Consider the following 60,948-nt stretch of genomic DNA (forward strand, 5'->3'; position numbering starts at 1 on the left):
TTTGCCTCAATATAATTTCCATCCATTGGTTCTACCCTCTGAAGTTAAACAGAACAGGTCTAATTGTTCTTCTTCATTAAACACAGAAACAGAGAATTGAAGAAAACTATGATGACATTAACTTTACTCTTTAGATTTTACTAGGTGAGATTGTTCTGTGAGCTCCCTAGGAGTCCTTTGGCTGCCAAGGGTGACCACCACTATGGTGCCAGTTTTAGTGGGGACACCAGATGTAAGTTCAAGCAATCTACCAGTCTTAGTCTCCCCAGTACCAGAGATTACAAGTACAATAAAACTAGTCAGTGGATCAGTCTAACAGTGTCTGTAGTATTTCATGGGCCGCCAGGTGGTGCCACAGTGCACAGAGTGCCAGATTTGGAGTCAGGAAGTCTCATTTTCCAGAGTTCAAATCCAGCCTCATACACTTACTAGCCATGTGACCTTGCTGATCAATTACCCCTACCCGCCTCAATTTCCTCATGTATAAAATGAGTTGGAAAAGTAAATAGCAAACTACTTAGGAAAATCCCAAATGTCATCATGAAGAGTAGGATATGACTGAAAAAAAGCCTGAACATATAACTCCATATCCACCATCTCCCATCTCTACAATGAAGAAAATAAAGTACATTTTTTCCAATCTTTTTTTTTTTGGGGGGTGTCACTCTTGATCATTATAACTATATAATCAGTTCTGGTCTGTTTACTTCACTTGGTATTTGAAGCCATTTTCAAGCAATAATGAATAACTGCTATACAATTTTGATGGTTTTTGAAAATTATATAGTGGAAAGAGTATGGACTCTGAAATCAGAGGCCCTAGGTTCAAATCCTGCCTGTGATGTTTATAGCCTAGGTGTCCTCTAGCAAGTTGCTTTGCTTTTCACTTTTCTCACCTGTAAAAGGGGCCTCTGAGTTTCCTTCTGCTTCTAGATCTGTGATCCTGTAAATATTAAGCCTGAATAGTCCCTGGGTTCTAGGTATACTTTCTTATATGTCCAGATAAATTTGTGAGATTGGGATGAAGACCCAGAGTCAATGCAAGAGTTGTCAGGGTTGGCCACACCTATTTGGATCTGGAGAAGGACTGTTTCATGACTACAACCATAACGATGATGATCAAGAATATTAATATAGCACTGACCAAGTGCCACTGGACTGATATGAACTCAGATGTTCCTGACTCCAGGCCTGGCATTCCATCCATTGTACCACCAGCTGCCAAGATGTATGAATTCCTTGTTCTAAATCTTGTCATCTGGAATCCATTGCTAAGTCTCTTGGAATCTCAGGCTTTTCTGCTCATCATCTTCAAGTTGTCTTTTATATAGCTAATTCATACATAATAGTTTACATATTGTCTTCTCTATTAGCTTGTGAGCTTCTTGAGAAGAGAACTGTCTTATAATAATAAAAGTTAATGTTTATGTGACACTTACTATCAGGTACTTTGCTAAGTGCTTTATTATCATTATCTTATTTATTCCCTGGGAAGTAGCTGCTATTATGATCTCTTTTACAAATGTAGAAACAGGCTCAGGGTTGCACTATTAATATGTATCTTTGGCTAGCTTTGAACTCAGGTGTTCCTGACTCTAGGCCCTGTGCTCTTATCATTGTCATCTAGCTGTCCTTTTTCCCTTTCCTTATATCCCCAGTGAATAGCACAGTGCAAGGTATACGTGCTAATAAATATTTACTGCCTGAATGAGTGACTGATTTTAAATAAGGAGAGTAAGACTAGATAATCCTATTAAATTCCATAAATATTTAGTAAATTCCTATTATGAGCCACTGGAGATACAAAGTCCCTGGCCTCAAGTTTACTTTGTATCAAGGAAGATACAAATAAACAAGTATATAAATGTAAAATAAATTCAACATAAATACCAAGTAATTTAAGGAAGGAAACACTAACAAATGATATGATCTGGAAAAGCTCCTTGTGTCTAAAAGGTGGTACTTGAATATTTCTTACTCTAAAGCCCTTCCAAATCTGACATTCTGTGTTCTAAGAGTTCTCCCAGCTTTGACATTCTAACATTGGTTGGATGAGGTATTTTCTTTTTCTCTTTCACTAAAATGAAATAATGACTTATATTTGTCAGGTCTTTGAAACTGACAAAACCTCTTCCTCATAACAGCTCCATTGGCTAGGTAATGCCAGTATAAACATATCCATTTTATAATAATCTGAATGAAGTAGGTACTATTAATATAGATGAAGAAATGGCATTTGAGGGAAATTAAATGACTTTTCTAGTGTCACAAAGTAAGTGTCTGAGTTAGGAATTGCACTCAAATCTTAGAGTCTCAAGTATACTGGTGTGCCCTCTGTACAAATCCTTTCAAGATATCCTTATCCAAAGACTTAGCTCTTCAACAATGAGGTGATTCAGGCCAATTCTAATAGACTTGTGATAGAGAGAGCCATATGCATCCAGAGAGAGGACTATGGTACTGAATATGGATCACAATATAGTGTTTTCACATTTTTGTTATTATTTGTTTGCTTTATTCTTTCTCATTTTTTTCCATTTTGATCTGATTTTTCTTGTGCAGAATGATAAATGTGGAAATATGTTTAGAAGAATTGCATATGTTTAATCTATATTAGATTACTTGCTGTTTAGGAAATGGGGGAAGGGAGGGAAGAAATTTGGAATACAAGGTTTTGCAAGGGTGAATGTTGAAAACTGTCTTTGCATGTATTTTGAAAAATAAAAAGCTTTTTATTAAAAAAAAAAAAAAAAAGATATCTTATCCAGGGTATGGTTTGGCTTAAAGATCTGGCAAAACTTTTTTTTTTTTTTTTTTTTAAGGATCAAATAATCTGTGATTTCATGTTGTTTCCTAGGTAGAATGTAAACTTTCTAAGGGCAGGGACTGTTTCATCTTTATCTTTATATTGCAGTAGCCAGTCCATTGCCTGGTATAGTGTTTAATAAATGCTTGTTGATTGACTGGGTTAATGTTGAAAATTCCCTTCTACCAAGGGAAATTAGCAACCATCTGTAACTTATTGCCTCAGAGGATTTCCAGGGGCACTGAAAGATGAGGTCCCTTCCTCTTCTGTTTCCTTTCCTCCAAGAGCCTGGGTTCTAGTTATGGAAGCATCAGGATGATGAAAAACAGAACCTGATAATAAAAAATAAACTGAATTAAAGGTGATAAAGTGGGGTAGTTCACATTTCCAGTAAAAGGGGGAAGCACCTGCAAAATCACTGGGAGATCCTGTTGATACAGTGACCATCTGGCATCAATAGCTTGTTCATATAAAGATTCCCTAGATAACTAGAGAAGTCCCCTTTTTTTTTTTTTAAGCTAGAGAACAAATGTTACATGTTCAAGGTAGTATAACAGCGAGATCCCTGGATATGAAGTCAAAAGGAACTGAGTCTGAATCCTATTACTTAACTAATGTTTATCTCAGTAGAATGGGGACAATAATAACCTCTATCTCATAGGGTTACTTGTTAATAATTAGTAACTAGGTGCAGAGAATCAGTGAATTTAGTCAGGAAGATTGGAATTGAAATTCTGGCTCAGTTGCCTGACCTTTGGCAAGTCACTTACCTGCTATCTGCCTCAGTTCCCTCAATTGTAAAAAGAAGATAATAATAGCACTTTATCTCTCAGAGTTGTTGTAAGCCTCAAATGAGACAATATTTATAAAGTGCTTTGTAAACTTTAAAGCAAGATATAAATGTTAGCTCTTGTTACCTAGCTAATAAATGTTAGCTTTTGTTACCTAGCTGTCTTCATCCAAAGTTCATTTGTCTATAAGGTGACACCTATCTCTGAAACAATCAGACTGTCAGAACTGAACAGAACCTTAGAGGAGGAAAGGAACAAGTATTGATATAGTAACTACCATGTGTCAGGCACTGTGCTAAACATTTTTTTTTTTTTTTTACAAATATTAATTCATTTGTTCCTCATATTAACCATGGAAGTTAGGCACTATTGCTATCCTCATTTTTACACAAGAGGAAACTGAGAGTATAGATGGCTTGCCTAGAGAGATCACTCCGTCCAAGTGTCTGAGTTTTTTTTTCCCCCTCAATAGTATTTTATTTTTCCAAATATACATGAACATAGTTTCCAATATTCATTTTTGTAAGATTTTGAGTTCCAAATTTTCTTCCTCCCCACACTACCACCTCCCCAAGATAGCAAGCAATCTGAGATAAGTTAAATACGAGCAATCCTTTAAAACATATTTCTATATTTGTCATAGTGTGCAAGAAAAATTAGGGAAAAATACAAGAAAGAAAAAGTAAGCAAACAAAATGATGAAAATAATATATTCTAATTCACATTGTCTTCATAGTTCTCTCTTTGGATGCAGTTGGCATTTTCCATCCAAAGTTGACTGGAATTGCCTTGGATCATTGTATTGCTGAGAAAGAGCCAAGATCATCGTAGTTGATAATCACATACTCTTCCTATTACTTATACAATATTCTCCTGGTTCTGCTCACTTTACTCAGGGTCAGTTCATGTAAGTTTTACTAGGTTTTTCTGAAATCAGCCTGCTCATCATTTCCTATAGAACAATAATATTCGATTATATTCATATTACATAACTTATTCAGTCATTTCTTCATTGATGGGTATCCAAGTGGCTTATTTTTGAGTTGGAGAAACCAAGTCCCAGAATAGAAGAGATTTGCTCAACATCACATTCCTACGAAGTAGCAAAACTGAAACTGAACCAAGCAGGCTCTCTAAAGCTTAGTCTAGACAATCTCTGTCAAGATGAACTCTCTCTCAGATTTCCTATTGCAAAAGTTACTCAATAAGTCCAAGAACCATTTCCTAAGCATCTACTATGTGCCAGACAGTGGGACTAACAAGAAAAACTAGCATTTCTATAGTATTTTAAGGCTTACAAAATGATTTACAAATAGTATTTAATTTAATCCTCACAGCAATCATGGGAGGTGAGAGCTTTTATTGTTCCCATTTAAGGTTGAGGAAACAGAGGAAGGTTAAGTGACTTACTGGAAGGTCTGAGGAAGAATTGAAACTAAGGTTTTCTTGATCTAGCTGGCCTCAAAGAGAATCCGCTGGAGGAGCTTTTGTCTGTATAACACACTTTGCATCTCACCTTTATCTTACATACTGTATACTTCCTTCTCCCTCATCATCATCAAGAACTTATTAAGCATCTACTCTGTGTCAGGCATTGTACTAAGGACTGAGGATTCAAATAAAGGCAAAAACATGATCTTCAAAGTAGTTCACAGTCTAAAAGGAGAGAGAACAAAAGTGGAAACAACTATACAGGATGCCTATATAGCTGAACAATGGCATGGAGGCACCAGCAGTAAGCTGAGAGAATAAGGAACACTGGAAAAGGCAGTGGAAGAGGTGGGATTTGAATTGAACCTTACAGGAAGCCAGGGAAACCCGGATGCAGAGAAGAGAAATGAGATCATTTTCCAGTGATCCAGCTATAGGGGGCAGCCAGAACAAATGCACAAGCAGGAAACTGAGTATCTGGTACAAGGAATAGCCAGGAGGCCGATGTTACTGGATCACAGACTCTAGGGATGGGGTGGGCAGTGGAATAAGGTTTAAAAGCATTGGAATGGTAAAAAGAGGCCAGATTATGAAAAATTCTAAAAACCAAATTGAGGGTTTTAGATTTAATTCTGTAGTTAATAAGAAGCCACTGGAATTTATTGAATTGAGTGTATGACAAGTTCAAATCCATGCTTAGCCTCTTGTTAGATTATAAGATCCAGGGACTGTCATTTTTTTCCATCTTGGTAGCTCCAAATCAAGATCTTGTCAAATTGTCAAATTAGGACCAACTCTATGGAAATTCCATGAAGGTAGATTTCAGCTCAAAATAAGGCAGCACTACTTAAGAATTAAAATTATTCTCCAATGCAGTTGGCTAGTATTGTGAGTAGAGACACAAATAGCCCAAAGTGTGCCCATGGCTAATTTATTTGGGACCCAAAGGAGACACGGCACTTCAAAGGATAGTCAAAGTGGGTGTAGTTAAACTAAAAGGGTGGCCCATCCCATAGCAAGTCCTAATGAGGTCAATTGTGCACTGAGTCTCCAGAAGTTCAGCTGAAGCTGGGGAAGAACAGCACTTTGGATTAATTGACTCCATTTGTGAAGGAGTGAATCAGAGAGATCTTAGAGGGTGGGGGGGGTAAAGCAGTTGATTTCTGAGGTCCCCTCTGATTCTGACAGTCTAATATTCTCTGTACCTTAGTAAGGCTGTTCCTTTGTTTTTTTTCCTATTATAATAATTACATCAGTCTTATTATTAATAGCAACAATAACATGTCCTAAGCAGTAAATGAGAGAGTTCCTGTCCTCAGGGAGTTTTCTGGCTAAGAAGCTAGACAGAAAAACATCTACTTCTATTTCTGCTGTCTCTAGTTCAATGCTGACTAAGGGTTCAGCTACCAACTGATGACAGAGACTTAATCTTATTTAATCCTTTTAATCTTAAGGCGGTGACCTAAGAAAGTCTGATGCAAAATATTAATTGGCTCTTTTAATTGCTCCTTTCTACTTACTAAAGCCAACACAAGCCAGTCTCTGCTTGACCTGGTGTCAAGGTGCCTCTGGGGAATGGACGTTAATAGTTAATGTATTACCTATCTCCCTAAAAGATTAAAGATTAGCCCTGGTTTAGCTGAACTGTAACTGTCTGTTTGGGTTTCTCCCCTCCCAGGGCTGTCTGGGGAAGCCAAGCATTTGGTTTGATTTGTTATTGTTGTTTTTGATGGGGATATTTTACTCCACTGGTTCTTCGCCTTTCTGGGTGTTTGGGATTTCATTGTACTTGGTACCTTTAGAAGGTCCCCTCTAATCCACTTCAATCCGTATTTAAGTTTGAATTCTGTAACATATAACAATAACAATACTGATAACACTTGTTATTACTATAGGACTTTAATGTTTGCAAGTAACTTTTTATACATTATTTTGGTAGAGCCATATCACAATTCTAGAAGATTGTGGCTATTATTATCTTCATATATACAAAGAAACTGAGGCAATAGGAGTTATGGGACTTGCCTGAGATCACACAGTTAATTATTTTTATAGGTGGGATTGAAACTTAGGTTTTTCTGACTTCAAATCAAGCATTCTAACCAGGGCAGTGAGAGTATGGAGTATAGAAGATAGATTGTTGGCCAGGGGATCAGGAAACAAGTTCAAATCCTCTCAGATATTTACTAGTTCTGTAATATTGGCAAGTCACTTAATCTTTCTCTACTTCAGTTTTCTCATTTGTAAATAATGTAATATTCTAATGTAGGGTTCATTGCCTAATGTAGGGTCGGTTATCTTAATTTTTTTTATAACTTTTTTTTTACCATATGGATTGTTTATTGAATAAATACATGTACTGTCACCTAAATTATTTAAGTAATGATAGCCTGTAATTTAAAAAACAAGTCTCCACTGATTTCCAGTTTTACAGATTTCTGCAATTCTGAAATAGAAGGAATCATAACAAAAAGAACAACTTTATTTGATCCAAATTACAAGTGTATCACACTGCATCATATTTGGAGTACACTTACACTGATGTTTTTAAAATTTTATTTTATAGAACCCTTCTCACCAAAGCAAGAGAACTTTTGTATACATTTTCTGCAATCCACACCCAGAGAGACAACTGTGGAGACTGAATGCAGATTGAAACATACTATTTTTACCTTTTTGGTTTTTTTGCTTTTTCTTTCTTGTGGTTTTCCCCTTTTGTTCTGATTTTTCTTTTACGACATGACTAATATGGAAATATATTTAAAATAATTGGACAAGTATAATCTCTATCAGATTTCTTACTGTATTTGGGGAAGGGCAAGGTAAAGGAGAGAGGGGAAAAAAATTGGAACTCAAAATTTTACAAAATGAATGTTGAAAACTATTTTACATGTAATTGGAAAAATAAAATAATATTGAGAAAAATATAAATAAAAATATATTTCAGTGAAAAATTATCAAATGTAATAGATGGTAGTAAACAAAAATCTAAAATAAATAATATGTAATATAAAATTTTTTAAAAGGTCTGTACTTAAAAAAAAATCCATGTAATTAGAATATGAAGTGAAACTTTATGATGAGAGGGGGGAAATCTTTTCACATAATATAAAACTTTTCATATTTTTATCTTGGTGGAAAATGTCTGTTATAGAATATAAATAAGCAATTAATGCAAATATATAAAAGCAAAATAATGGCACAAAGGAGAGAGTGCTAGACCTGGAGTCAGGAAGAAAAATAAAATCATTCCCCTAATACTAAAAAAAAGAAAAAGAAAAAGAAAAGAAAAGAAAGAAATTTTCTTTCTTTTTTTTTTTAAGAAAGAAATTTTCATAGCATAAAATGGATAAGTATTTCAATATTTGAAATATTGATTTCCTTTGTAATTCTGTTTTATATGTATTTAAAAACATTCTTCTGAAAAGGGATTAATATGCTTCATCAGGCTGCCAAAGGGGCTCAAGGCACAAAAAAAGATTAAGAATCACTGCTGTAATAATTATTTGCAAGCTGTTTCACCCAAGAACTTGTGATCTCATCAGTTTTGTTCCTCTTTTTATGCAGATCACAATCAGTCCTTGTCTAGCCACTTGTTACTTTTGTCCTTGTTATTCCATAAATTTGCTTCAGACAGTCTACCAACTTGCTGGAAGTTTCCTCCCTCCCTCCCTCCCTCTCTTCCTTCCTTTTTCCCTTTTCTCCTCCCTAGACATTAATAAATATTTCCTAACACTAGAAGAAGCAAGGAAGAAGGGGGACATGTGACAGATAAGCAAGTTAAACTACCATCACCTCTTCCACCACCTCCCCCTAGACTTAGAAACAGCTTAGAACCCTGAGTCCAAGAGCCTTAGGAATAGCAGTGTCACCCCCTGTACCTCTAGCCATCATCTAGAATATCAGCCTTTGTAAAAATGTAATTTGTCAACTGTTTCTGAAGGTACTAGAGCTCTTTGCTTTCTCAGAAGCTATAGCTACTGAAAAGAAAGTTCTCATTATCAAATCTCTTCACCAATGGAGGTGATTAGGTGCCATAGTGGATAGTGTGTTGGAGACATATTGGAGTCAGGGAGACCTAAGTTTCAAATCTAGATTCATCCATTTACTAGCTGTGTGGACTTAATAAATCACTTAGCCTAGAAGGAGTTGAGAGGAAGAAAATTCAGAGCCTGTTACCAAATTGCTTTCTTTAGAAATCCAAATCCTTCATTTTACAAAAAAAAAGGTAGAATAAAATTCTTAGTATAATATGTAGTATATATTAGGACCTTAATAAATATTCATTCTCTTATTTCCAGGCTTGAACTTCCATTCTTTTATTCCCAGGCATTCTGTAAATATCTAGTATTCTACTTCTGCAAAGGAGGGAGGGAAATACATTGTCATTTCTTCTCTGGGTTCAATTTTGGTTATTATAATTACATTGTATTCAATTTTGTTTTTATTCTTTCAATTTTCATTATTGCAATCCTTGTATGTATTGTTTTTCTGATCTGCTTACTTCACTTTGCACCAATGCATCATTTCATATGTCTTTCCATGCTTTTTTGAATTCTTCATATTCTTCACTTCTTAACTCACAGTATTTCTTACATTAACGGGCCATAATTTGTTTGGTTATACTCCAATTGATAAGTATCTATTTTGTTTCCCAGTTCTTTGCTACTACAAAAAGTGCTGCTATTCAGGAGAAATCAGGTATAGACTGATATTTCACACCATACACTAACAAGCTCCAAATGAGTATATGATTCAGACACAAAGGGTGATGTCATAAATAGATTAGAGCAGTAAGGAAGAAATTACCTATTAGATCTATGGCTGGGAAAGAGTTCATAACCAAACAAGGGATAGTGAGTATTACAGAATGTAAAATAAGTTAATTTTAATTACATATTTGTAATACTCTTTTTCTTGCTTTTTTAATGGTGAAGAAGGAGTTGAGAGGAAGAAAATTCAGAGCCTGTTACCAAATTGCTTTCTTTAGAAATCTAAATCCTTCATTTTACAAAAAAAGAAACTGAGGCCCAGAGAAAGAAAGTGAGTTTAAGATCATATAGCTGGTAGGTGGCAGGGTTGATATTTTGCCTTTGTTTTCTTTTTTGTTTTCCCTTTAGTAGTATTTTATTTTTTCCAATTACATGTAAAGATAGTTTTCAACATTCACTTTTATAAGGTTTTAAGTTTCAAATTATTTTTTTCCCCTTCCTTCATTCTCCCTATCAAGCAATATATATACAAGCATTTTAAACATATTTCCACATTAGTCATATTGTCAAAGAAAAAAACAAAACAACAGGGAAAAAACACGAGAAAGAAAAACCAGCCCTCCCCAAAGAGAAAAAAATAGTGAAAATAATATGCTTCAGTCTATATTCAATCTCCGGTTCTTCCTCTAGATGCGGATAAAATTTTCCATCCCAAATCTATTAGAATTGTCTTAGATCACTGTATTGCTAAGAAAAGCTAAATGTATCATAGTTGATCATAAAATGATTTTTCTACAAGGCAGATCTGATCATATCACTTCTTCCCCTTACCCCCACTTATTCCCAACAAATTCTAGTGACTTTATATCATCTTGTTTGATCAAACATAAAATCCTCTACCTGGCATTTAATGCCATTACTTTCTTTCTTTTTTTAAATAACTTTTTATTGACAGAACCCATACCAGGGTAATTTTTTATATTATCCCTTGCACTCATTTCTGTTCCTATTTTTCCCCTCCCTCCCTCCATCCCCTCCTCCAGATGGCAAGCAGTCCTATACATGTTAAATAGGTTACAGTATATCCTAGATACAATATATGTGTGCAGAAATGACCAGTTCTCTTGTTGCACAGGGAGAATTGGATTTAGAAGGTATAAATAACCCGGGAAGCAAAACAAAAATGCAAACAGTTTACATTCATTTCCCAGTGTTCTTTCTTTGGGTGTAGCTCCTTCTGGCCATTCTTGATCAATTGAAACTGAATTAGCTCTGTTTATCGAAGAGATCCACTTCCATCAGAATACATCCTCATACAGTATCGTTACTGAAGTATATAATGATCTCCTACTTCTGCTCATTTCACTTAGCATCAGTTCATGTAAGTCTCGCCAGTCCTCTCTGTATTCATCCTGCTGGTCATTTCTTACAGAACAATAATATTCTATAACATTCATATACCACAATTTACCCAACCATTCTCCAATTGATGGGCATCCATTCATTTTCCAGCTTCTAGCCACTACGAACAGGGCTGCCACAAATATTTTGTAATGCCATTACTTTCATAGCCTATCTTTCCAGTCTCTTTACACTTGACTTCTCCTCCATGTACACTACAATGCAGCAGCAATAGCCTACTTGGTACTCCTTGACCCTGACCTTCTATTTCTACTCTCTGTACCTTTGAACTGGCTATCAACTAAACTTGGGAAGCTCTTTCTTCTTCTTTCTGTCTCTTGGCTTTCCTTCAAGACTCAGCTGAAGAGCTACCTTCTACAGGAGGCTTTTCCTAATCTACCCTTTCTGCAATGCCTTCCCATTGAGATTATTTTATGTTTTCACTCCAGATCGCATATGAACATAGTTCATTGTACATTCCTTCTTTCTCTCCTCCCCCCCCCACATAGGATTTGAATGTGAAACCCTTGAGGACAGGGATTGTTTTTGGCTTTTTGTGTATTATCAGCACTTATCATAGTGCTTGGCAAATAGCAGGTGCTAAATAAATGCTTGTTGATGGACTTGGTGAAGACTTTCTGTAGCAGCTTTTCTGATTCACAGAATCAGAAATAGTGCAGAATTGGGAGTGGCCTTAGAACATGAAATATCAGAATTCAAAGACCTCTTAGAACACAGAATGTCAGAGCTGGGAGGGAATTTAGAACACAGGATGTCAGAGCTGGGAGGAGCCTTAGAACGTAGAAAGTCAGAGCTGGGAGGGAATTTAGAATACAGGATGTCAGAGCTGAGAAGGCCTTAAAATTCATCTTTTCTAGCTCTATTCTTTTACATAGGAAGAAACAGCTTCAGACAGGGGAAACACCTTGCTTAAATGACATGATATAGGAATGATTAACCCTGGCAAATATTTGTCGCTGCACTTCTGCAAATTCTTTGCAATTAATACTTCCCATTTTATAGAAGAGGAACTGGGACATACATTTTTTGTATCAGGCTTTTGCTCAGACCAGTGAGGAGTCTACTATAAGCTCCCCAGGGTCCTCCCAAGCTGCCTAGGTGTCAGGGAGCTCCACCTCCTGGCTTGTTTCCCTTTTTCACCTGGCTCTGACAACATTCCATCACTTGTTCCCTGGGAGAGAGGAGACACACTTAGTAACCCACAGTGACCCCATCAGCCTTCTTGACACACAAATGAATTGTGAAATAGATTGGGCGGTGACTCAGCCCCAAGGCTTATTTCTCTGGTCGGCTTGGGCTAGAAGTGTTTTGCTCTTGGATTGAGCCCCAAAAGGACATTTTGTTTAACAAACAGCATGCTTGTCAAGCCCTCTTTGATGATGTCCAAAGTAGAAGGTGAACTCTGGTCTTGCAGATGTCATGGATGATTGGAGCTGGGTGTGTGGCCTCCAGCACGTTTTCAGGATGTCAGATGTCAGGAAAGAGGAGGCTGGCTTGGGAAAGGGGTAGGCCTCCCATTTCTTTGTGTCTTGTACTTGTTTTTTTGCACATGTTCCCTGGAGCCAACCAGTATTTTTCCTCCTGCTATAGATGAGAAAGAACATTTGCTTACTCATCACTAGTCTGAGAGGAGGCAGAAGAGCAGCCAGTCCATATCCTAGTATTGGAGCCATGCCAAGTGAATGGAAGCCTTCAGGCCTGAATCTAGAGGCTTAGAGTTCTAGGGGCCCATCTAGTCTCCCCTGATTTTCACTGAGAATTCTCTCTCCAATTTCCCAGACAAATGGTTCTGTAGTCTTTACGTGAAGACCTCCAACTAAAGAAAAGTCACCATCCCACCCCCTCAGCACAGTCCCTTCCATTTCTAGATAGCTCTAAATAATTAGGAAGTTTATCTTTCTTATCTATAGTATTACACTCTAATTCTGTTTCCCAGGTGTCATAAAATCTAGAATTAATAGTTAGGAATAGTTGGACAAATTATGGTAAATGGATGTGATGGAACACTATTGTGCTATAAGAAATGATGACGATTATGGCTTCTGAGAAATTTGGGAAGACTTGTGTATAGCAACTGATTCAGAGTAAACCAGGAAAGAACAATTTGTACAATAGCAACAACGTTGTAATGACTTAAGAATTCTGATCCACACAGTGATCCAGTCACAGTTCCAGAAGACTCATGTTGAAACCTGCAATGTTCTTCCTGATAAAGAAGTGATGGGTTCAGGGTACAGATTGACACATTTTTCAAACATAGGCAATATGGGAATTTGTTTTGGTTGACTACACATAGGATTTTTTTTTTTTTTTTTTGGTGGTTGTTGTTGTTTCTTTCTCAGTGGGAGGAGCAGGGAGGAGGTGAAAGAGAAAAGGTAGATTTTCATTCATTAAAAAATTAAATTAAAAATTTAAAAATTATTAATAGCTGGAAGAAACCTCAATGTCCATTTATTCTAATCCATAATATTAAGAAGAGTCATAGTATGATAGGTCTAGAAAGAATTGTAGTGGCAATGTAGTCTAAATCCCTCATTTGCAGATGAAGAAACTGAGGCTCACCTTAAAGAGAAGTGATTTACTTTGAGTTTTACTGATAGTATGTGGAAGAGACAGAATTTGAACTCAAGTCCTTTGACTCAAAAATCACTAGTCTTTCCACTGCACTATGCTCTGTCTACTTCATTTCTTACAACTGGCCACCTAGTTTCTTCTCAAAGACTTCCATGGAGAGGGAACTTACCACTTCCCCAGGCAGCCCATTCCATTTTTGAGTAGCTTAGTTTGTCTACAATTTTCTCCTGATGATCACCCAAAATTTTCCTATCTATGATTTCAGTTCTTCACTACTTTGCTGCTCTTTATGCCTTTCCCTTGGCATACTTGTATTCAATAATATTTTGAGTTAGTTTGACTTCGGAAAATGCCATCTGCATCCAGAGAGTTAATTATGGAGACTGAAGACAGATTGACACTTAATTTTTTAACCTTTTCTTCTTCTGATTTTTTTTTCCTCATAGTTTTCCCCTTTTTTCTGTTTTTTCTCTCCCAACATAAATAATATGGAAATATATAAAAAATGAATGTACACATATAACCTAATTTTTTTTTTAATTTTAAAGAGTTAATTTGAAGGACAAATCACATTGACAAGCTAGTTCAGGTTTCCTAAAGGAATAATTAGTGCTGGTTACAATAATGTTGATTGAGTCTATGACAATTCACTTGGCTATGTGACTAGAAAGTCACTTAGAAGCTAGAGGCCAAATTTCCTATATTTCTTTTCCTTATTCCTATCTTTCTTCCTGCCCTTCTTCCATTTCTTTCTTTTCTCGACACCAGTTTTGACTCCTTCCCTAGAACTATAGTGTAAATCAAGAGCTTCCTTTTTCTCCTTTCAATTTGTTCCACAGAATGGGAAAGTTTTGAGGATCTGTCAAAGGGTTGGGTGACTTTTAGACAGAAGAAGAAAAGACTTAGTGGGTGGAGGTATGATAGCTGCCTTCAACTATTGAAGAGCTGTCATGGGGGAGGAGAAATTGACCATTTCTGCTCAATTGCCATTTGGTTCCAGAAGAAAAAAGTGGGAGAAATGAGTGAAAATTGCAGGGAGACAAATTTTGGTTTGATAACAGAAAAAAAATTCTAAGCATCAAGAATTATCCAAAAAAAAAAAAAAGAAATAAGATGCGTGGAAACAATGGGTTCTCCCTTGTTGGAAGTTTTCAAGTAAAGGTTAGATCATCACTTGTTTGGCATGTTGCAAAGGGAGTTTGTGTACAAGTCTGATCTGAACCAAATGGTTTCTAAGGTCCATTTAAATTCTGAGATTCTATGAATCACTGGTAATTAGGCCTGGCCATCTTTAATCCCAGGTTTTGGTGTTCAGAAGCAGAGGGTTGACCAGTAGGAAGTTTGCCACCTTGGACAGTGCTTCCTAAGCTTTTTGAAGCTGTATTGAGCCTGGAATTGGTGTAAGAACTCGGTCTTAGTTCTGGCTCTGCCTGTTACCAACAATATGACCTTTGATCTTCCTCTCACTATACTTATTTGGAGTCTTTTTTTCATATTAAAAAGTTATGCTCAATTTTTAGGGGGGAGAGTAGAGTCTAGACCTGCCATTTAATTATCACTGGGCTTCAACATAGAAAATTCCTAATATGGAAACTCTGTCCACTGATGCATATCCGTAACTTGCTGCCAAGTTATAGCCTTGGAAAGGTGCCGAGGGCATTGAAGTGTCCTGTCCATTAACCTATAACCAGGATGTATCAGAGGACTTGAACCTGGGGTTTTCTGACCCTAAGGCCAGCCTTCTATTTATTATATTGCATTGATGAATACAAACACTCAAATACTTAGACAAGAACAAAAGGGGAAAAAATTGTAAATTATTTTAATTTATTGATGATACTGCAAATTGCTGGTATGTACAATTCCTTTAAAAAAGTATTTCTAAACTTACACCAGAAAGTCACAAAATTACTTCATTTGTTTCCAAGTCTCCTTCTGGTCTTTTTTGTGTTTACAGATGTTTCCACATCTGTTAACTGGTGATATTTGTTTATTTTTAGCTTTTTATTTTCAAAATATATGTATAGTTTTCAACATTTACCCTTACTCAGGATTATATAGCTAAGACTGGTTTTGAACTCAGGTCTTCAGGCCCAGTGGTCTATCCATTCTGTTATCTGGCTGAACTTAGCATAGGAACGAGTACATAGTTGAGTGTATTCTCCCTTCTCCCCTTCCTTCTTCTCCCTTCCTCTTCTTTGCCTTCCATTCCCCTCTCCTTTTCTCCCTTTCCCTTCCCTGTCCTCCTGTCCTCTTCTCTCCTGTCCTCTTCTTCCTCTTTCCTTCCTTGTCCTTCCTTCCTCTACTCTCTTCTTTTTTCTTCTCTCTCTCTCTCTCTTCCATCACTTTCCTTCTCTCTCTCTCTCTCTTTCTCTCTCTCTTTCTCTCTCTCTCTCTCTCTCACATTCTTGCTCTTGTTCTCTCACTCTCTGTCATCCCTAACAGCTCTCTAAAAACTCCCAGCTTTTCCCTCTTGCCTACAGATACGAACATCTCTCCTGTTCTTAAAAAAACCTTAAATTGACCCTGCTATTTCTCTTAAGCTCTTCTATATCTTTCCTAGACAAACTAGAAAAAATCCTCTCCTTTTGCTGTTTCCTTTTCTCACCATGTGTGACCCTTAGTAATGTAGGGCTAGAACTTCTCTGCTAAACAGAAGATAAGGGAAGGTCCTTTTCTCTACTTTTTAAAAATGTTTTGGAGCTTTATCGAGACAGTCCTATTTCAGGGACATTTATGGCACCGTTTTGAACCTTGTCCATCATCTCCTGCATCACCATCTGCTCCACCATTTCATCATGTCTCCTGGTTCCCTTTCCTAACTCGGGTCCTAGAATATTTTGCCACATTTTCCAATCCTCAGCTCTATGCATGACATAATGAATTTAGACATTTTCCTACAGATCTGAGAGTTGGAAGGAACGCAGTGACCATCTGCTCCAACCCCTACCTGAACCAGAAATGTCTCTCTGATACATCTGACAATTGGCTATCCAGCCTTTATTTGTAGAATTTCAGTATATCCATCAAACAAGCATTTTCACGTTGTTATTATCCCCAGTATATGCTATGCAGAAGTATGATATATTTCATGGAGAGCTGAACTTAGAGCCAGGAAGATCTTGATTCCAGTCCTATACCTGATAAAGGCTGTTAAGATCCCTAGATAAGTCATTTACCCTCTGACACCATAAGCTGCAGAGAAGAAGTCTACCTAAATTGGTGAGGGAGTTTTTTCTCAGAAATTTTCTGCTAAAGCACTGAGAATATAAAACCAAAATAAAAAATAGTTTCTGCTCTCAAGATGCTTTCATGTACTTTCTCTAGTGAGGGAGAACCCACCACAGCCCATTCCATTTTAGGATGGCTCTAATGGTTAGAGATTTTTAAAATTAATTATACCCAACTAGATACTTGTTCCAGGGATATGTTTCATTAGGTGGAACAATGGATAGAGCCTGGACCTGAAGCCAGGAAGACCCAAATTCATTTACTAGCTGTGTGACACCAGAGCAGAGGACCTCAATTCTTCCTTAACTAAGCAAATCAAGGTCACCCTCTGTCATGAGCTCCCTCTTCTTACCTACTCTGTAACTCAAAAGCCCTGTTCTCTACTCCTTTACTCTAGTTTCCAAGAAAGAAGTAGCCATTTTCTTTACCAAGCCCACTCCTTTTACTTATTTCTTTTATTCCATTCCTTCTTACTTTTTCCTGGGGAACTTTCCCCTTTGATTATCTCTCCCTTCTGTGTCTCTTTGTCTCTTTCTGTGATAGCCTTAATCTGTTATCTTTCTCTGTCTCTGTCTTTCTGTCTCTGTCCCTGCTATCTCTGTCTTTCTGTTTTCTTATTGTCTCTCTGTCTCTTCCTATGTCATTGTCTGTCTCTCTCTTTGGGTCTCGTCCTTCTTTGTCTCTGACTGTCTCATTTTTCTCTCTGCCTCTATTCCTCCCCTTCTCTTTTTCTGTCTTTCTGTTTCTGTACTATCTCTCTCTTTCTTTCTTGTCCTGTCATCCCTTATATCTTCTTAAGGAACACTACATCCTTCCTATTACCTACAGATATACCCAACTCTTCCCCCATTAAAAAAAAAAAAAACTTAACTTGACCCTGTTGTTTACCTTAATCTCTCCTCCTATATCCCAATTCCCTTTCTTAAACAAATTCATAGAAAAAATCCTCCACTTTTATTGCCTCTTCTTCCTCACCTCCCGTTCACTTCTGAACTCTGGCTTTTGTTCCCACTTTCTCCAAGGTTATCAAGTCTTAGCGACTCATTTCATTGGCCTTTCCTCAGGCTCCAGCCTCCTTAACCTCTCTGTAACTTTTAATCCTGTCAACTGGTGAGACCTGAACTAAAATGCTGGCCATGATGCTGGAGAGGAAGGGACATATGTGAAAGATATGGTGGGTAGAGCATAAATTGGACTTGGCAGAATGGTATAATGGAAGGTGCACTGGATGTGGAATAAGGAGAGAACTGAGTTCAAATCCTGCCTCTGACATTTAAAATTATTTGACCATGGTCGTATCAATTAACCTCTTTGTGCTTCAGTTTCCTAATCAGGAAAGTGGGGATAATTCCCGTTGTTAAAAATTTGATTTAGTACTCTGAGTTCTTCTTCTTTATCTGTTCTTTATCTCTTGTACTTGTAGAGAAAGTATCAGCTCATGCCTATGCCAAAAGATGTTACAGCCAAGATATTCTCCAGTTTAAAGAGGTGCTCAATATATAGTCTTATATTTATAAGACTGAGATTGATTGAGATTGAGAAAACAAAAGATAAAAGAAGATCCTATAAAAATAACAGATAAATAGATGCAATAAAAGAAATTCTAGGATCATATAATATATTGAAGGGAAAAGTGATTACAATCACTGGGCAGGCACTTTCTATTGCTCTGCCTAGAAGCAACAAGGTTTCCTATGGGAAATTTCCCTAAGTTCTTTAAGAGAAAGGAACAAGCATTTATTAAGCACCTGCTATGTGCCAGGCATAATGATAAATGCTTTATAAGTATTACCTAAGTTGATTCCCACATCAATCCTTGGAGACAGGTTCTATTATTATGCCCATTTTGTAGTTGAGGAAACAGGGAGGGAAAGGTTGAATAACATCCCTAGAGAAATATCTGAAGCTGGATTTAAACTCAGATTTAAACTCCAGATGCCCAACTCTCTCTATTGTGTCACCTAATTGCTAGTTCTCCAGCTACCTAGATAGCAATATCTAATTGACCTATATTCCTTTTCAGTAATGTCAATCTAAAAGAAAAAGATAAATCTAGATTCATATTTCTTCACTGTAGTATGGGTATACACTGAGAAAGTAATTCATTAGCTTTCCTCATTGAGAAGAATTGCAAGGATCAAATGAGACAATGTAGGTAAAGTATTTTGCAAACCTGAAAACTTCATTGTTACCATTATTAGTGGCCACTGAATAGCTGTGGTTGATGAGGATGGAGTTGGGTTTTGGATTACCCTGGGTTTTGCCTTCTGGGTAAGTGGGAGGTTGACTTTACTCTTTACAGAGGGAATTTGGGACTAGGGAATAAAATGGTTAAAATGAGTAACCTGGTGCCATGGAAAGATGCTGGATTTCCATCCAGAGTATCTCACTTCAAATCCATGGATTCTGCTCCTTCTTATGACCAGTGTGTAACTTCCCCTTTCTGGGCCTCTACCTTCTCACATGTAAAACAGAGAATGTGGATGGCCTTTGGGCTCCCTTTCAACTCGATGATCCTACAATTCTATGATGAACTTAGAATCAGAACTTGTTGAATTGGAGGGGCTGGCACGTTCATTGGCTAAATGGTCTATCAATACTAGAAAGAGGGGTTTCATATACCCCATGAGAGAAGCTTCAACTGCAGTCTCCCGGTTCTCTTCATTCTCCCTAATTCCAAACTCAGATCAAGTGCAACCTATTACAGGAATCTTTTCCTGATTTCTTCAAATTGTTATTGTTCACCGTGTATCTCGACCAAATCGCTCTGTATGTATTTATTTGGGGAAGTAGCTAGATGGCTCAGTGGATAGAGAGCTGGGCCTAGAGTCAGGAAGATCAAATTCAAATCTAATTTCAGATACTTACTAGCTGGGTGACTTTGGTCAAGTCTTTTCCCCTTAATCCACTGGAGGAGGAAATGGCAAACCATTCCTGTATATTTGCCAAGAAAACTTCATGGACAGTGTATTCCACAGAATCACAAAGAGTCAGATACTGCAGAAAAACAACAATTTATTTTGTAACAACTCACCTGAATATCTATTTCCATTCCCCATTTCTAGCCACCCCCTCAGTAAGTTACATGAAGGTAAGGATTATTTTGTTTTTGTCTATATTCCCAGTGAGGGAAGATGTATTGATTTGAATTGAACTGAAACACAGTGAGAGAAGATGATTTTCCCCAGGAGACATTCATTCAGAAGGCATGCCCCCTTCCTGCTTCATGTTCCCTCCTGCTTCACTACCTCATTGGATCATGTAACTTTCTCAGAAGACTAACCTTAAAACCATCATAGCCTGACTTTCCCAAACTGACAGGAGCTGGAAAAAATCCATCAGGTGTAAAAACCTGTTGCTTGCATAGTACAAAGGTCTCCTTTTCTTCTGTGCAGACCTTGTACAGCTGAGACTTTGGCCCAGGAATGGAAATTATGACCGAGTGAGGAATCCGAGTCTTCTCATTTTCAGACTACTGGTGGTAGAAGATGTCTACGTCTTTCTTCATTTCTGGTATGAGGATTTAGCTATGGATGGTGCTACCAAAGTTCTTCTTGGTAACTGTCTTCAAGCAATCAGAAGACTCATTAAAAGCCACTGGATGGAGGGCCCAGCTTTCAGCTAGAGGTTGAGGAGACTAGATAGGATGGCAATGCACCAACCACACACCCCCAACCCAGAAACCCTCCAGACATTCTGGCCTATTTTGGGTCAGGTCTGATTCAGAGCCCTCCAGTGGGACTGGAACACAATGAACATCTAGCCTTTAACAAAAGGAGGTTTATTGAGTAATTACGTAAAAAGGATATCCAAGAAGGATGCAGCATTGGGAATTCAAAGCCAAGATTCAAAATGAAATCCTATGACTCTCAAGTTCAGGACTCCATCCATGTTTATTACTCTTCCCTCTGAACCTAAGTAGCAGAATCATGAGCTAGAACAGGTCACTCCTGAGCTGGAAGAGCTTCTAGGACAACTCAGTAACAGAATTTGTGTAGTTCTCTTCCACATTACAGAGATTAGGGAAGAGGTGCTCACTTCCAGAATCTAGAAAATCTACATAAAAATTATTGATCTTCCCTTTGTATCAGAGAAGAAATCTGAATTTTTTCTTTTTCTTTTGTGGAGTATTGATATAGTTTGTGTATTTCTGGGTTGCTAATTTTTTTTTTTATGCCATCAGCTTGCCTGTGTGTGGTGTACAGCTTCTACAACACTCACCCATCCTCCAATTCTCATTTAATTTCTTGTGTCAACCTATATTGAAATTGCAATGGGAAAAGTCATGATGTGAAAGAGATAACTAAGGAAATGAGGTACATCAGCAGAAAGTTTTCTGCTACTAGGGAATGGATCTTTTTGGCCATGGCAGCTTCTGAAACCTCCTGTTTAGATGTGATGCCTTTGATCTGTGTCAACGAGAAGAATGACCACAAAAAAAAAAAAAAATTAAGGGTGGCCAAGGGTCTTTGGAAGTATTTGAAATATAAATGTTGCCCAGATATTTGTATCTCATGTATGTTTGGGCAAGCCAGAGTTGGGGAATTCTGGGAAGGGAGGAGTAACTCTGGTTGTACCCAGCCTCAGGCAAAAGATAGGGCCAGACATCCATTCCCTTCTAAGTCTTTTGATCAAGCTTGACCAATAGGAGTAAAGGTTATTAAAACAGCTCTTGTATCCAAGTTTCTCTTGATGCTATCTAAATTATCTTTCCATTAGTTAGCGTGCTGCCATGAGTAGACTTCATGCCCTCTCTTCCCTGTCTAGGTCTGGAACTGATCAAACTGATATGGCTACTCTGGCTCTACTCAAAATCTCTATAATTTTCTAAACTTCAATATGTTCCTTCTATATGGTGTTTCTCTCTATTACGATGGAAGCTCCTTGTGAGCCAGGATGATCTTTATATATTCTGTATTCCCAGGACTTAGCACAATACTTGGCAAAAAGCAAATGATTGATTTTCATTCTTTTATTCATTACTATCTGTTTTGAAGTGATGGCTTATCATTATAATAATAATAATGAAATAATTCATTATAATAACAATAATTTACATTTGCCAATGAAAAGCTTTGCATGCTTCCATTTTCTTCTTTTAAAAATTTTTTTTCATGCACTATTTTTCTCCTTATGTCTTTAGGAATTATGTAGTGAAAATATGACTATACCCATTTTACAGATGAGGAAATTGAAGAGGCTTCTCTGGATTATCTGGCTAGTAGTCCATATAGCCACAAAATAAGGCAAAAGAAAAAGGCAAAAAGCACATTTTTGCCTCTCTCCATTAGGAGCAGGGGTATATTTAGGATTTCAGTACAAAGAGCATTGCATTCAGACTCAAAGGATCCAAATTTGAATCTTGACTGATCCCTGGGCCTCAGTTTTGTAAAATAAAGAAGTTAGACTCTAGGTCAAGGATCCTGTGTAGGAAGCACTTTCTTTGATATGGAAACTCTCTCTGCTTATGACCAGTACTATCTCCTTGGTAAAATACAGCCTTTGAGAGATGCCTAAAATCTCTGAGCATCAAAGGGCTTTCTTTCCCTAAAGTTACCTGGCCTCTATGTGTCACAGCCCGCATCTTCCCAACTCCTATCCATTGTTTCAGTTTAGTCTAACTCATTTGGGATTTTCTTGGCAAAGATACTGCAGTGATTTGCCATGTGCTTCTCCAGTTCATTTTACAGATGGGGAAATTGAGGCAAACAGAGTTAAGTGACTTACCTAGAGTCAAATGACAGTTACTAAGTATCTGAGGCCAAGTTTGAACTCAGGTCTTCTTGACTCCAGGCCAAGGCCCACTGGCCTAGCTGTCCTCTCTCCAGTAAAACTTTTTTTATTTTCATTTATTTTTTTAAATTAAAGCTTTTTATTTTCAAAACATATGCATGGATAATTTTTCTTTTTTTCTATTGTGGTTTAAAACCCAGATCCTCTGGCTCTAATTTTTTTTAATTAAAGCTTTTTATTTTCAAAATATATACATGCATAATTTTTCAACATTGACCCTTGCAAAATCATGTGTTCCAAATTTCTCTCTCCTTCCCTCCACCTCCTCCCCTAGATGGCAAGTAATCCAATATATGTTAAAGATGTTAAAAAATATTATGTTAAATCCAATATATGCATACATATTTATATAATTATCATGTTGCTCAAGAAAAATCAGAAAGGAAAAAAGGAAAAAAAATGAGAAAAAAAACCCAAAATGCAAGTAAACAACAACAAAAAGAGTGAGAATGTTATGTTGTGATCCATACTCAGTCCCCACAGTCCTCCCTCTGGGTACAGATGGTTCTCTTCATCACAAGATCATCGGAACTGCCTCAATCATCTTATTGTTGAAAAGAGTCATGTCCATCAGAATTGATCTTCATATAATCTTGTAAAACTCTTTTTATAGGTAAAGACACTATAGGCTCAGTAATGGTATGTAAAGTCACCCAGCTAGTCAGCCAGAAAAGGAACATTCAATCTAGATTTTTTGACTCCAAGTCTGGGCCTCTAGACCTGGACACTTTCCTATGAGGAAGCAAATTCTAAACAGGATAATCTTAATCAGGAGAAAGACCATGTCTCCAGTGGCCTAGGGGCTACCTTTTTTTTTTTGCCACTGGACCCAGCTAGTTCTGGAGGGGAAAGTGAGGCAGGTGACCTTGCACAGCCCTTCCTCACTTAAATCCAACTCACTTGTATGTCATGGCATCAACTCCCTGAAGTCATGGTCTTCTTTGAGAAGGAAGGACAAACAACAACCCTAACAACAACCTGCTGATGGGGGCTTTCTCCCTGAGGACAGAACACTATGGCAAAGCTTTTTCCTTTGAAGAAACATCTTTGCCTGGCAACTGGTAGCCCGAACTCTGCCAAGGTTACTGGTTTCTTGGCAGGCCAGGCTATTATTTTCAATTCCTCCAGTGTTTGAGCTTTGACCTTCAGCTCTAAGGAGTGATGAGCTGAAATGGAGGAGTTTTATCATTCTGAAGTTAGGGGCCTGACAGACTTACTAAAGAAGTCCAGTGACCTCATTTTTGGGGATCCAAACTATCTTGGATAGCTTTCCCATCTTCCAGAATTGTCCTTGACTAGAGGAACTCATTGCCCTCTCCTTCACCGCTACTGTCAGGTATAAACCAGAAACTGAAAAGGTATGCAATATATTCTTGGGGATAAGGAGAAGTCCCCATCCAATTATACTTTTTTTTTTCTCCCCACCTTGGTAATCCTAGGAGGTCACCCAGTTAAGAGAACTTATTGCAGTTTGGAGAAATTTGATATATTTATTTGTTTTTTAATCATATTTTATTTTTCCAAATACATGCAAAGATAGTTTTCAGCATTCACCCTGCAAAATCTTGTGTTCCAAATTTTTCTCCTCCTTTCTCCCTTTTCCCCTCCCCAAGACAGCAAGCAATCTGTATAGGTTAAGCATGTGCAATTCTTCTAAACATATTTCCATATTCATTATGTTGTGCAAGAAAAATCAGAACAAAAGGAAAACAAGAAAGGAAAAAAAACAAGCAAGCAACAAGAAGAAGGTGTAAACATTATACCTTGATCCATATTCATTCTCCTTAATCCTCTCTCTGGAAGCCTTCTCTATCACAAGTTTATTGGAATTGCCTTGAATCCCCACATTGTTGAGAAGAGCCAAGTCTATCAGCCTTGATCACAATGTTCTCCTGGTTCTGTTCACTTCACTCAGCATCAGTTCATGGAAATCTTTCCAGACTTGAGAAATATTTAGTTCGATTTAATACAACAAACCCTTGGAAGGCAGAAGAGAAAACATGAGTACAGCAATTTTAGGATTAAAAGGAGGTTCCAAAAGAAACCTCATTAAATCCCGCCCGCCTCCTTTTACAGATGAGGAAACTGAGCACAGGAACTTGAAGTGGATTGTCCAAGGTCACATAGGCCTAATCATTCACACTCATGTAAGACAGTCAGTAAACATATATTAAACACCCCACTATGTGCCAGCTACAGCGCTAAGCACTAGGGATACAAAAAGAGACAAGAATCAATTCCTGCCCTCAAGGAGGTAACCATATAAATGGGCAAATAACAAACAAACAACTATGCAGCAAACAATATATTAAGAATAAATTGGAGATTATCAATAGAGGGAAGGCAATAGAATTTTTAAAAATGACATTGTGCCTGAAGTTATGATTTAATGGGAAGTATAAGGTATATTCGATATTGGGAAAAGATGTGATATTAAGAGAGCCAAAAAATTATCTGCTGGAAGAGGTGAGTGGCTAGTCTCTCCAATAGATTATAAGGTCCTTGAAGGTAGAGAATTTTTGCAAGGGTGGGGGGCTAAAGATGAGGTGGGTGCTCCTTGTTATATACAATTTCTTTTTGCATGTCTTTTAGTTGTTCAGACCTATCGAATTCTTTATGACCCCATTTTGGATTTTTTTTAAATAAAGATACTGAGTAGTTCACCATTTCCTTCTTCAGCTCTTTTTACAGATGAGGAAACTGAGGCAAACAGCATTAAGTGACATGCCCAGGATCACACAGCTGGATTTGAATTTAGAAATGAGTCTTCCTGATTCCAGGCCAGGAGACGTATACATTATGGCATGCCCATCTGCACACATAATAGATGCTAATGAATTAACAAATTAATGGAAGTTAACACTCCCATTTTAGAGTTGAGAAAATTTAGGCATAAGAAGGGAAAGGGACTTTCTATAAATCACAAAGGGGAAGAACCAAAACAAATCCATCGTTCTTTCCATTACAATGAAATGTGGGGAGATTTCCCAAGGGAGAGCAGACTTTTAGTGTGAGTAGGAAGGTGGAGGAAGGGGAATCAGAAAAAGGTAAATAAATTAGATTGATTCCTTTTGAATTATGGATATTCAGGTGAAGAAGATATGTAAATGAATCAATATTATCTGACTTTGCTCAGCCTGTACAAAAACCTAACAAGTCTTGGGCTTCAGCTTCCTTTTCTTCCTAGTGCACTCTCTTTCAGAGTTATCACTGTCTTGTGGCCATTGAAACAAATTGTTCTCATCTACCCATTCCACCAGAGGAAGTCTTCCCATGCTTGGGATGTACAACCCCCTAACTCACCATAGGATTTGAGACCCTTTCATTATCTTCAACCTGGTTAGCCAGTCTGCCAAAATGGTCTACCAGAGTGTGACCACTGTGCCTGCTTTTGGAGCCATAGGTGAGTTAGGTGGATTAGATGAGCATGAAACGTGGGAAAGCAGCCCTGTAAAGGGCTCAGCAGCTCTTACCCAAAGGTATTATACCTGAATACACCCTCCACCTCAGAAGGGGCTGGAGAACAGTTGATATAGTATTACCTGCCCAATGACTCCAGGAAAAATACCAGGAGCAGAACAGAGGTCCATACACAACATTTGTAGATTTGACCAACGCCTTTATTACTTCCTGTCTTGAGGATTTATGGGAAATTATATCAAAATTTGGTTGCTCAGAGAAGTTCATCAATATACTATATCAGTTTCATGATGGCATGCTTGCCCAGGTCCTGGAAAATGGACAATGTTTTTGAGCTTTCCCAGTCACCAATGGAGTGAAACAAGGCTGTGTGTTTGTTCCCACTCTTTTTAGCATGATGTTTTCAGCCATGTGGTCAATTGTCTTCCATGAGGACAAATATAACATCAAAGTCACCTACTGCATTTGATGGCAAATTCCTCAACTTGAAAAAGCTACGGGCCAAAACATGATTTTTTTGTTTGTGGATGCAGCCTCCAAAGCCGAGATATAACAAAGTATGGATCAATTCTCTGCTGCTTGTGCTAATTTTGGCCCAATACTTAATAGCAAGAAAACACAACTCAATCAGCCAGATCCATCCACATAGGGAACCATCAGTTACAGCAAATGGTAAAGTTTTTTAATGTTGTGGCAGTATAATTTCCAAGAATATATACATTGATAACAAGGTTGACACACAGATTGCCAGAGCTAGCTCAGTGTTTGGGAGACTTTGAAGGAAATGTGGGGAGAGTTATTAGACTGACTACCAAACTGAATGTTTACAAGCCATTGTGCTGATCTCATTATTGTATGTCTGTGAAATTTGAACAAGGTACCAATGCCATGCAGGAAACTGAGTTGTACGGAGGAACAACAAGATCATGTGATGATCAACTACAATAGACTTAGCTTTTCTCAGTAATATAATGATCCAGGATAATTCCAATAGACATGGGATGGAAAATTACATCTACATTCAGAGAAAGAATTATGGGAACTGAATGAGGATTGAAGCATACTATTTTCACCTTTTTGTTTTGTTTTGTTCTTTTATTTCTTGTGCTTTTGGCCTTTTATATTGATTATTCTTTCTTAATAGCACAATTAATATGGAAATATGTTTTAAATGGTTGTTTAACCTACATTTAACCTATGGCAGATTTTTGCTATCTTGGAGAAGGGGGAGCTAAGAGAAGGGAAAAAATTTTGGAACTCAAAATCTTATGAAAATGAAAGTTGAACCCCAGTTGATAAATGGTCAAAGAATATGAACAAACAATTTTCAGATGAAGAAATTAAATGCCATTTTTAGTCATATGGAAAAATTCTCTAAATCACTATTGATTAGAGAAATGCAAATTAAAACAACTCTGAAGTACCTCCTCATGCCTTTCAGATTGACTAAAATGCCAGGAAAAGGTAACAATAAATTTTGGTGAGGATGTGGGAAAACTGGGACACTAATGCATTGTTAATGGAATTGTGAACTGATCCAACCATTCTGGAGAGCAATTTGGAACTCTGTCAAAAGAGCTATAAAACTCTACGTACTCCTTGATCCCAGCAGTGACTCTACTAGGTCTGTATTCCAAGAGATCATAAAAAAGAGGAAAGGACCCACATGTACAAAGTTTGTAGCAACCCATTTTGTGGTGGCAAGGAATTGGAAATTGAGAAGATCCCCATCAATTGGGGAATGTATATTAATGTAATGGAATATTATTTTTCTATAAGAAATGATGAGCAGACTGAGTTTAGAAAAGCTTGAAAATACATGAACTGATGCTAAATGAAGTAATTAGAACCAAGAAAATATTGTGCGTAGTAAAAGCAAGACTACATGATGATCAACTGTGATAGACTTGGCTCTTTTCTTTTTTTTAATACATGTTAAAATATATGTTAAATACAATATATGTAAACATATTTGTATAATTATCTTTCTGCACAAGAAAGATCAGATCAAAAAGGAAAGAAAATTAATAAGAAAACAAAATGCAAATGAACAGCAACAAAAAGAGTGAGAATATTATGTTATGATCCACATTCAGTTCCCACAGGCCTCTCTCTGTGTGTAGATGGCTCTCTTCATCACAAAATCATTGGAATTGGCCTCCATCGTCTCATTGTTGGAAAGAGTCATGTCCATCAGAATTGATCGTCATATAAATGTGTACAATGATCTCCTGGTTCTGCTCATTTCACTCAGCATCATGTAAGTCTCTCCAGGCTCTCTGAAATCATTCTGCTGGTTGTTTCTCATAGAACAATAATATTCTATAACATTCATATACCATAACTTATTTAATTATATTGTAAATGGCTATTTAGCCATTCCCCAACTGATGGGCATCCACTCAGTTTCCAGTTTCTTGCCTTTACAAAAAGGGCTGCCACAAACATTTTTGCACATATGGGTCCCTTTCCCTCCTTTAAAGTCTCTTTGGGATATTTAGACCCAGTAGAAACACTGCTGGATCAAAAGGTATGCACAGTTTGATAATTTTTTGAGCATAATTCCAAATTGCTCTCCAGAATGGCTGGATCCATTCATAACTCCACAAACAATGCATCAGTGACCCAGTTTTCCTGCAACCCCTCCAACATTTGTCATTATCTTTTCCTGTCATCTTAGAGACTTGGCTCTTTTCGACAATGAAATGATTCAAGGTAATTTCAGTAGATTTGTAATAGAGAAAGCTATCTTCATCCAGAGAGGGAACTATGGAGACTGCATATGGATCAAAGCATAGTATTTACACCTTTTTGTTGTTGTTTGCTTTTTTTCCATGGTTTTTTTTTTTTCCAGTTGATCTGATTTTTCTTACACAGCATGATGAATATGGAAATATATTGAGAAGAAGAATTGCTTCTCAAGGTTTTGCATAGATGAATGTTGAAAATTATCTTTGCCTATATTTGGAAAAATAAAATACTATTTAAAAAGGAAAATGAAAGTTGGAAATCATCTTTACATGTAATTGGAAAAATAATAGACTATTAAAATAATTTTTTTAATTGAAAAAAATTTTAGTTGACCCTAGAGTTCTCTACATTATTATATCATTTGCAAAAAGCAATAATTTTGTTTTTCTTTGTTTATGCTTATTTTCCTCAATTTCTGTTTTTTTTTGTTTTTGTTTTAGTTATATATGTAGCATTTTCTAGCTCTGTATCAAACAATAATGGTGATAATGGACATTCTTGCTTTACCCCAATCTAATTGTTAGGACTGATTTATCCTAATTACATATAATGCAGGCTCTTGGTTTTAGATACACACTACTTACTATATTAAGAAAAGATCTATTTTATTCCTATGCTTTCTAATATATTTAACAGGAATCTTCAAAAGCTTTTTCATCATGTTGATATAACCATGACTTTTATTGTTCTTGTTATTATTGTCATCAGTTATGTTGATTGCTTTCCTAATCCTGAACCAGCTCTGTATTCTTATCATATTGATCTATGGTTTTCTTTCCCTATTTCAACTCTCCCTGATTTAAGTGTTAATGTCACATTAGTATCATTGAAAGAATTTGGTGAGATCCCCTCTTTTCATATTTTTAAAGTAGCTTTTGTAATATTGGAATTATTATTCTTTAAATGTTTGATAGAATTCACCTGTAAATGTATCTGGTCCTTGGATTGTTTTGGTAGTTTATTTATTTCTTATCTTGTTTAATTTCTTTTTTTGAGCTTCTCGTTCTTTTCCACTTCCCTCCCTCCTCCCAATCAAATTAGTTAATGGTTTGAGATTCAAAGAAGAAATATAGTTCCTGCTCTAGAGCACACAGTTCAGTAGGGCAGATGGTATGCAAGCAACTTATCTACATAAAGATACATATATATACATATATACATATGTGTATATATATATATTATATATATATACATGGAAGATAATTGCTGATTGGCTGAAAAAACTTTGTACTTCTTAAATATGTATGCCATATTAGTCAATACTCTTAGATTTCCCAGGAATTTCCCACTTGGTTAAAATTACTTTCTCATTTAATCCTCTTCTGGGGAATGTGGAGTAGTGAAATTTGCTTAATTAATTAGTTAGCATCAAACACCTACTGTGCAAAAGTCCTAGGTAGAACCAGGGCCCGAGTTAGGCACTAGGAAACCAATGAAACAATCCTTGTTCTCAAGAGGTTTACATTCTATCAAGGAAAACAACATCCACACATGGAATTGTATTCAGAATATATATACAAAGTAAATACAGTAATTTCAAGGAAGGAGGAGGCAGTGGCAACTTGGATTATGGGGATAGAATCCAGAAACAGACTGATAATTAGTTTTATCTTTTTTTTTGGAGGGACAGTGTACCTTTATTCCCCCTCCTATTTCCAGCATTAGGACAGTTCCTGGCCAATAGTTGTTGCTGTTTTTGTTGTTTGTCCTTGAAGAGAACCATGATATCAGGGGGATAATGTCATGACGTGCAAGTGAATTAGATGCAAGTGCAGGAGGGCTATGCAAGGTCACCTGCCTCACTTTCTCCTCCAGAGCCATCTGGGTCCAGTGGCCAGATAGGTATTTAATAAATGCTTATTGTTATGACTGAGCTTCAAGTAGAGCCCACTCTTGAGGAGATAGAAAACCTGGACAGTGTTCTTGTACACATCAGAGGCAGAGAGGATAGGTGAAGTGATTTTCCCAGAATCACTATTCAGTATAGTCATTACTTACCCCCCTTCCCCTTCTGCACGCCTTCACTCCAGGCAGAACTTGAAATGGCTTGTCTGATTCCAAAAACAAGCCCTACTAGTGCAGCCTTTACTTATCTCATTTAAGCCTCACATGAATCCTGTGATTTTAGTATATATATATATATATATACACATATACACACACACGTGAAACATCCTCTGATGGAATTAAATTCCCAGGACTCTATTTGTTTTATGCCCCAAGCATTTAACACAAAATGCTTGCTAATCGATTTAAATTCTTTTAGTTGTGCTTATTTCATTCTGCCTTAGTTCACATATCTCTTTCTAGGTTTTTCTGAATCTTTTATGCACATCATTTTCTACTATGAAATAATAGTCCATTCTATTTACATTCTACAGTTTAGTCATTCTTCAGTCAATGGACACTGTCGGTTCTCTTTGTTATCATGAAAAGTGCTTTTATGACTACTTTGCAATACGTTGAACACTTCTTTGTCTTTGATATCCTTGGGATTAAAGGAATTGTTGGATCAAAGTATAAACAATTCACTTATCTTGATAATTGTAAATTGATTTCCAAGAATGACTGGGCCAATTCATAGCTCAGTCCATTGTGTCTATGTGTGTCTCCTTTCCAGTTCCTCCAACACTTTCCTTTTCTGAGACAGGTCTGAGATTTAGGAAAATTAGTGTGTTACTGTGTGACCTTGCACATGTCTCAACACCAGTTTACTCATCTATAAAATGGGTCCTAATTACAGCATCAGTATCTATTTCATAATAGGTGAAGTTTCAACCATAATATGAATACAGACCTCAAAGGATCCTGGTGAACTCAACCAACCAACTGTACTGAACCTGGAGCACAATCACACACAATTGCCCAGATATAACATTATGGGAAACAAATGAGATAACATGTAAAACTTTAAAGAGCTTACATGTAAATGCTGGTTATTTTTTTCTAAAATCTATTTTTGATAGGTGTAAGGTGAAACTTCACAGTTGGAAACTCAACTTAATATTCTTCCAATGATGCTAGAGAGATGGGGATACTAAAATGTAAAAAGGCCTTTTAATGGGCAACCAATAATATGTTGACAGAGAGATATTCAACAAATGGCTGAGTCATGTGAACTTGTTTGTAGAAATGGGGTTATCAGGATAATAAGGATCAGGTCATTGTCACCACAAAGGTTATTCTTAAGGAGTTTGGACTTAGAAACCAGTATAGCAACAGATCCCTGCAGAGTATAAATATTTAGTATCTACCATAAACCTAGCAACACATGATGACCTGGTGGCTAGAATTATGTGTGGGAAGCTCATTACCTGTCATAAAATGAGAGAAAGCTGTCTATATATGAACAGGGAATTTTATAAAAATTCTGCCTTCCACTTCTGCAAAGGAGGGATGTTTCCATTAGTGGTTATGAAATATTCCTAACATTAATTTGCACAAGAAATGATGCAAATTATTCAGGGGAATGGGTGATCAAAAGTGGGCAGGTGAATTTTTGATTTCCTTCACAGGTTAATTGTACACTATTTCAAAGTCTGATTCTTTTTGTGCAGAAAAATAACTGTATGGACATGTATACATATATTGTATTTAACTTATACTTTAACATATTTAACATGTATTGATCAACCTGCCATCTAGGGGAGGGGATGGGGAGAAGGGGAAAAGTTGGAACAAAAGGTTTTGCAATTGTCAATGCTGAAAAATTACCCATGCATTTAACTTGTAAATAAAAAGCTATTAAAAAAAAAAAAGTGGGCAGGTAAGAATGAGGAATGACAGATGGTCAGCCCATTACAACAACCTAAGTAATGTCAAAAGACATCCCCAAATGTTCCCTATGGAAGGTGACACAAGTCACTCTGAATGAAAGGTGGGCAGCTTGTAACCTTGCACCACTGGGAAATCTTATCTGCTCCCTCGAGCTTCAGGTCTCTCTCTACTCCCTTTTGAATATTGTTTTTTCAGTTCTGACTCTTCATGACTCCATTTGAGGTTTTTAAGCAAAAATATTACTTTGCCATTAACTTCTCTGTCTCATTTTGTAGATGAGAAACTTAAGGCATTCAGGATTAACTGACTTGCCCAGGTCATACAGCTTGTAAGTGTCTGAGGCAAATTTGAACTAAGGAAGATGTTTTCCTGGTTTGAAGCCTACCAGGCCACCAATCAATGGACAAGCACCATGCAACAAGCATAGTACTAGGTGCTAGGACTATTGTTATTGTTCAGTTGTTTAAATGTTGATTAGATAGATCTCTGTGTTTTTTGGACATTAACTTTGATCCTCAGAATAACCCTACAGGGATGAAGCTATTGCAACTACCTGGTTTTATAGGTGAGGCGCAGGGATGTAGAGCAAGTAAATGCTGGAGGACATATCCCATACCAGGGATCTTCTGTTCCATAAATCCGTTTTGTCTCCCAAGAGTCCCATAGGAGATGGAGGACAATAGACAAGTAAGGATTTCAAATTTCAGATGGCATCATTTCTGGCATGAAGAAAACAAGAATGAGCAGAAGATGATCCCACAGAACCATGAGATCCCAGAGAAGGGATTGGATTGGTTTAGGAGAGGACACCAATTCTCTGACAATGGAAGTCACATGGCTGATGATCTCCCCATAACTTCTTAGTTGCAGCCTGGAGTTGTTTGCCCGATCCTTTCAATGACGCCAGGACCATTGCTAAAAGGGGCCTGGGTACTACCCATGTCCAGCTCTCAGGAATGGAGCTGAGATGGGAGTTTTGTAGCTGACTCCTGCCACATGGTCCCCAACACCGATTCCCAGGAATAATCCCAGGTCTTAGAAGAACACCCCCACTTCCACTCCCATCCCCACCTCAGGGATTTCATTAAAAACCAAGCCAAACCAGAAGAAAAACAACCTCAATGAATCTTTTATTTGTCAATATGGAGTATGTAGCAAAGTAACAAACATTTCTGCATTGAAACACTGTTTTCCTCCCCAGCTTTTTTCCTTTGTGAAATTCATAGGGACAGTACACATCTTTGGGGTTTTGGCTCAGGGCCAAGTGGTCCACAGCCTAGCCTCAACATACCAGCCATTTATGTCACCATGACCTGCATGATGAACAGCGCATCTGGTCAACAACTCCCCACCAGCTCATCTCCGTCCCCCTAGCTAGACCCTCAGCATGGGTGGGGGTTGGGAGCGGAACACCGAGGGAGTAGAGCAGGAACAGCAGCTTTATTTAGGAAGGATGGCAACTCATAATACCTCCCAAGTGTCCAAGAGTAAGAGACAGAGCAGGAGGACTGGGAAAAAATGGCAAACAGAATTCACAGTTTTGATAATAGAGAAAGTGCAATGTAAAATGGCTCCGGCCCTTCTGGACCCAGGGGCAAATGGGTGTGAAGTGGGGATAAGAGTCCAAGGAGAGAGAGATTCTCCTTTTTGGCAAAGGAAGGGAACATTCAGGGTCCTAAGGACTTCTGGGTTTGCCCTTATTTGGAAGCTTTTTCGGGCAATTATAAATTCTGGAACCAGAAGCTTTTCCATTTTATAGATGAAGAAGCTGAAGTCTAAAGTCTCACAATCAGCCAGAGGCAAAGTGAGGCCAGGGAACTTTGGGGAAATCTCCTGACCCTCTCAATGTAACACTTACTGTGTCACTTACTTGTCAACTTCATTCCCTAAACCCAAATTTTAGTAAACAGAAGGAGTGAAGGAGGTGGGTCAAGGTGCTAGTTTTGGCAGAACTGGTAACTCTGGACAGAATTCACCCCATGACAAGTCCAATTTCCTTAGTCACAAGTCAAGTAGGGAGGGATGAAACCGGTCCTAAAGGAGCTTTTCTTCACATCCCAGGCCCATGCAGAAAGAAAGACCATCCACTTCCTCTCTTCTCTCAAAAAAGCAAAGTTCTGTACCAGCCTTCTTCCCATCCCCCTCCTGCCTTGATTTCTTCTGGGGATCCCCACTGCCAGCAGTGAGAGAAGGGAAACAAGGCTGGGAAAGGAATCATGAAAACAGATCAGGGAGCCACAGATAATTCCTCTGACTACCCAGGCTCCTTAGTCTAACAGGGCTAGAAGAATAGGTTTGGGGGGCAGGGGCCTTGGAAGTATCCCAGGGGCTCCCCAAATCCCATGGAGTGTCAGCCCGTTTTGTGCAGGTGCTATCCCAGGCTGTTTCCTCTTCATCCAGTTCTAGTCCGTTGAATCCAGTACACATCTTCAGGTGAGGGGCCGGAGAGAACATACAAGGTGCAAACAGTCTTTCTTTTCAGAAGCTGGGACTTAGAACAGTCTTCCTTGAAGAAGCAAGGATGAGAGAATGGCCTGGATATTTCCTGCCTACCTCTTCAGCTCCCAGAAGGGCGGGATTGGGGTCCGGAGCAGACAAGTCCTTTTGGTTCCACTGGAGAGGGTGGGGAAAGGATGGAAAAGGGTGGGGGGCCCAGAGGCACTTGATTTCCAAGGTTTCACAGACAAAATCAGAGGGAATGTGATATGGGCAGAGACCAACAGTTTATAGATTAGAAAGGAAGCTGGCCCCCCAGCCAAAGTAGTGTCCAGTCTGGAGGCAAGGGACCATGGTGCCCACCATCAGGTCATGTAGCGAGTAATGGCTCGCAGGGCGTAGAGGAGGGCTGCTTGCATCCGAGCCTCCAGCAGCAGCAGATTCACATGGACCTGGAGGAGGGAAGGAGGGGTGCAGAGAGGATCCTGTTGATAAAGTTGAGACACTCTCACCTTCCCATTTTTCCAGGACTGTCCCCATCTTACCTCCTATGCTATCTTACCCTTGAAATCAACCAATGTGACTGGGGGACCTAGGAACTCCATGTTTCAAAAGCTTAGCCCAGGTACCTGGCCTCCCTACATATGGCTGCCTTATACACAGAGCCGTCTGTCTGACTCCCTGCCTTGGTTTCTGAGATGCCTTCACCTTCCCATCTTCAGCCCTGTAGCAGATTCAAACTGGACAGACCTTCTAATAGAAAATCAGAGCTGGGAGACCCTTAGAACGCAGGAAGGCAGAGCTGGGGGGCCCTTAGAACCCAGGAGGTCAGAGCTGGGAGGGCCCTTAGAACCCAGGAGGTCAGAGCTGGGAGGGCCCTTAGAACCCAGGAGGTCAGAGCTGGGAGGGCTCTTAGAACCCAGGAGGTCAGAGCTGGGAGGGCCCTTAGAACCCAGGAGGTCAGAGCTGGGAGGGCCTTCCTTGGGGTATATAAACACCAAGGCTAGTGGGGCCTTACAGCATAATTTTAGTGGTACAGGGGATCTTAGAGAATGTCAGAGCTAGGAAAAATCTTAAGAAACTAATTGGTTCAATCTTTCATTCTAAAGATGAGAGAACCGAGGCCTAGAAATCTAGTCACATACTAAGCCAGTAATGAAGCTGGGACACTAACCTGACAGTTCCTCAAGTCGTCCCCCTTCCCACCAATCTTTCTACCAGTTTCTTTGTTCCAGTAACTATACCCACCCTTGCCTGTGCCTGACAAGTTGACTCCAGGGCTACTTGCTTTCCCTCAAGTCCCAGTACTTGACCCCCCACTTGCCCTGTTCCCTCCCATACTGCCTCCAGCAGGAAGACCCTTTACCTTCTCAGAATGCCGGAAATGCCTCCAGAAATGATTGTACATCCTCTTGGTTGTCTTCTCTGGATAGCAGGCTACAGTTTTGATGTAGATCTTGAGACTCCTCTCCAAGAGCTGGTTCACCTCCCCGTAATCATAGTCATCATACCTAAAGAGGATGCCCCCCAAATAGTATCAATCATCTGCTCTCAGAGGGAAGCCCAGCCTTTGCCAAAATGAGCTCCACTCCCATCTCTCAACGAAGGAGTACCAAAGAATCCCAGGAGAGGGAGCCTGCTGCCTACCTCCTCCCCCTGGAGAAGGGCTAACAAAGGAAAGGTGAGCTAGGTGAAGAAGCTTCTCAGGCAAGTCCATTCCTCCAACCTTCCTGAGTAGTCACCTGGAGGAAGGCTCTGGACCAGCAAGTACTGCTCAAACCCACTAGAGCTGAGGTACCAGATCCCATTTCTATTAGAGTTTCACTTTATTAGGGGACCCTTCTAGGAACAGAAATGACCCCAAGATTGTTTAGTGGGAATGGGAGAAGTGATGAGAGGGCAGCAGATCCCCTCCAAGACTAGGGAAGAAAAGGTGGGAAATAGAATTTTTTTTCTTTTTTTCTTTCCTTCTCTGTCTCTCTTCTCTTTCTCTCTCCCCCTCTCTGTGTCTCTTGACTTCACCTTTCTCTGAAAGGGGACAAAAAGATCTCAGGCAAACAATTTAGGATTTTAGGGGATAGCTCACAGAAGCTTCCGGCAGGGAACATGCTATCCCTCTCCCCCAGGACACCACTTAAGTGGTAAATGATGGACAAAACCTTGTTGACCATCCATGAATGGGTGGAGGCTACTTCTCACCTAATGCCAAAGACACAATGGATGTAGTTCCAGATGGCCCTGCGGAGCATCGAGGTGTCCACGCCGCTGTGCATGGCGATGGTGTTGTAGGTCAGGTTGTACACCACCTGAAACTTCTCATCCAGCAGCTGCCCCCCCTCTGGGTAGAGCCGCTGGATCAAGGAGTAGCCGTGGTCTTCCCAGGTGTAGTCCTGAGGAGCAGAGGGCAGGGGATGGAGGGGAGCCTGGTGAGCGCTGGGAGGACTACTGCCAGTAGCAGCCCCGGCCCAATTCTTCTGGACTCCCAATGCCCACCGTCCCAAAGTAAATTTTCATGTCCCTAAAAAGGATTCTGGATCTCAGTGAGCTAAGGGGTGGGAGGACTAGATTTGAGCCTCCTCCATTACTATCAGCCTTGTTGAGTGGGGTTTCCTCATCAACCTCCAGTGACCATGGTCCAGGGTTAGGTCTCTACACTGAAAACAATTTCCAGGCTTCCAATTATTCTCTCCCCTCCCCTCCCCACATAAGTCTGGAGGGATTTCTCCAAGGCAAGGGAAGGCTACCTGAGCACGGAAGGTTGGAGGGGCTTGGGTGCCTCGCCGGGTGAAGTCCTCATACCCAAAAGTGGGATCTTCCACAAAGCACAGGACATCAGGGGATGGAGTAAGTTCTAGAATGTCACCTATGGATCAAGCCAGAGGAAGGTAAGAGTAGAGCCAGTGAAGGGCCTTTGGTTCCCAGCCCACCTGCTAAATAATGAAGAAAGGTTGGGAGTTGAGAGAAGAAACTCTAATAAAGGTGCTGCTATTAAGACCCCGACTTCCCAGATCCAGCACAAAATGGCAGTCTCCTCCACCACAAGGTCTTTCCTTGAGATCAATGGCCAGGAGAGATCTCTCCCTCCACTGGCCCCCATACCCTTTCTGCTCTCTCCCACCTGTGTGCCAGATCTCACCCCTCTCCTTCCCTCCTCCTAGAGTGAAGACAAGGCCCGGAAGGGCTGAAACTCTTCCCTGTCCCAACACCCCAAGTCCTTCCTGGGAACCCTCAGATTATCCTTGTCCCTTTCCTCTAACTAGAATTAGCTCCCCTAGCTTTAACAATAAATAGCAGGATTCTGGGATGCCTTCAGAGATGTTGGGAAGGAGAGATCGCTGGTCCAGTTTGGCCAAAAGGGGCCCAGCAGACAGTTGTTATATCCTCCAGAAACAAAGCTACCATGAAGAACTATTGTTTCCAGATGAAAAGGGCTCTGAGAAATGCATATATCTGTGCATATTTGGGGGGTAAATTATTCTCTTCCTAAGGAGATATTCTGTCAGTAGGCAGGACCCCTGTTCTTCCTCCCGACCCCGGGGAGTTCCAGCCTGCTAGGTCCCAGTAGCTTTACTTGTAGGGGCCACCAGAAGGCTCTCAGACTTCTCCAGCTCAAACCGGCTCTCCATTTCCTCTTGAGAAGCTGCCTCCTCTTCTAGCTGGCATTCCTGCAGAATTTTCATTCGCTCCATCAAGGCCTCTACTTCCCGAACAGCATCAAAACCCTGGTGGGGGGAGAGAGAGAGAGAGACTCATAGTTAAGCCCACCTGTCATTCACCTAAAAAGTAGTTCCACCAAAATCTTCCCAACACAGGCTAAGCTCACCATTCCTCCCCTTTCTCCAATCCTAGGTCTACCCCAGATCCCAGACCTTGCTACTTACCCCAGAATTGCCAAGGGGGTCTCCGTTGGGAGGACTGCTCTGCCCACTGGGCGGTGAGGGCACCTGGAGGCCAGGGTTGCTCTCTGGATCCCCATCGGGGAGGATGCCACAGCCAAAAACAAAAGATGCCAGGGAGTGATAATGGGTGAGCAAGACTACTGCCTGGATGAGCTCGGCCAGGGACCAGCTATGTTCGCCAGTGGTCAGAAGCGCCTGGAAGATAATTCCCAGTTCCCTGCTTATTATACCTGTCCAGGGTTGAGTTCCTTCACAAATCTGTGAGCTGCTTTGTTCCTCATAGCTTAACCCCACATATTATCCACAGGGAATGGCCATTAGATATCAAGGCTCACTGTCTTCTTGGGGAAAAGCTGACCCCTAGGGTAGGTGACCTTTTGTGCAAATAATGGAAAGGCAACAAATGATGATCCCTCTAACTGGGGCCCCAACCTCCATAGCATCCATTCCATCCCATCCCAGCTTTTTTTCCCTCATTCCTCCACATAGTTCCCTCCCACCTAATTTAGACCCCATTCTGTCAGTTTGTTCTGCACAGGGTATCCCATCATAGAATAAGACGATTGGGGACCTTAGAAAGGGGCATATCAGAACCTGAAGAGATCTCAAAATGCAGAATGTTTGAACTCTTATTTATGGATAACATATGAATACTAGCTAATGTAATCATTATGATGGGGCTTCCTCCTTTACCTCAATGTGCTCCTTGGTGACGAGCCAGGGCCGATGGGCCAGCAGCTTGTTGATCTCATTGAGGTTTCGGAGTTTCTGGGGGACTCGGTGAATGCCTAGGAACCACTCAGGGTCTCCACCCACTTGCAGGAACTCAGCCATGTGGAAGCTGATCAGGTAGGAGCACTGATGTCTGGCAGAGGCCTGTGGGAAGGTGAGGGAAGACAGATTAGGGAGTGGGGAGAGGCTGGCCTCCAAGACAGCTTCATTCCCCTTGTCTTGTAATCTGGGTGGAATGAAGGAGGAGGCTGGATGCAGGAACTTGCTGGGCAGACATAGACTGGATCAGCAGAACCAGACAAGATCAGTGCAAAGGGGCAGGGAGGGCGAGGGCAAAGGTCAGACTCCGATCCCTCTTCATTCTGCCTTCCCTCTGAAGCCATAACTCAATTTATCTTGTTTAGACCTAACTGTTGTCTCCCTCTTAGATTGTGTAAATTCTTGGAGAAAAGACAATGCTTGCTTTTTGCCTGTCCTTGGATGACTTATACCATCTGGCCACCACTCCTTTATATGTACTCTCTCCTCCATTAGAATGCAGGCAGCTAGGTGGTGCAGTGGGCAGAGTGCCAAGACTGGGGTCAAGAAGACCCAAGTTCTGCGACTCTGGGCAAGTCACTTAACCCTGCTTGCCTCCATTTCCTAATCTGTAAAATGAACTGGAGGAGAAAATGACAAACTATTCCAGTATCTTGGAGGGAAAATCCCAAATGGGATCATGAAAAGCTGGACATGACCTCTTTACTTTTGTTATTTCTGCAGATGACTAGCTTTTCATTAATTCCTCTCTACCCCTCTCCATCTATTCAGAAAGAATCCAGCCCCTCACTCTGGGGCTCTTTGCCCCAATCTTCTTTCCAATATTCCTTCTTTCCCTACCCTGGCTGGACATCAAACCCCTTCTCCCTCCATCTCTAACCTCACAGGAGAAAAGCCAGAATCTCATGTCCATTAAACCCTCAAGCTCACCCACTACTTCTCGAGGCCCCTCGAGATTACTCTTTTCCTGTGCTCCTCTCCCCCTCCCCAGAATAGACTATTCACATTCATAATTGGGGTGAATCCAATTCATCCAATCCAACTAAGACCACCACTTCTTTTGACTTTGTTCTGCTAAAGCACCCCAAGGTCCTGTGGTTCTTGCCACCTATCTTGCCATGGGGACTTAGTGGGCTTTTCCATCTATGGCTCTTTAGTCATTCATTCACTCACTCACTCATTCAATGACTTTCTACCTGATGTACCAAAAAACAGAGAACAACAGCTCCCACCGTTGTAAATTAGGAAGTGCAAGTATCACACCCATTATATGAAGAAACAGTTTTAAGGAAGCCCAAGTTGCACAGTGAATTTAGTAGCTGGGACTAGCTCACTCCTATAAATTAGGAAGTACAAGTATTAGACCCATTTGATGGACAAAACAGTCTTAGGGAAGCCCAAGTCATATAGTGAGTTTCATGGATAGGACTAGATTTAGTCCCTTGGGCTGCTTCTGGTCACCTCTTCCTAACCCCAAAGGCCATCCCGGGGCTCACCATGATGGCAATGTAGTGCCTCCAGGAGCAGGGCAGGGGTCCATCCACTCGCAACAGCAGGCTCTGCATCTTCCAGAAGCTGTTAAGGTACTCAGGGTGCAGGCCCATCACCAGTGTGACATTGTCCGGCCGTCCTGAGGCTAAAATCTCCAGACCCAACTGATGCTCAATGGCCACTGGTCCCTGCTGCAGGATCTGCCAGGAAAGGGAGGTCTTACATTCAGAGACCTCTCTGGTCCCCTATCCCCCAAACCTTAACTCCTTCATTAACAATTCAGGGGATGGACATCGATATTCCTGAAAAATGTTTCATCTGATAAAATGAGGTAAATTTATGCATTTGTCTATGGATCATTAACAAGTTGGTAGAACTGAACACCCTCCCCAAATGATGGGAAACAAAGGCAAAAAACATTAAGAGCCACTAGGCATTATGCTTTAGTTTTATTAAGGGCAACATAGCAAGGGGCTTAGGGAGAAAGAACTCTGATTGGCAGCATTCTATCAGAGACACTTTCCAAGTTGTCTTAGGAACTAAAATGAGGAATGAATGCCAGTCACCCTCTCATTCTCCACCGATCGGTATAGATTTCAGCTCCAGGCACTGTGGCTGGCCAGGGTCTGACACACCCTCTTATACCATTTCAATTTCTGGTCTCTAATACTCCCCATTAGCAAAGGATCCTCTGGGATCTGGCCCAGACAAGACAAGGAAGGAATTATGTCAGAACTACCCAGAGCCTCCTGGAAGAACAGGATCCCCAGACTGCTCACTACACCAAGATCCATAAGAGATATTAGATCACCAACCACTAAACTGAATTCCTGGACCCCTTTTCAGGACAAAAAAAATCCAGACAGAGAAGCAAGTGATATAGTAAGTCCTCAGCTTCCAATCAGGGGCAAGGCTGATTAAGGGAAACCTAATATTTAAAAATCCAGACCTAACACAAGTATGTGTTTGCAGTGATTCATATTACAGAGAAATGCTTTATTTACTAACCCTAGCTTATTGTTTATCTTTATAGACCCATAATTATTTAAACGTTCTCCTTCAACCCTTTCTCCCGAATTTCCTGGGTCTTCCCTTTCCTAGATGCTCAGATTGGGATGATCTCTCTACTCCTTCTCCCACAACCCCTGGCAAACAAATACTTCTTGCTTACCTCTTCCGCAGGGATGAAGGCACTAGGGCCTCGGGGGAGCCTCCGAGTAGGGACTATCTTCTGCTCCTAAGGAGAAAAATATTTCTATCAATGGGGTCAGAAGCAAGGGGGTGGGAATGCTGGTTCCCTCTTTGGCCTAGGACACAGGCCTTCCTTTGGAAGAAATCCTTAGGACCTAGCACTGGCAGAGGCCTTAGGGGTAAGTGTCAAAATGTAAGGCCTGCACCTTATAATAGGAGAGGAATAAAAGTCTCCTCTCTCCACCTTCTTCATTCACTAGTCGCCCATTAAGTCTCTAGGGATTGTCAGCCCTCCTTCCCCACAGGGAGAACACTTGAATTGAACTTGTAGGATATGACCTTAATCCAGTCATTTTCTCTGTAGGGAACCTCAGTTTTTCCCATCCCCAAATGACAGGGCAGCTTTCAGAGTCCTGGTACCTCGGTTTAGGGACTCCCCCACAGATGTCAGCTTTAGCTTCAGCTTCGCTCACCTCCTCAGGCCTCAGAGGCCTAATCTCCCTCCCTTCCCCTCCTCCAAAACAAACAACTCAGTCTGGAAGATAAGGAGCTGCTGACTAAGCAAATCCCCTTCCTCATCCCTCCCAAGCTGAAGACAGATGGAAACAGCTCTCAAGGGGGTGGAACCAGCTCTGGCCAGCTGGGGAACTGTGGCAGGAAGGTTTTCAGGAGAGGGATAGGGAGACAGGTCAAAGTGGCCTTAAGAATCTCGAGTTCTGGGGAAAGGGGGGAGGGGAAGAGCAGGGAAGACAAGCTCACCTGTCTCTTTCCCCCTCCCCCGCCATCTTCTGGGGCCTCTAGGCTCAGCTTGCCACTGAGAGAGCCCAGTGGGAAGATCCCAGAAGAGGAGAAGCAATTAAGACTCCTGAGTCCCTTGAAAGGCCTCCTGCAGCTCCACCCTCACCTCCCAACCCTATCCCAACCAGCTTCCCAGGGAAGATAGATTCACACTCCCAGACAAATAATAATTACATAAACACAGAGTTTTCTTCACAATAGCCACTTGGGGTAGACAGTGCAAATACGGGGACCTAGTATTACAGATGAAGAAAGTGAGGTCCTGAGAAGTCTTGTCAATCAACAAGCATTTATAAAGTGCCTACTATGTACCAGGCACTATATTAAGTGCTGATGTTACAAAGAAAGGCGAAAAAAGATGTCCCTATGGACAGTCTAATGGGGAGAAACATGAAAGCAACAATGTACAGAGAAAATATTGACAAGGTATATACAGACAAAATATTCATGGGAGAAATGGAGGTAATCACCAGAGGGAAAGCACTAACAAGATAGGGGATTAGGAAGGTTTCTTGCAGAAAATGGGATTTTAGCTGGGAACTAAAGGAAGTCAGGAAAGCCAGGAGGCAGAGAGAACATTTCAGACACAGGGACAGTGACTGAAAATGCTTGGCAGTCTGGAGATGGAATTTCTTGTATGAGGGAAACAAATGGCAGATTCCAGAATGGCCTACCTGAGATCTGAATCCAGGACTGGATTTCAGTCTAGTTCTCTCTTGGGTCAAATGAGATAATAGTTGTAAAACGTTTAGTACTTGGCACACAACAGGTGCTTAATGTTTGCCCCTTTCTCCATGATCACTGCACTGCCCCATCTACCCCAAGGCACTCTTCTCCCCCCTCTCCCTCCCCAGTCTTAAGTTACTTCCCCTAAGGCTGATTCTTTGATAAGATTTGGAACTAGACAGCATTAAATGAGGAAATTGAGGTCCCAAAACCAGGTAGTTAGTAACACAGAATTCAAACCCAAGTCCTCTGTCCCAAGTCCTGTCCTCTTTCCATTATACCATGCTCAATCTGGGGTAAATTCAATGGGGAACAGGGAAAGAGGGCTTAGGAGGGACTTTTCAGAGACAGGTCCTGTCACGTTGGAGGAAGAGTTAGCTTATCCCTTTTGGCCCTGACTCCTTCCCCACCTCCCAACCCCAAGCAGTCAAAGGTCTGTCCCCAAGATCAAAGCACTAGCTGCCCTTCCCCAGTTAAGTGACCAAGAGGAGCTCTGTGCCAAATTTACAGGAAAAATCTCAAAACCCAGCTGGCTAGGAGAATGAAGGGATAGAGGAAAATGACAATTTCCTCCTTCCACCCCAGTCCAGTTACAACATAATGGCTCTAGGACCCTAGCTCTGACTCTGGTCAGTGTTTTGCTGGCTATCTAAAAGGGAGCTTTGATTTTCACTTCTCATTATGTGTTAAAGGTACCATCACCATCAATCTTTCTCCTTTCTTTTCCTTCTCTATTTCCATGAAAAGTATTAGCACCATCATTGCAACCTCCTATAGTCTCTTCCATCTTTCTCTAGTATCCTTTTCATCCAACCTTCCAAGCCATCTCAGACCCCTCCCCCACCAAGTGATTTTCTTCACCCCTTCCAATCCTGGTAATTTTGCTAAAGAACAGTTCTGATGACTTCATCATCCACCTTAACAATTCCCCATTACCTAACAGGTGAATTCAATAATATAAGTGGAAAACCCAATAACAAACCTCTCAGTGCCAGGGACCTGAGGCCCTTCACAACTCTATTCCATTCCTCTATATTCCACTGCTTAGACCAGAGTGAATTGCTGCCTGATGGTCAAGATTTATTTATGCAGCTTTCCATTTCCATCCTGATCCCATCTATAAGATCTCTGAAAATGGTTATCCATTCTCCCCTTGAATTCCTATTTGTGATAGGGAATTCACTATTAATGTTGGGAAGAAAAAATTTGCCTTCCTGTAATTTCCATCCACGGGTTTTTGGTCTGTCCTGACAGCTTGTGTATCCAACTAGATGGTGCAGTGGATAGAGAGTCAGTCCTGGAGTTAGGAAGACTGACCCCAGGCAAATCACCTAATCCTATTTGCCTCAGTTTTCTGATCTGCTAAGTGAGCTGGAGAAGGAAATGTATCTTCACCAAGAAACCCCCAAGTGGGGACATGAAAGTTGAACAGGGCTGAAATGATGAACAAAATATAGCTGTGGTATTTGAATGTGTACTTATTAGAGCGGTTAAGAAATAATAAATATAAGAGGTTTGAGAATTCTCATATATGATTGGCCACAAAGTAAGCAGACTCAGGAAAACAAGAGACACAATGAACCCAGCAATATAAATGGAAAAAACAATAACAAAGCAATATAAATGGAATGCCTCTATAACATGACCAAGTTGGATTTCAAGAGAAATTAGAAAGTGTTTCCTTCCCTTCTTTAAAGAATCAGTTATGGGGGTACAGCTAGGTGGGGTGATGGATAGAGCACTGGTCCTGGAGCCAAGAGGACCTGCATTCAAATCTGACCTTAGATACTTATTAGCCGTGTGATTCTGGGCAAGTTACTTAATCCTGAATGCCTCAACACTCCTATCTCTCCCCCTCCTCCCTAAAAACAGATTATAGGTAGAACATTACAGATATCATACTTCTTGGTGTATTGTTTAGGTCTGCAGAATTGTGAAGGGGTGATTGTCATTATCGCTATCATTATGATAATTCTGAAGTTACTGGGTCTCCATTGTGGCGATAACGTCATTCCCTGATATCTGTCTGTCTATTACACTCCTGCTAAGATTAGGCAAAATTGATAGAGTAATCCCCAGTATTTGTTGGTAAATGTTTAATAATCTAGTCCTCTAAAAAGAAAGACTATGTGTATAAATTATGTACTCATGCTTCCAAATTACATTGCATTGTTAATCTAGATAATCAACTAAACAATAAATCAAGATCTGATTTGTCAAAGCTGTTATATGTAAGATAGAGCTGCTGCTACCTCATCCCTGACTATAGACCATCTGGCCAGAAAGAGGTAATAGATAAATTTGAGAAGCAAATCATAAGCCTGGCATAGAGACATCACCATATGACTGATTAGCTACTTCAAATTATTCAGACATCTGTTAGAGGTCTTGATATCTTTTTTTGTCTTCCCCCCTCTTTCTCCAAAAAGTAGAGTATCTAATAATTTCCTGACTTGCCTTAATGTTAACCTCATCTTAAAAGGTAGAGGATCTAACTAGGGGAAGCTTTATTTTGGATCTGATTCCCCCAAACTGATTGCTGATACAGTGATGATAACCCCTGGGGGTGGAAGAGGTCAGTGATTACTCCATAATTGTTTGACATATATCTTATATTTTTTGGGGAAAAAAATATTTCAGCGGGTTCAGAAAAGATAGGGAATATCCCATGGTATTCCAGGAAAGTTATTCCCAGGAAAGAATATGGGACAATCAAGAATAAAATTCTAAAGAGGAAAAGGGGAACAGTTCCAATGAAGAGGAATAATAGGATTTGTTAGAACATATCTATGTGGCTGAGCACCTACCAACTTAAAAAAAAAATTTAAATGGATAAAAATCTAAGTATCGTTTTCTTTATTTTTCTGGTTACATATGTACATTAAAAATATATATACATTTCTTTATGAATCATATTGGGAGAGAAAAATCAGAACAAAAGGGAAAAAACCACAAGACAAAAAAAAAAGTGAATATGGTATGTATTGATTTTACTTTCATTCTCCATAGTTCTCTCTTTGGATACAGATAGCATTTTCTATCCAAAGTTTATTGGGATTTCCAGCAGTGAACTGCTGAGAAGAACCAAGTCTTTCATAGTTGATCATCACACAATGTTGCTGTTGCTGTGTACACTGTATCCCTGGTTCTACTTGTTTTGCTAACATCAATTTGTGTAAATCTTTTCAGGCCTTTCTAAAATAAGCTTGCTCATTTTTTATAGGATAATATTCCATTACTTTCATATACCATAACTTATTCAGCCATTCCCCAATTAATGGACATCCACCCATTTTCCAATTCTTTGCCACCACAAAAAGCTGCTACAAACATTCCCCTCTTATGATTTCTTTGCAATACAAATCCATTTGTAATATCGCTGGATCAAAGGAAATGCAGTTTGATAATCCTTTGGACATAGTTCCAAATTGCTCTCCAAAATAGCTGGATCATTCACAACTCTTCCAACAATGTATTAGTGTTCCAGTTTTCACACATCCCCTTCAAAAATAGGATGAAGGGAAATATGGTAATTAGAACTGTGAATGTGAATGAGATGAACTCTCAGAATTAGATAAACCTAACTACAAAATAAATAAGAAAGAAACTAAGGAAATTAATAGAATCCTAGAAAATCATAGCTCTATGGTAGACCTCTGGAGAACTGAATAGTGACAGAATGGAATACACCTTTTTTTCAGCAGTGCATAGCATATACACTAAAATTGTTTTAGGCATAAAAGTTTCACAATCAAATGCAAAAAGATAGAGATGCTAGATGCTTCCTTTTTAGACCACAAGGCATTGAAAGTTATATTCAATAAAGCGCCAGGGAAAGACAGACTGAAAAAAATTGGAAATTAAACAATCTAATTCTAAAGAATGAGTGGGTCAAACAACAAATCATAGTAACGTTTTCATCCAATAATGACACAATATACCAAAACCTATGGGATGCAGCCAAAGCAGTTCTTAGGTGAAATTTTCTCTCTCTAAATAGTTATATGAATAAAATAGCGAAAAAAGATCAATGAATTGAGTTTATTTAGATTTTTTTAAAAGAAATGTATAGAAGATGAATGAATAGGGCCAAAAACAAAAGAATGCTTCAGGAATTCTGAAATTCAGAATGAGCTAAAGTTAAAGAAAACAAGAAAAAGGTTTTTATAAAAGCTATATTGGGAGAAAAAGGAAGACCAAAGAAAAGGAGACAGTCATAAAAGAGAAAGAAGGTAGAATTGCTTAATTCTTGTTTTTGTTTTTGTTCTTTGTGCAAAAAGGGGGAATGACCTTTACATTGGAAAGGAAAGAACAGAGAATTCCATACTCAGGTAAGGAAGTAGTAAGAGGACTTGGCCCCTGCAAAGTCAAGTCCCCTGGCTGGGGTAAACTACAACCTTGGGTCCAAAAGAACTGGCTGATTGGGTTGCTGAGTAGTCATATTTGAAAAATCAAACAGGAGCATTATAAATGATGTAGCCACTTCCAAACTATAGTCTGCAAATTCTAATATGGTTCCAGTGAGTTTGACTTCTATTCCTGGCAAAATTGAGAATGCATTAAAGAGATGGTGGATGAACATTTGCAAAGGGAAGTTGCAGTAACTAAGAACTAACATGGCTTCATTAAATACAGGTGGTGCCAGAATGACCTCAAGTACTTTCCTGGCACACCTGCTAAACTAGTGACAAAGGGAAAACTATGGATATAATCTACCTTGATTTTTAGTAAAGCTGCTGATGTGTCTCACACTGTTCTGGACCTGTCAGGAAGGCAATCAGATGGATTTCCAAAAGGAGCAGATGGATGACAACAGAGTAACTGACAGAATCAGGGTCCAAGAGGATTCTCATAGTTTGGAACTATTAAAACTGAAAAAAAGGGAACTGGTCTTCAGAAGATAAGGCTTAGGCAGGACATAATTGATTGTCTTAAATTATCTGGAGAGATGGACTCAGAGGAGCGATCAGATTGTTGTTTAGCCTCAGAAAGGCAAGTCAAAAGCAATGAGAGGAAGTTACAAAGATGCCAACGTAAGCTTGGTATCAAGGAGGAAAAAACAAACAAACACAAAAAATCCAAAATCTACCAATTTCTACTGCTCAAAAATGGATAGAACCCCTGTCCTAGAAGCCTGAGTTCAAATTTGACCTCAGACACTTACTAAGTATGTGATCCTGAGCAAGTTACTTAACCCTGTTTGCTTGAGAAATTTTTAAGTGACCCAGGCTATACAGGTGGAGGGGACATGCTGGATCCTGGGTCCTAGACTAGTTTATGAAAATTACTAACATAAACATTTTCTAAAATCACTAACATAATATGTTTAGACTTGCTGGGCCCCAAAGAAGGAACACTTGCTCTGTAAACTATTTCTTGAAACCAGGCAACCAAGTTGCTGTTTTGACTCTGTTTTTAACAGACCCTGTGGCTAGGTTATTGTCTGAAAAAGATTCTATTTTTAGTAGCTTTAGTATTTCTAACATAGATCAGGGACAACATTTTAGTATAAAAGTTTTCTTCCCCCGACCCTAATTGCCATTTAGTTACCCATGCTATTTGTATTTAGCTGGACTGCTTTATCAAAATAAAGCTTTCCTGTAAGAGCAGTTTCACTCCTATTCTAAACCAAACATTCTCCAGCAACATAGCTATATAAAATAAGTATACAAACCAAATATTTACTGATTATAAGCCATCATTTTGAGACTTCCACATTCAATTATAGACTTCATGTGGGATAGCAATGCAGTTTAAGAAGCCCTAAAGACTCCAGAAAATCCTTCAATTCATTACATGCTCTTCAGCTTAACCTTTTAAATCAAGGCACATTAATTAAAGAACAATCATTCATTAGTATTTAGGGCAGAAAAGGATTTTATCCAGTTTTCCCTAACCTCCTCCCTCTCTATTTACTGATAAAAAAACTGAATTCAGAAAAGGAAAATGACTTGATTAAAGTTACATGGTGCATTAGTGTCAAGCCAAGGCTTGACACAAGACTCATGCTGAGCTCTACTCAGCAGGTTCTGGGTCTGTCTGGGAAAAAAAGCCAAATGCAATACAGAACAAAAGAAAATCAAAAATTCCTTTCTCAAAGGATACAGATAATTTTCATATGATAAAATTAAAGTCATCTATAGTCACATGAAAAAATGCTCAAAATCATTATTGATTTGGAGAAATACAAATTAAAACAACTGAGGTACTATTTCACATCTCTCAGATTGGCTAAGATGACAGGAAAGATAATGATAAATGCTGGAGGGGATGTGGGAAAACTGGGACACTAATGTATTGGTGGAATTGTGAAATGATCCAACCATTCTGGAGAGCAATTTGGAACTATGCCCAAAGAGTCATAAAACTGTGCATAGTCTTTGATTCAGCAGGGCCACTGTTGGGTCCATATCCCAAGGAAATCATAAAAAAGGGGAAAGGACCCACCTGTGCAAAAATGTTTGTAGTAACTCTTTTTATGGTGGCAAAGAAATGAAAAATGAATAGATGCCCACCGATTGGGGAATGGCTCAATAAATTGTGGCATATGAAAGTAATGAAATATTACTGTTCTATAAAAAATGATGAACAACTGTAAGAAATGACCAATAGGATGATTTCAGAGGGGCCTGGAGAGATTTACATGAACTGGTGCTGGGTGAGATGAGCAGGACCATTAGGATCATTGTACATTTCAACAATAATACTATATGATGATCAATTCTGATGGACAGGGCCCTCTTCAACAATGAGATGATCCAAATCAGCTCCAATAGAGCAGAAATGAATTGAACCAGCTACACACAGCGAAAGAACTCTGGGAGACGACTATGAACCACTACATAGAATTCCCAATCCCTCTATCTTTGTCCGCCTGCATTTTTGATTTCTTTCACAGGCTAATGGTACACATTTCAAAGTCTGATTCTTTTTGAACAGCAAAATAACTGTTTGGACATGTACACTAATGTTGCATTTAATTTATACTTTAACATATTTAACATGTATTGGTCAACCTGCCATCTGGGGGAGGAGATAGGGGGAAGGAGGGGAAAAGTTGGAACAAAAGGTTTGGTAATTGTCAATGCTGAAAAAATATCCATGCATATAATTTGTAAATAAAAAGCTATAATAAAAAAAAGAAAAAAGAAAAAAAAAAAAAAAAAAAAGATGAACAAGCCGATTTTAGAAAGGCCTGAAAAGATTTACTTGAACTAATGCTGAGTGAAACAAGCAGAACCAGGAATACATTGTATACAGTAATAAAAAGATTTCGTGAAGATCAACTATGAAAGATTTGGTTCTTCTCAGTGGTTCACTGATCTAAGGCAATCCCAACATGATAAAGAAACGGTGTATTTAAAAAATTAATGTACATATATAATCAGAAAAACAATATTAAAAATACTTGAAGATACCTATCATAAAAAAATCCTCACCTTCTCTGTCTTTTTTTCTTCCCCCAATCAGGAAATTACAGTTTATAAGCACTCTATAATCCTAGCATATGACCCTTCACCTCCCATTTCCAGGCCTTTGTCTTTGCTGTCCCTTATGCCTGAATGCCCTCCCACTTTACCTCTGCTTCTATACCTTCCCTCTGAGATTACCTCCCATCTATTATGTGATTATGTCTTTGATTTATGTATTTTATATTTACATTTACCTTCTCTTTAGGAATGGGAATTCTTAGAAGACAGGGACTGTGGTTTTTTTTTTCTTCTTTGTTAGTGCCAGTACTTAGCACTGGACTGGGCACAATATAAATGCTTAGAGATAATACTTGTTGACTGACTGGCTTCTAGTTTTAGAGTTACCTAGGGAACTGAGAGGTTAAATGATTTTCAAAGTATAAATCAGAGCCCTTCCAGTTCCCCCCATCTAATAGTGAGGCTCATTTCTCTCTAATGGTTCTAAGTACCACTTAGTCAGCACTTAATGGTAAAGACTCTCCTTAGCACACACCCAAAGGGTCAGGGGTCTCTCTACTTGGGTTAAAACCCTTTAATGGAGTTCCTATGGTCTACACTGTAAATTCCAAAGCCTTGGCCTGGTATTGCAGACTCCCTCCACCCTTCAGTGCCACCTATCTTTCTGCTGTTAGTTCTGATTATCCCTAATCATGTATTCCAACTAAATTAACCTACCAATTATTTGGTTTGGGGACTCCAATCCCCCAGTATGGAGAAATGCTTATACCTCACCAATATCTCCACCTCCAATTCTACTGCCTCTCTGAAGCCTTGTCCGATTCCAGTAATCAAAAATAATCTTTCCTCCCCAAATTAATCCTTTGTGGATGCTCTTTTGTAAGAGTTACAGTGTGTCTTCCTTATGTCCCCCATAGCCTTTGGGGTGAGGACTCGGTTATCTAAATCGATGGTGTAACCCAGGCCCACTAATTTGTACATGTTTTAAAATATTACATATTTTTGGGTGTTTTTATTGTTTTGTTAAATATTTCCCACTTTAATCTGGCTTGAGCTACACTGGGGAGCTGGCAGGTGAATGTTTGACACTTTCAGTGTAAATCATGTGACTGTTCCTCTTCTACAGGTGTGGTCAGATCGATTTTGCAGTGGGGAAGTCCTGAAGTGACTGTCTGGAGGATCGGGGGCTCAGATCTGTCTGGGAAAGTTCCCTTGAACTCATTCTCCTTATCTATCAACTGCTTTTTTGGGAGGGAAAAAAACCAAACACCTGCTCTCCAAAGGAAAACTGAGTTCCTTGTCCTTCCAAGCTTTCTCAAGACAGTAGGAATACTTATTAACTTGCCCGCCGTCATCGGCGAGACATCTCCCGCTGCTGACACCGGGATTCCGAAGTTTTCCACTGGGGAACGATTCTATCAGGTGAGAGGGCACGGCCTTGCTCCTTCCACTGCTGAGCTCCCACCCGCCCCTGGACACACCTGGAGGAGGGAGGGGGTGGAGTGTCGGCTAGAGAGAAGGCTGAGGAGTTTTTTTTCACCTCGGGAAAGGAACCATTAGTCTTTCTATCACACTAGCCCCTAGAGGTCGGGGAGGTCATTCGGAGTCCTCCTTCATTAGAGAAGTAAGAAGGTTTAGGGCAAAAGAGGAAGGTCTTCGAGGATTGAGGATCGGCATTCGAATCTAGTCTCTACTGTTACTATTTAGGTGACTCTTGATAAGCAAGTCACTCCATCCCCGACGGTCTCCCGTTTTTTCCTCTGTAAAAGCCTGGGACTTTTATTTTCAGGTCCCCTCTAGGACTACCTAAGCAGTTCTCATCTAGATGTAAAGGTTACAGCTCCTATTCAGGGAGTTCTCAGTTTAATAGAGTGGGAGACGCTTCTACTCCTCTCCCCCCAACATTTCATACAAACCAAATCTGAAGTTTGGAAACTTCAAAACGGGCAAATTTTCCCAAATGCAAAAAATATTTCTAAATCCTGGAATGAGATTCAGTCAGGAGAAAGGTCTGATCTAAATCAGGTGAGGTTAGTCCCGGAAGGCTTCCTGGAGGAGGGGAACATTGTATAGCTCATGCCTCAACAACATTTTCCAGCTTACAAAGCTTTTTCCTCATAACGATGAGGTGAGTAAGGTAAAACCGACAAGCACCTTTGACAAGAGTCAAAGATGGGGACAAAAGACTCAGGAAGGGTCAAATCACACAGCTAACAAGTGGCTGAGTTTACTGAACAGACCACTAGTTTGCGGCTGCTCGGTTCTTTTCTTCAGCTTCTCTAAGCCAAAGGAGATAGGTCACCACCAAGCGCCTAATCCTTTTCAGGAGCTCCCACCAAAGTCGCTAGCCCACCCCAGTCCAGAGAGCACTTTGCTCCTTGCTGTAGGTAGCTTTTTTCCACTCTTACCCTCCCCCACGCGCGGGTCCCCAGTAAGGAAAAGTAAAGAGGATAGCGGGGAACGAGGAGGGGCAGGACCCAGTAGCACTTCTAAGTGCCTTGAAAGTGTTCTCCCCAAGAATTTAAGATTCCGCGGGACCATCTCCCCAGAGACAGTTCCAAGTCGACCGGAGGTTTTCCCTCGGGGAAAACAGGAAAGAAAGCGGACAGGGTGGGCTCCGACGCGCCCCAGCATATCTAGGGTTGAAAGCTGCGCTTACTGGGCAAGCCCGGGCCAGTCCGTGAAGCCCCTCCTTCCCCCCCACCCCCACTCGGTCCCTAGAAGCCGTCCGGGGCTCGTCCCGGGGAAGAAGGGCGGAGGAGGAGGAGGAGCAGCAGCAGCAGCAGGAGGTCAGCGGCGGCCAGTTGATGCAACCCCAGAACCAGGTTACAGTCTATATTCAGCTCCTAGCTCCCGATCCCAAACCCAAAGCTGAGCCAGCCGTCGAACTAGTCCCATAGCCAGAGGATCGGGTCCCCTCCAAAATTTGGGAAAATTGCTGGGTAGGGGTCCGACTCACTCACCTCCGCGGCCCCAGCGCCGCCGCACTGAGCGTAAGGGATGTAGCCCTGGATTCCGGCGCAGTTCCCCGCGTCCGCCAAGATCATGGTGCCAGCCAGCACGTACCTCCCCTTGCGGGGCTCGCGGGACCGGTCGCGGGGGCGCAGCGCGTAAGTGGATCCCGGGGTCGTCGACGCTCCCAGCGAGGCGGGGCTCTGCACCTGTCCGCAGCACGGGAAGGGTGCCTGGCTACCGGAGGGGCGCCCCAGGTTCTACAGTGTCCCCAGGGGGTCTTAAAATTCTAGAGTGAAGTGTGTCTTGGCTATCACAGCTCACCGACATCCCGGCCCCCGACTGCCTTTAGCTTCTCTGGACCCGACCTCGGCAACAGGGACTACCCAGTCGCAGGTCGGGGGAGTGGAGTGGGGAGGGCGGGGACAGAAAAGCCCCAGGCTCTGGCCAATCACCTGCTTGCTGGTTAGGCAAAAGGAGGAGACACTTTTTCTCTACGAACGGCTTCTCTCGACTATCTTCCAATGGGCTCAGGGAAGCGCTGAGAGATCTGGGAGTTGTAGTTTTTAACTCGGAGGATGTTGCAAACTTTTGCAAGGTTACTCATAAACAAGTAAATGAGAAACGAGAGACCAAGAGTGACATTCCCAGATAGTCATTTCGACCGCATGATGAAATGCAACTTTTTAGGGGGTGGGCCGGGTTGAGAATTTCAAACCAGTTCATGCTGCAGATTGTAAGTTCCTGGTGAGATTGTCTGGGGTGTCAGGATGGAATATGGAAGAGAAATGCATATTGACATCGTTCCAGTTACCTGAGGGAATCTTAAGGTCTTTCAATATATCCAATTTGTCCCCAAACAGGCCTGCATCTTCAAACATGCTAGACTTTCCAAACATTCAGATATAATCTGAAATTTTCCAGCAGGAATTTCATAATTTCCCTAAGAAATTCTTTTTGATGTCCCCTTGAATCTTTCTTGCTGAAGTTTCAGTCCCTTTATTCTCCTTAACCAGTTTGCACCTTTTGACTATTTAACGGTATTTAATCACTCATAGATCCTTCAATCAATCAATAAATATTTGCTAAACTTCTCTAAGTGTTGGGGCACCAAGTTTGAGACATTAAACTATCTTGGTTTTCTCATCTACCAGATGACCCCTCTTAGCTCCTTACATAGATTCCCCCTATAAAAGGGGGGCATTTCCTCCACATTCTGACCTTGACCCTTTTCTGCCTAGGAAAGGGAAGAAAGAAAAAGGATGGAGGAGAGTAAGGTGGGGGAAGATAATGGGGCTGAGGGAAGGGACTGCTAGTTGATGCAACATTGAGCCTGAGTTACATCTTCCCAACTCTGGAATGCCTACACCATCCCAACTCAGCAGTGGAGATAGAAAAGGGAAGCTAGCCCTTTAAACTTAACACAGATAGAGATAGGTATGAGGGGCAGGAATAAGGTCTTCAGGGATTTTTTGACCTTGGGAGAGTAGGAAAAGCAGCTAGGTTCCTGACACTTCCCTCGTTTCAATTTGGATGTCCTTATCTTCCAAACTGCCCCAAGCACCTCCGTGCTGTGGACTTCTCTCAAATTTATCTTTTAATCTCTGATCTCTGCTCTCTATTCTAGTTAAAATTTTTCAACCTACTTGTTGGATATTTCCATGAAAATGTATCTCTGGGAATTAAAAAAACTGAATAGCTTTTTTATACTGAAAACTGAGCTCATCTTCCTAAAGGCAGTTACTTTCTCTTGGCTTTTTCATTTCTGTTAATTGCTCCCAATACTCCATTGAAAACTTGACTCATCTTTCTCCCTACACCCTATCAGTTCTTGTCTATTTTTCCTTTCTACTTCTAGAGTCCAAACTCAAATGTAGGTAATGGTGATCACCTGTCACTTAGATTATAGTAATAGCTTCCTCTTAATTGGTAGACTATTTCTCTTCTCCTGCCTCCTTCAATCTAGTCTACCCCTCCTGCTAGAAGAATCTTCTTTCTTTTTTGATGCAATCCATTAAGTGACTTGCCCAGATCACTAAACTAATAAGTGTCTAAGTTGAATCTGAACTCAGATCCTCCTGACTCCAGAAATGGGGCTCTATTCATTGTGTCACCTACCTGGGGGGAGGGGGGCCTGGGAGCCCAGAACCTTTTTAAAACTTAAGCCTGACCCTGTTACTCAACTGTTTGAAAGTCTTCAATGGTTTTCCTTGGTATATGATCAAGTTTAGTCTAATACTGGCATTTAAGACCCTCCACAAATGGCTCCAAAAGTCCTTTCCAATCTTATAGAATGGATTAAGAGCTCCAGGAGACCTTAGTGGTCACTTAATCTTTCTCATTTTACAGATAAAGAAACAGAATGAGATTAAGTGACTAGTCCAAATCAACCTTTGTGAGTAGCAAGGCTAGGATTTGACGCCAGGTTCTTCTGACTACAAATGCATTGATATTCATGATATATTATAATTTCAAAGCACAAGTTTCCCTTGGGCACACCCTGCTCCAGCCAAACTGTATTAGTAGGCATTTCCAAACACACTTTCCCATTTTCCTGCCTTTAATCAACATCCCCTCTCTTTCCTCTTTTTCTCTTCCTCTCTCTTCTTTCTTCCTCTCCTTTTCACTTCCTTTCTGTTTGTGTGTATGTGTATTTTTCTCTCCTCTCCCTTCCTCCTCTCGTAGAGCTGTTTGTTGAAATCTCACTATCCTTTAAGGATCAGCTCCAATGTCATTTCACCCCCAGAAATAATCTTTCTCTTTCTACTCTCTCCTCCTCTCTCCCTATCTGTCTTTGTTTCCCCCCAAACCCTACAGCACCATCAACTGTTACCATGATTCTTAATTGCCTACTTCCTTGTATGTGCAGTTATTAGTATCAACACCTTCTTTCCTCCATGAGACTCCATGCCATAAACTCCATGGCAGGGATTGTGCCTTATTCATTTCCAATATATAATAGCAATAATAGTACAAAGTACTTTGTAATCAAAATATATATATATATTTTGCTCACAAAAGCCTTAGCTTGGTAGTGCAAGTATTATTCTCTTTTTACAGGTCAATATATTAAAATTTAGAGATCCAGGGTTGGCCCAAGGTCACATAGAAAATGCCAGTTTCCAGACTCTCAAATACAGTTCTCTTTCTGCTTTCCCAAGCTGTTTCCTTGTATCTCCCTCAATACCTAATATACAAAAGGAACTCAATAAATACTCATTCAATTAAAGGACACTGTGATTTGAAAAGTTCACATAAAGAAATCCAGATGTGTCCCTTTAAGTCTGGTTGAAACTATCAGTCTATCCAATTGATTTTTCAGTTTTCACTCCTTTTTTCAGAGCAATAAAAGGAGCATGTTAATCACTCATTCTCTAGGAGTTCTCGAATCAGTGTCTCCAGGTACCATTCCAAAGCCAGGGAAAACAATTCAAGAAACATACTAGACCCAGAAATCTAAAACAAGCCCCAGTATAAGAGCTGTGTCGAAGTATCTATGCTAAAGGGAAGAGTGTTTCCTTCCACCAGTGAGGAAGGTAAGATGGCAAAGACTTCAAGACCAGCCTAAAAGGGACACCGGCAAATTGCAAGGGAAAAGCCGGGTTTGAATTTTCACAAGCAGACAGTGCCCTCTGTTGGGCATATGTTGCTACAATTCAAAGTAGTAACAGAAAAAACGCTACCTTCGAGTTTCTCTTGTCCATCCTCATTATATAGAGAGCACGAACCCAAAGGCCTCAAGGGGGCTGCCATTGCACAAGATCTGAGCTTGTAATGGCATAAGTAGAATACAAACCCAGCTCCAACGGTCCGAGGCTTCTGGCCACAGAGCCCAAACAGCCTGATTGCAGAGACTGGATCAGCTTGTCAATGGTGACCAGCTGTGTGGTCCAAGAATTACTCTGAGAATGGTTCTGCTTTTAGGAATAATATGGCCAAGGTCCAAAGAAGCCTAGGGCAACTCCTTAATTTTACAGAATAACTGAGAAAGAGAGAAAGAGACGAAGTAGGGGCAGAGTTGTCCTAAATCACACAAAGTCTTACTGGCCTGAGATTAGACTGAAACCCAAATGTCTAGATTTCTGATTCAGGCTTGTGCCCCATTGTACCACAATACTCCGACAGCCTAACATTTCTCCCAAAGGACAGTACCTTTCCTCCCCATCTATCAACATTTCCCAATTCCTAGAATATGCCCACACATCCCCTCAATTAAAAAAATTTTTTTTCCTCCTTCCCAAGGCAATACCCCTCCTATTATTCCCAATAGGAGTCTTACTCACCGGCAGCATCCCCTTCTCCCAGGCTGGATGCTCCCAAAGCAAGAGCTTCCTCAGACACTGGATAGCCTTCCCTTTGCCCTTTGCTGAATTTCCTTGGCTATCTTTTTCATGTCAGATGCTGCTCTGATCCCTCCTTTGGGTTCATCTAGTTCATATCCCTCATTTGACAAATAAAAAAACCTGCTGCCCAGACATGTGAACAGTTACCTTCCTAATGCAATCCATCAGAATTGGGCACTTTCCCAGGAGGGGGAAACCCCTAAGGGAGAATCAATACCATTGCAAGCATCTCCAGAAGTCTTCAGAACGCCTTGGTCACACCTTCTTCTTGGGCTTGGCGGATGAGGTATCAGGTAGAACTGCTCTGATCAAGAACACTACCTTAAACACTTCCTCTTGCTTTTTTTCTTTTTCTTTTTGCTCAGCAACAGGCTCCCTTTTATATGTTGACTAGTGGCCAATTAAAAGGGAGATGGGTGGGATTTGTCTGGCAGCCAATAGGTAACCTCTGGGAATAGCTCCGGGAAGCTGATAGGCCCGGTCCAGTTTCTGACTTGGTTACAGAGGCTAAACCAAGGGCTTTTCAGAAGAGTGGGGAAAGGATGCTCATTAAATCCTCGGAGTTCTGCCTCGTAATGTTTTCTGATAGATAGTTAGGTAATAGCCTATCTGTACTGCACAAGACAACGAGCAGCTCTTTTTTCCTCTTGATTCAGAGGGGGGTAAAAGTGGGGTGAGGGGATAGGTGGGGAAAATTCAAGGGATTAGGCTGCTCTTATCAGTCAACGTGGGGCCAAACTAGACAGGTTTTTGTTGTCAAGTGGGAAATTATCTAATATGTCTAACTGGACCCTTAACTGACAATACAGTGATCTCAGTTTTAATAGCTACTTGTTGGGTTTTTAAAATTATATCCCACTCTTTGTGACTCCATTTAGGGTTTTCTTGACAGAACTATTAAAGTAGTTTGCCATGTCCTTTTTCAGTTTGTTTACAGAGAAGAAAACTGAGCCATAGTATTAAGGGACTTAGCTTGGATCTACAGCTATTAAGTGTCTGAGGTTGAATCTGAACTCAGGTTTTCCTGAATCCATATCTAGTATTTTTATCAATTGTGCCATCTAGCTTCCTAGCCTAAATAGCTATAATCTTAAAATTCTCTGTGGGGAATTTGAGAAACCATTTTAATCATCCTGACATTGAAAGAAAGAAAGTAAACTAGATTTGAAAATGACTTTTGAGTTTTGGTTCTGCCACACACTTATAATTGTGTGAATTGAGACAAGTCACTTATTCACTCTGGATTTGTTTCTTTCTCTGTAAAACTGAGATAATTGCATTAACACGATGTTCTGAGAAACAAATGAGGTCATTCAAAACATTTTATGACCTATAGTTAACTCTAATTCTATATTTATAATGTCAGGAAAAATCAATAAAATTGTTGGGTGGGTTGGATGGACTCGCTGTGGCTGACTTATGGGAGGATAGATATAACAGGGAAGGAGGAAATCAGTTCTCCAAATTTATGAAATTAGCTCTACTTCAGTATTTTGCCTCAAATTGTTTCCACTTGTAACTCTTTTCATCCAAGAAATTTTTATATAACCTCAATATAAAGGCATATAAAACTCACTGACAATAAATGCCAATTTTATGACTTCCACATTCAGTTACAAGACCTCATATGGAGTACCGACCCACAGTTTTAGAAGCTTTGATCTACTCAACTCCTTTCATTTTCCAACTACAGGCACTGAAGCCTTTTCCAAGGTTATATAGCAGGTTGGAGGTGAGATTGGCTCGGAAGACAGGTCTTTTAATTCCAGATCTGGGTGCTTTTCATTGCCTCATGGCTCCTCATTGTCAAGACACAGCCTGAGGTAGTCAGTCTATGTGGCAATGAAGAGTAGTAGAGTGAACTTCAGGACATGGTAATTTGCCACAAAGTCAATAGAACTAAATGCCCGTACTGGCTTTTTTGGCAGGCAGGTGTCAGTGGACACACAGTGAGGGGTTTGGCATCGTAAGTTCAAGTCTGGCCTCAACTCTGGCTATGTGGCTCTGGACACAATTTGCCTCAGTTGCTGAAGATGGCAAACCACTCTAGTAACTTGACCAAGAAAAACCCAAATGGGGTCAAGAAGAGTTTGAGATGACTAGAGTGACTGAATACAAACAACTGGTGTTTTAATAGGGTAGCAGGAAACACTGGCCTCTTTTCTTGTAGGCACTGCATGAAGAAACAAATCCCTGGTACCTC

General features: G+C 40.2%; 1 protein-coding gene across 3 annotated transcripts; it reads right to left on the reverse strand.

Moving 5' to 3' along the window:
* Positions 1–33,816: 33,816 nt before the first annotated feature.
* SESN2 (sestrin 2) lies at positions 33,817–59,638 on the reverse strand. 3 transcript variants are annotated; one of them, XM_051988046.1, is made up of 10 exons: positions 58,963–59,638; positions 42,477–42,542; positions 41,311–41,505; positions 39,737–39,919; positions 39,026–39,238; positions 38,716–38,866; positions 37,889–38,007; positions 37,344–37,534; positions 36,511–36,655; positions 33,817–35,629 (listed from the first exon to the last, which is right to left on the reverse strand). In XM_051988046.1, the coding sequence occupies exons 1-10, from the start codon at positions 58,972–58,974 to the stop codon at positions 35,510–35,512; spliced, it is 1,395 nt and encodes a 464-aa protein (XP_051844006.1). In that variant the 5' UTR covers positions 58,975–59,638; the 3' UTR covers positions 33,817–35,509. The 3 variants fall into 3 exon arrangements, with proteins under 3 accessions (XP_051844006.1, XP_051844003.1, XP_051844005.1); XM_051988043.1 differs by lacking the exon at positions 58,963–59,638 and adding an exon at positions 54,414–55,006; XM_051988045.1 differs by lacking the exon at positions 58,963–59,638 and adding an exon at positions 54,414–55,004 and having other exon boundaries at positions 33,817–35,596.
* Positions 59,639–60,948: the final 1,310 nt, after the last annotated feature.

The sequence above is a fragment of the Antechinus flavipes genome, chromosome 3 (assembly GCF_016432865.1).
Source record: "Antechinus flavipes isolate AdamAnt ecotype Samford, QLD, Australia chromosome 3, AdamAnt_v2, whole genome shotgun sequence".
Lineage (NCBI taxonomy): Eukaryota > Metazoa > Chordata > Mammalia > Dasyuromorphia > Dasyuridae > Antechinus > Antechinus flavipes.

What these genes read in the sequence shown, in the direction of transcription:
- SESN2 (XM_051988043.1), bottom strand. Translation starts at nt 54,497, where the DNA reads ATGATCTTGGCGGACGCGGGGAACTGCGCCGGAATCCAGGGCTACATC. An exon ending in TCACCAAGGAGCACATTGAG is followed by an intron (nt 39,239 to 39,736) that starts GTAAAGGAGGAA and finishes ATTATCTTCCAG; the next exon opens with GCGCTTCTGACCACTGGCGA. An exon ending in ACCCCCTTGGCAATTCTGGG is followed by an intron (nt 38,867 to 39,025) that starts GTAAGTAGCAAG and finishes TCCCCCCACCAG; the next exon opens with GGTTTTGATGCTGTTCGGGA.